Source organism: Urocitellus parryii, chromosome 8, assembly GCF_045843805.1.
Source record: "Urocitellus parryii isolate mUroPar1 chromosome 8, mUroPar1.hap1, whole genome shotgun sequence".
Lineage (NCBI taxonomy): Eukaryota > Metazoa > Chordata > Mammalia > Rodentia > Sciuridae > Urocitellus > Urocitellus parryii.
Window position 1 is genome coordinate 154,395,122 of NC_135538.1, and position 72,089 is coordinate 154,467,210.

A 72,089-nucleotide genomic window follows, 5' to 3' on the forward strand; every position below is an offset into this window, starting at 1 on the left:
TGGCAGAGCCTCAGCTCCTCACACTTAGAAATGCTCCTAAGACAAATTATATCATGATGCTCTTATAGAACCATGCACAGGGGATTCCTACAGCTGTCTGTGTCCCTGTTCTTTTTCATCAAGATTTCCCAATATTATGGCTGGAGAAGTAACCCCTGGAGCCAGATTGATTCAAAACACAAAATGTCATTGTCAGTCACCCTGGAGAGGGACCTGCTGAAACACACTGACTATACTTTCAACCTCAAGGTGGTGAGAACAGCCAACTCAGGCCTTAGAAGGCAAAGACTCAGACAGATACAAACCTTGTAAGGTTCCCTTGTCCTTCTCCCTGCTTCCCTACTTGAATGACTCTCATGGTGATCCAGGAAAGCTGTAAGTGAAACGTGGAGGTCTTGTCTCCAATGGGATCCTCAAGAAAAAGAACTCAGGGGGAAGAGGATGCTGGGTAACTAACACCTAGCACCATCAAAGGACCTGGGGAAATCCATGAGCAGCTGTGTTCCAACTGGCTCTCACTTCTCGGTGTCTCCTTTTTAGTGTCATTTCCTACATGGTCATAATCCCTGAGAAGACTGAAGAGGCCAAAACCAGAGGAGAAGGAAAGAAAATGCTTGTGTTTGTTGTGTGTGATTTTGTGTGTGTTTGCACACACATGCATACATGTGTGGGTGGCATGTGGCAGTTGTGAATGGGGGGAGTGAGGTGGATGGTGGTGGCCTTGGTGGATTTGTGCTTGAAGGACTGGGAAAGTGGTCCAATGGCCCCAATATAAACACAAAAGCAGAATCCAATTCATCAGACATTTTCTAGAACTCTGCTGGCTCTCCAGCAACACACTGTTGCTCTGTATTATGTCTTGCCCTGTGAGAAGCCTTCTCTGGGCAAATCTGTGATATGAGGCCATTCCTAGCCACACTCTAATCTACCACAATCTAATCTGCTGCAATCATCTACCATCTACCATGTGAATGCTGATTATTTTATTTTATTTTATTTTTTTAAAGAGAGAGTGAGGGGGGGAGAGAGAGAGAGAGAGAGAGAGAGAGAATTTTTAATATTTATTTTTCAGTTCTCTGCGGACACAACATCTTTGTTGGTATGTGGTGCTGAGGATCGAACCCGGGCCGCATGCATGCCAGGTGAGCACGCTACCGCTTGAGCCACATCCCAAGCCCAATGCTGATTATTTTAAAAATGCACTTGTGTTTACATGGCTGGAGTCTCAGAGTCCTCCTCCTATCCCACTTGGGCTGTCTGTCTGGATGTGTCTCCTGGTCTCTGATGAAGTTGCCCCTGCTCAACCCCACTCCAAAAGAAAATAGGAGACTCCCGTGGCCTGTGTTGTCCTAATTCCCATGACAGGGGCTTCCAGGGTGATGTTCCCTACCAAGCATGATGGTGGCTGCTGGACCATGGGAATGGGGGACACAGGTTCCTTGACAGAGCAGTGGGGCAGTTTCTGCAGGCCATGAGGAAATCTAGCCACTCCTGGGGAAGCACTGTGTTGGAGACTGAGGCAGGGCCAGAGTGGAGGACAGCACTGCCTTCCTCAGAGGATGTGTGGGTCCTACACTCAGAGTAGGGGGGCTGAAGGACACAGCCCTCTTCTCTGGCTTAGGAGCAGGAAAAGAAGACAGGAGAATGGCAGTGTGACTTTGGAGACTTGGAAGGCAGCTGGGTAAGGGTCAGAAAAGTCATTGGACTAGAGGGCCACACTGCTGGGTTTTAGTCCTGGAGCTTTTTAACTGCATGCTAGAGACTAGCCACCTCTGCTTTCCTTACAGACCCGGTGCAAAACAGGAAGGTTGGATAGGAAGGCTTTAAAGATTCTTCCATCTGGGGAACAATCTGAGCAGGACAGTCTCATGTCACTGCTATGACTCCACAAACACAAGCACTTTCACCACATGTGTGGTAGAAAGAGTGGGGAGGGTGGAGAGGGACACAGCAGGCAGAATGAGCACAAGTGAAGCCACCATGGCCACTGGGCCTGACATCTATGAGAGCACACCAACCAAGGTGCCTTAGAAGACACAGACTGCTCATCTCCCACATTGGGTCCAAGACCACATTTTGCCCAACTGAGAACCATTCTGATACTTACACAATAACCATGATAATGGCTTCAACTATTGTCACCACTTTTGGTACATCCGTGTCCCTAACACAGGCCCACTGCTCCATCTGTTACTCAACAGAAGAACCACCAGTCTCTTAATATGGAGGAACACCTGGGCTGGTACTAGAGACAATTATCAGGTGAGTCTTCAGTAAGTTCTTCTTCAAGATGCTTCAAGCATGACTGATTTGGTTTTCTGTGGCTGTAACTGAATACCACAGATTGAGCACTTTATAGAGAACAGTAGTTGATTTACCTCAGAGTTCCAGGGGCCAGAAATTCCCAGGTGTGGTATCTGGTTCATCTCTGGCTGCAACACAACATGGCAGATGGCTTCCCAGGCAAGACAGGTGCTGGAGAGAGCTCACTCCAAGGCTAACCCATTAAACCATTAATTCGGGAATGGTTTTATTCACTAATTAAGGAATAGATTAACCCATGCATGAGGGCTCTGTTTCCCAAAGGCCACACCTCTTAACATTGTGAAAATGGTCACCAAGTTCCCTATACATGAAACTTGGGGAACACATTGGAACTACAGGAATTTGTAATTCAAACTGTGTTTGGTTTTCCACTTCTTGTGCCGATCTTAGAAATACTGAGACTATACCCACGGCAAATGGCTTGAGTAGTGTGTGCATCTCTGCTGTAACCTGGGAGGCATCCTACAGAGCTAAGGTTTGAGTGGAGTCACCAGCTCAGTCTTTCCTGAGAGTCTGATGACAGCAATACAAATAGCTAATTTGTATGGAGAATCTGCACAGGCCTGGTACCCTGTGAAATCCTTGACAGACACATCTCCCTCTCTTTTTCACAACAATCTCATAATTCATTAAGCAGCTCAATTATTTTTATTGCCCACCTACTGCATGCCAGAAACTCTCTTGGGCTCCAGGTAGACAGCAACAAGAAAATCAATCCAAGTCTCTGCTGATATGGGGATGCATCCTGGTAAAGGAGAGAGATGGTAGGTGCATATACATGATGTCAGGTGTTTATGAGGCCTGTGGGTAGAAACCAAGCAGGCCAGGGAAGTGAGAATGGCAGAAGGAAAGGTGGGCACTCTAGGGTATTCAGAGAGACCTCTGGTGAGGGCAAAGAGCAAGAGAATGAGTCCCAGGCCCAGGCAGAGAGAGCAGCAGATGGCCCCTTCTATGGAGGGATACCCAGCAGCTCCAGTGTCTCTTGTTTAATAACAGGTGATAATCCCACTACATCCCAACATGGCATTTGCTTCCCAGACCAAAGAGTTGGGGACAGCTGGGACCACATGGGGCCAGCAGCTCTGCTTGCAACCCCACACATTAGGCCAGTCTCTTAATGCCAGTACCCTGCCTGGAGACTGCCCAGGGTGGCTGAGCTCTTCTGCTCTCTGGGGACAATGGAGTAAGAGCCAGACACACTGACAGGACAAGAGGGCCTGCACAATTTTCTGGTTGTTTTTTTTCTTTATCCTACCCCAGAGCTTCAGGCCAAACAAAGAGACACTGGAGTGTGATTGTCAGACAGTACTCAAAGAGTGACCAGGGACTTCACAAAAAGACATAGGGACTTTTGCCACAGGTTACAGGGAGCTCAGTGACTGGAGCTCCAGGCTGCTCTCCAGGGCACCAGGACCTGTGTCTTCCCCACAAGGACTTTGCAAATGCGATTTCTGGGATTGGCACCACGTTTCACCAAGAGTGAAAGTGGAGGCTCTCCCTGTGAAGAGTAAACAGAGACATTTGAGGGCAGGGACTTAGCTCAGGTAGGACACTGGTCCAGTATTCCCAAGGCCCTGGCTTCTGTCCCTAGCACCATTACACAAATTGATAATAATAATAATAATAATAATAATAATAAAGTAGAACTTAGAAATTGACATTAAATGTAAAGTTTCTGAAAATGTTCCCAATGGAAATTAAAGCCTCCAGGGGCAGCTTTAAAGGTAGATGGTGGGCAGAGCATTCTTTGGCATGAGGATGCCTCTGTTCCAGGCACTCTAGGCAATTCTGATCCAAGGTTTGCAGGGGCCAGAGGGGCAAGATCACCAGGCAGCCACACCCTTTTCTCTCTCCCCTCTGCACTGATGGATATGGTGATGTTTGTTATGATTTGGATGTGAGGTGTCTCCCCAAAGCTTTTGGGTTAATGCAGAAATATTAAGAGGTGAAGTGAATGGACTGTGAGAGCTGGAACCTAATCATTCCATCCCAGTTGGAATGGATAGGCTGGGTGGTAGCTGTTGGCAGGCGGGGCATGGCTGAAGGAGCTGGGTCTTCCTGCTGCCTCTTCACCTCCCTCTCTGTCTCTGTGCTTCCTGATCCCACCATAAACTGAGCAGATTTCTTCTCCGGGATCCTTCCCCCATGATATCCTCCAATATCACCTCAGGCCTGGAGAAATGAAGTCTGCCATCTATGGACTGGGACCTCTGAATCCATGAGCCCCTGATAAACTACTTCCCCTCCTTTAAGTTGTTCTCATTGGGTATTTGGTCACAGTGATGCAAAGGCCCATGAAAACACTGGGTATGGCACAGCACGTCCATGAAGGTGTACACATGTACACACACACACACACACACACACACACACAGGTTTTTATTCATGACATGAAGTTTAGTTCTTTTTTCAAGGTTTAGTGCTTTGAAATCAACATTGGGTGTAGAATGATTTCTTCTACTGTGTAGACTTCAAAAGCATATAATTCTACCCTAACAAAACAAGAAGTCTGATTGGTCAGGTGGATAAATAAAATTAAGAATCTTAAAGAGATGCTAAAAGCCAGAGTTTGGTGTCTAACCCACAGCTGAGAGGGAAATGATTTCCCCTTGATTTCACTGGTGGTCTCTGTTTAACAGGGTGTCTATGGCATATCCAGGTTTTCAGGCATCTCTGGCATAGCTCAGGTGGTGCTGGGGTGTGCACAAGTGGTCCCCAAAGAGAAATACCATGGAGTCTCCCAGCCCTCTCTTAATGGTCCAGGGAGCAGTGAACAGTCACTGATCTCCAGTGAACATTGGCTTTTTTCTCCTTTTGGTGATGACAATTTCCTACTTTGGGGGATCACATGGTTGCCAGTTAGAATTGCTTCACACAGCCAACTGAGGCCATGGGACAAGCTGTCACAGTGGGGCAAGCACTGGCAAGAATGTGCTTCTGAGTGGCCTCCTCAGATGTACCTCCCCTCCTTTTCCTCCTGGGAGTGGTGATGTGGGTGAGCAGTGTGAGCCACATGCATGCACTGGCGGGAACATTGCTAGAGGGCCAGAGAGCAGAAGGGAGCAGCGGGAGGAGTATGGGGGCTTGGCACAATACTTGGAGGGCAGCTACTGACACCCTGGACAATGTGCCTACATCTGGAATATTCCAGAAAGAGAAGCCTACTTCTGGTCTGTTTCAGCTACTTCTCTAGTTGCTATTGTGTTCCTACTTTCTTTGTTTAGCAATTTATTTTCTACCCTGACCATAACCTGTTGAGTTGATAAGACACTGAAGTTCGAATTGGACCCAGAATGTTGCAGTTTTGCATCCCTCTGTGCCTTCCTTGAGTGCACAGGCTGATGGTCTGGACTGGGGTCTTCACTGCTGGCTCTGCAGCTCTCAGGCCTCTGATCCACACCACCTGCCATCAAGCCTCCAGTTTGACCGTGGCTCTTCTCAGACTGCATATTTATGTGAACCAGTGCTTCATGCTGTCTCTCCTCCCTTCTCACCACCCCTAGTCCTTCTCCTCCTATGTTCTCCTCTTTCTCCCTCACCCTCACATCGACTCTGATTCTTTGGGGAATTCTGACTCATGTGTGCACCACCACCATGCACGTACACATACACAAAATCTGCATGATAAGGCTCTAAAGGCTCAGGGAAATTCACTGTCTCTTGGCATAAAACTTAATTTATGCTAAAGCTCTATGATTTGATGGATTTCTTTTGAGTCCCTGTGAAGTCCCATACTAAAACACAGGGCATCTAATGTAATGATTTTCTTGGTAAGATAAGTCAGTTCCAGGACACATGCAAATACATAGGGAGGAAGAAGGTGGAAGCACCAAAGCAAGAGACAGCTGGCCCAACGTCTGAAGCAGCACGATATGGGCCACTGATGAACAGATACACTTTATGCATATAAATATAAAAAATAGATAGTAAATATATTATGATATGTTTTATGTATAAATGTGTAAATGAAATGAAAATAATTAGCATCAATATAAAATATATAAATAGATATGTATTTATTATAGAGATCTATATACACACATGCATATACATACATGCACATGCACACACATATGCCTACTAAATCCATACATATATGTGGTCATTAGATCAAGTTTTTCTTGGTTCCAAGGAAACATATATAAATAAAACAAGAAAACTAATAACTTGCTGGAATGTTACAACATTGGATTGTGGGAAGACTGGAGACAAAGGAAGAAAGACTCTGGAACCTTAATGGTACTGATGAAAAGACTCAACTCTCTGACACCATCTTGGGCACCTTTGCTGGGATTCTGTGCCCTCAGTTAGAGAGAAGACAGTGGCTCTGGCTGGTCAGCTGTGGCACTGTGCACACACCCCTGAATCAGGATGCAGCCAGGAGTAGGACAGGAAAAAAACATGGAGAAGCAGGCACCATGGCCGATCCTGGCAGAGCAGGACAGGGAAAGTTCCACAAGCAAAATCCGTGGTGTGTCTTCTGAAAGTAGGAAAGATAATTCCTGGCTGGGCTAAAGCAATAGCTATTTATGATGATACTAGCTTCCAGCGGGGGATTTCCTTCCAGCATTTCTTGGGAAAATGATATAGGTGTATTTTTTGAATCCCACATCCTAAGAAATTGAGCTTGGGAAGTGAGAGAAATAGGAAAAAGGATTACAGTTTTCCACTGAGAACAAAAGAGCACCATTCCACACAGAGATGTTGCTCCTCAAAGGGACCCAGTTGTGCAAGAAGAAAAGACAGCAGGGGGCGCCAACAGGCAGAACTGAATGTCAGTGTCCTGGTTCCAGCCAGGGCAGGAGAGAAGGGGCCACCATGCTTGCTCTTTTGGGGGTTGTGGGCAGCCGTGACCACATGATAAACACATGTCCTTGGCCCTGTCTGCTGCTAAGGGTGACATCTTCCAAAGTCAGCGCTGTGCTAATCACACACCACTCTTTCCTCCACTCCATGGTGGTGCTCCAAGAAATAACAGGCTCTGAAGCAAAACAAGCCCTTCCCTGACATTTCTACATAGGGTTCTGTGCAGAGCTAGTCCTGCTAAAAGTTTAGTCCTTATATTAGTTAAAAAACACCCAGCAATACCTGCAGGTGTGTGCCTATGTTTGCATATTCAACCCAGGCTACAGCTCTCTATGAGTAGTACCAAACATACATATGTATCGTACTAATTACACAATTTTACTGTCTCTCATAACAAGTTAAGCACACGAAGAGTGTCAGAAGCATTTTAACAGCAATTGGTGATTTAGGTGGGTATTTAGGGGTGCCAATTCTGGTCTTTTGTTTCTAAATCCCTAACATCAATATCAGTCTGGAATTTGAAAACCAACAATCACAGGAAGTGGCATCATTCAGAGAGCAAACAGGGAGATGCAGAGTATCCTTCTCAAGATGGGACATGTCTTCCACATTCAGTGCAGGAGACTCTAAGGAAGGGAGCCAGGGAAGACAGGGCATTTTTGGCAGTGAGGTTGAGACAGAGACACTGTGTGTTTGTGTGAGGCAGAGCTGTAAGGAAGGAAGGAGGGAGGGAAGGAAGGAAAGAAAAAGGGAAGGAAGAAAGGAAGGAAGGAAGAAGAGAAGGAAGGAAGGAAGGAAGAAGGGAAGGAAGGAAGGAGAAGGGCATGAACTCTCTCCAAGGAACAAGGAAACCCTTTAGAAATTAAACTTTTTTTTTCCTTTGAGTGTTTAGGATTACATAACTGCCCTAACATAGCTCTCTTTTCTTAAATGTAAGAATTGTTCACATTAAATAAAAATTTGCCTTGGAGACTACATTTAAAATATGCTAGAAAATTAATCTTATGGACAACATTATATCCTTAGTAGGAGATATTACCTACCAGATTATTCTCCTGGATAAGACAGGAGTATTGACAATTATTATACCATACAAGGCATTTTCCCTGAAATATGACATTGTCACACACTGGTCATACACATTCAATTAGTATGTACAGTCCCAAACTGTGAGTTGTGGTTAAATGGTAAGTAATAGGCAAAGTGCCTACTTTCATATGACTATTTTGATTTTTTACCACAGACAAAACTTAAGTGAAAACATGCAGTATAGAACATAGGCTTAAAACATCGGTTTTCAATTAAGAATACATCCTAGAAGATTTTTTTTAAATATAAATCTATAAATGCTAAATTCTTATTTGGCCATTCATCTTCTTTCCTTAGGTATTTCATATAATATTCAAGGAACATACAGTCTTAAATGTTGTGCTTTCATGTTGACCATCTTGAATGTCAAGATAAGTTTCAACATATTTTAACATTATGAACCATATAGATTTATTGACTATCAACTATGGGAAAACTCTAAGGCTAGACCCTGGGATGAGGAAAATGCTATTGTGCATTTTCTAGCTTGCATGGTGACTGCTCTTTAATTTAGAAATTGTGTGATTACCAACAATTTCTAAAAAATAGTCTATAATTAGAAAGAGGCAAATAACTGCAAAGTACTCATATTAGCATATATTACATTAATACATCTGAATAAATAAAGCTCATGAGATCACAAAAGAAAAACATGGACCTAAAACTCCTCACACAGGTATGAAAAGTACTGTAATTACAAAGAAAAATTATTGTCTTTTAGGTCCAAAGCATGTGGTTTCAAAGTCCTGTAGCTAATAAATGTCTATACCTTCTTTATTCCAAATTTATTGCTGTGCATGCATTATTATACTTTGAAAGATTGTGTTGATCTAGTGCTTCATTTCAAACAACTGTCTTAAAAGTACTAAGAATTTTTCTTGTAACATTCAACACTAATTGTATTAGTCCCATAGTGAAATGGTGAATTTTGAGCCTACAGGAGAAGTTTATTTAAAATTTTAAAATTCTGTGTCACTGAAAAGGTAGAAGATATATTAAAGCTGACCTTATTGTCTAGGAAATAGAAATATTTGAAAGAAATTATTTTCAGGCATTTGGTCATTTGAGGTACTGATCTGTGTATAATAAGTAAAATTTGTATTTGCAGATTTATGGAACTATGCTTCAAAATAAATGTGCCTTGAGAGAGAATATTAGTGTATTTAGCTTCTACATCTGTGTGTCGACAATTTACATAATATCATAAAAGTTACATGATTTGTGTAGAAATACTATTCACTGTATCTTTATAGTATTTGGGGGAGATTCATGGATTTGGTATTTTTGCTTCAAATATATTTTGTTAAAAATAAACAAAACTTGGTCATAAACTTTTTGTTTTATATTATATCATCAATTTATAGCAACATTATTATTCTCTTTCAAGCACAACTATATATAAAAAATAGTGATTCTTTTTCTTGGTGCCATGTTATCTTCCAAAATTCTTATCCTTTGTGAAAAACAATGATAACTTTGTAGTGCAGAATTACATAGTTATAAAGCCTATTTTATTTCCTCTAATTTTAGTCATGGATCTAAACTCATATTAAAATGTATTGGACATTTTTTATTGTGTATTATCAGCCCATGAACTAAGCTAACTATTTTAGAGATCTGGATCTTCAAATATACAAGGCTATTTTACCCACAGTGAATTAAAGACACAGTCAAAGAGAAGCATAGAATGACATAAACATCCACATAAAAAGAGGAGGTGATCTCCAGTGACAAAAGACTTCAAAGAACTTCTGGAAAACAGAAAGTATGGAAGTAGATGAAGGATGCATTTGAGTTCTAATTAGGGCTTCCCAGGAGGTAGATTAAGACCATGTCTAGGCATCTTGGATGTCTATAAGTTAGTGTGCTTCAGATCAGCACAATGGAAATAAAGGGAAGGAGGGGCTGGGGATGCAGCTCAAGCGGTTAAGTGCTCGCTTGGCATGCTCGGAGCACTGGGTTTGATCCTCAGCACCACATAAAAATAAAATAAAGATGTTGTGTCCACCGAAAACTGAAAAAAAATTTAAAAAATTCTCTCTCTTAAAAAAATAAAGGGAAGGAAGCACGTTTGGGCACACAGAATCTGGGGTTGCAGTCTAATCTCAAAAGAGGCTACTGCTTACTGAAAGTGAAACTTTGGAGCTGTCTTGCACTCTCATATTTGTTCCTACTTGACACATGGAGTGTGATTTACATGCGTTTCAAAATTCTTGGGTGTACAAAGCCTTGAATGGTCATAGCCAGAAACACTCTCTTCTACTGATGAAAAAATTTTGAAAAGGCCACTTTCAGAAATTGTCTGGGAAATGAATCCTTTGGTCCTAATGGTACCATAAAGCACAGTTCCCTATAGTGACACCACAAAAATTCACTTTTCAGTCTAAGTTCTGTACATAGTTTATGGTACTGGGGAGACTCTCTTCCTGAAGAAAACTTACAAGAAGGGAAAATAGTGCAATTAATTACAGTTTTGACAGTTCTGTAGACTGAATGTCAAATTAATGGTCACCTTGTGTCTCTTCTGCTGTTCATTTGAGATCCCCCAAATGTACTTCTTTTGGTCTCTACAACTTAGCTGATGGAGTGAAATTCATACTCATCCCCCAATCATTTGAGCCTCCTCACCATAACTTTCTCAAGACACAACTACTGTACTGGTCCTTTTACAATTCCTGTAGGGCAAGTGAGTACTAAAAAGTAGAGAATTGGATCATCTGTTTGCAAATTGAATCATCTGATTTTTATCTCCATTGAGTCATGGAATCAATGTCCTTCTGGTAACAAGAGTGAATTGACCTAGCTAGGATTGTAATTTCTCCTCTTGCTTCCCCCCCCCCGTTTTTTTGTACACAGAATTTAATTTAGAGTCCTCACCTGCAGTTTAAATTTTAGTTGGAATCTTGCTAGACATGCTGTTGGAAAGTGTCCTCTTAAATAATTAGGATTTCTGAAACTTGAGGATGCAGAGGCGTGGCATAAACAATATAATTGCAAAGTGGGTTAATGAGAGTGATCGTGAGTGAAGACTCTTCAACTTTGACACTCTACCTCCTAGATTTATGTAGTCTATCTCTTGGTAGCAAAACCCGATATACTGATGTGAAATTTAAGAAGTGTCACCAACACCATCACCTGTTCCAGAATTCTACCAGGCCAGCAGCTTGTTGTTTCTTTTGTAGGTGATAATACAGTGAATACCATGGTCATAGACCCATAGTAGTATCTTTATTTTTGTTAAGTGTGGTCTGATTCAATTTTAGGCATGATCTATTGGCACTTTATTAGTGGTGCTTGCTCAGGATTTCTTGTGTGTAAAAGCAAAATTTAAAAAAAAATTCTTGGGTTTTTTCTGGTTAAAATTATTTCTGGGTTAAAAGAGGTCCACTTGTTAATTAATTATGAGAGAATGATGAAAAGAATGATGCTGTCACAAGAACCTAGAGATAGACCTCTCCTCCTAGCTGGCTGGATATTTGGAACAAGCATTGGATAGGTAAATTGCGGTGACTGGAAACCACTATGGTACTCAGTCCTCATTCATCCTGTGCATCATCCGAGGCTGGATAAAAACAACTAGTAAAGTCAAGTTGTCAACTTGGTTGTCTTGTACAATGTCCATGATGTATGTGCTTTGCTATTTGATAGCATGAAATCCCATGATATTTACACTGCATTGTTTCTCTCAGAGATCCATCGTGCTTACTGTACCCCCAAATTTTATAGTCTTCAAAAGTTCCTTCTAGACCCTTGACAAGTCTTGCTTTCTTCCTATTTGTTTATATACCTTCTTACCTGAGGTAACTTCTTTTTCCACGTGTAATTAAGGATGAAGTGTGCTGCCAAGTATTCCGCTCTTTGGAAAGAGCTTTTTTCATGTTTTTTACTTTTCAAGGCTAACCCTGAAAGATACTGTACAACGATGCTATTTTATTTCCGTTTACATTTAAATGAAGCTAACTCATATTTATTTCTAGTAACATCTTGATACAGGTTGGCCAATTTCCCCTTCTATCTGATTCACAAAGGGACCTTTTCCCAAAGAAGAAATGAATAGGTGTTGTATCAATTCTTTGCTCTGAAATTGATTGGTGTTTTCTGAGAAAGAGTGTAACTTCGTGACTATCTTCTTGGTTAGTTATTTCCTAAGTTATTGATCATACTCTACATGTGTGATCTCAGGTGAAATGCCAAGGAAGATGGAGAATAAAATAAGTAGAAGCTATCAATTGATTATACTTTTGTAACTGAAGTAAGGTTTTTGAAGTACTATATGACTTGCATATCTCTCTGCCTTCCATTTGAAATAAAAATATAAAATTCATCTATATTTTTATGTATCAAAAACTTCTAAAAATAAAATTTACACCTATTTTTTATAATCCTGTTCATGATTTATCTATTTTCTTGATTATATGAATTTTTTATAACTGATATTAACTTGATAATCTGTGTCATTTCCTGGTTTACAAACACTTATTGATTTTTGTTTCCCAGTGACTAAGGGAAAGACCCCTTCCTGTCTGCTCCTCCCAGCCCTGCTCCAGACTCTCAGCTTCCCAGACCCTCATGCAGTTGATTATAAATTTTTCCAGAAGCTATTTAACTGTCTACTTTTCAGGACTAAAAAAAAAAATAGAAACTAAAAAAAAAAAAAATCAAAAATTTAAAAAGCAAAATGTGGAGAGAGAAAGCAGCACATTTTTTTTTTGTAATTAGGCTTTTTAATTTTTTTTAACATTTGTCTGTTTTTAATGTGGGTCAGTCATCATAATAACAGATTCTTTGTCAAGTTTACATGACCAAGGAATAGCCACACCCTCAGAACAAAACAAAATACACACATACAAAAAACAAAACAAAACACAGAATCATCTTTAACCTAACTTTTTATATGATGTCTCAGATCCCCGTAACTTTGCACACAAGCTTCTGTGTTCAATTGAATTGTAACTGCTTTTTGTATTTGGAGAGAGTGTGACTACGGAACTTGAAACCTTTTATTCTGGGTGCCTTGGTGGTTTCTGGTGAGATTAAGTGAGTGAGAGGGTGAAGGGATGTGGGGAGTTCTTTCCTATTATGACATGAAGTTTCCCCCACAGTCTGCTCTCAGCTGCCAGTCATCAAGTTTTTCTCACAGTGGTATACTTTCATTATTCATACTTCCCTTTTACCCATAATTTTAAACAGCTGTTTATCAAACTGCACTTATTAAAAACAATTTTTAAAATAAAGTTATACTTCACCTCACCAGTCTGCATTTATTGCTTATGGTTTCACTCATCTGCTATGCCTGTTTTTGGTGTCTTAAAAACAGACATTATTTTCCATATTATATCCAGTTACTTCATGTATATACTGGAAAGAAAATAAAATTTTAATATGTTAAATATATCTACAGAATTTCTCAAGTACCTATGCTTAAAACAAAGAGAATATCCTGAAATTAAAAACTATGGTCAGCTTCAATAAAGCAAGAATAGAACCCAACTATTTATCATTAATGATGGTTTATAGATGATACATACAGAATAACTCCAACATTTAAAGGAAAAATAGTATTCAACCTGGTATTCTAAACAGAAGCAGACTGTCCTTCAATGAGAAATAAAAATAGATTTTCATAAATGATAAAATTCGAAAAAGCAATTTTCTATGCCTCATTTCAAAGAGAGTTACTCAATACAGAAGAAACATAAAACAAAGGGAGCAGTTTGTGGACAGAAACAGTGGCTCTAACTACAGAGCTCAATAAAGTTCTGCTGATTCTGCAGTAGACCTTGAAAATAGTTGTGTTAGCATAACTCAGTCCTACCTTTAAAATGATGGTTTAATAGTAATATTAGCTAGTAAGTAGTCAAGTGATTGAATGTAGCAAAAGTTAGAAGATTCTAGTGATCTATTTTTCTCACCACAAAAAAAATGAATATTAGAAAATACAGGAAAAACAAAGTGATGAAAAAGAAAGTAAAAACCCACTAAACACAAAAAATTAAAAGTCAAGTTCTGCATATGAAACACAGTAAAATGTGCACTTTTTGTAACATTTAATGAGATATAAGAAAGTGGTATTGATTGTTCTTGGTGGTAAGAACATCCCTCCATGAGCAGCATTCATGTTCTGATATTGGATGTCAGAAAGGCTAATAAATTAGAGAAAGAAATCATTCTTACTTCTGGTGTGTGTTTTGCGATGAAAACTATTTTAAAGTCAAGTTTGTGAAAATGCTTACTGGTTTTTAACCTTCATAAATTTTCTGTAGACAAAGAATGCAACACATAATTATTTTAAAAAGAGAATAAGTAACTGATGAAGCATGAACACAGGGACTTGAACTATTAAAAAATAGAGTGAGGTGTGGTGGTCTCTACAGATGCTGATACTCAGAAATAATAAAGTGTCCAATGTAGATTAAGCAGGAAATCACAGAGCACATATCATTATGATTACATAAATGATAATCAATTAAACACTAAAGCCTATTAATATTTGATTCATTAGGCCTGAAGAGAAAGTAGTGGCCCCATAAGCTAAATTCGTTTTTCTCCCATTGCAATTGGAAAAAAAATAATGGGAACACCTAATACATTGTGAAGGGTCTTCTATGTACATATTTCAAGATTATGGTCAATATCAGACAACTAGTAGTAGGTATGGCTAAATTTAGTTTCCTTTTAGAACTTTACATAGTTGTAGACAGAGTGGAGGATGCTGATTTGGGTCTAAATTTTAGAAACTACTGTTTTATATGGTACTGGGGATTGAAACCAGGGGTGCTTATCACTCATATATATTCACATTTCTTCAATATTCATTTTGAGACCTAGTCTCACTTAGATACTGAGGCTTGCCTTGAAGTTGTGATTCTTCTGCCTCAGCCTCTATGATTTTTGAAATTACAGATATGTACCATCACATCAGGCCTGGACACTGCCTTTTTATTTTTTACACACATCTAATAATCAAAACTATTTTAAATATCCCTCTTTTCTTTGATATAAAATATTCAATACTAACATTCCAAATTGGTTTTCACCCTAATATTCTTTTCTTGAAAAGGCCAATCTTCATGTTGAGTAGTTATACTTTTTTTTTTTTTGACCACATCATAATATACTCATTAGATTCTATTCTGAGTTAGCAAGTCAATTTTATTTATGTTTTAGAAAACCAAATTGCGACATAGTGTTCTGGTTATGCTCTTATTGGAAGTACCTTCCTCTTAGTCATCATCAAAAGCAAGATAGGAGGACATTTAGTAAAGTCAAAAGCTAAAATCCAACAGTTGGCCACTTCTTGTGTCAACCAGATGTTTATGATTTGATTGATTTTTAAAATTTCTTAGTCTGATTGCTCTGATGGCCTTTCCTGATATTTAATAGTCAGCTCTATTTAAAAGCACTATTTATGTGAAAAGTGAATATTAAGGAAAATAAATATCTGGAACATACTAATAGTACTCAATATGTTTCTCATGATTATATACAGCTTCTCCCACCATTCTGGGATTGCAAATCATAGAGCTTTCAATGACTTCCAGTCCTCACTATATTTCACTAATCAGCTAATGCAGAATTAATTTCTCAACAAATTCGTATTAAATAAGTAGCAATTTAGACAAAAACAGATATAATTTACACCGTGAAATTAAAATAATATATGTGGCAGTTTGCCAAAGAATACTTGGCATATTCAAAGAATAAAATGAAGAAGTTTACCAGAATTGTTGCTTTCCTTTATGTGATAGGGGTGTGTTTATTGTCATGTTGTTTCAAAATGACATTGACAGTTTCCTTATGAAAAAAAAAAAGTTGTTATTCTGTAACGTGGATTTTTTTTTACCCATTTTTCTTGCACACTGAACACAAACACAGTGAGATACTGATCAATTAATTGTATTTTCAACTAATGGTGTAAAATGCATCTCTGACACATTTGCAATTGTTTTCATTTTATATAAAAGCCTCTTGCACATTCAGCATGAGAAGAGGTTGCTCATTAATTTTGGTATAAATACTGAGTTAGGTACATTGAAAAGATGTTGAGAAAATTACACCTATAATGATGGAATCTCCCAAATCTTCATTCTCATCTTTTCCGTGGTGCTTCTGCTATTCATATTAGTGTGTTAACTTTAATTTGCATTGTCCATACAGTTTCTTAAAACACAAGACACTTAGAATTGAGGAAATCACATATAGCATGTTTATTTCATAAACTGATATAAGATTCAATAAAAGACTTCAGCATTATTAATGTATATTTTATTAAAATTCTATTAAATCACAATGTGACACAGAGTACTAAAATTTTATATAGCTAAAGATTTTTTAACAATGAATGATGGGCACCCTAAGCAAGTGTGTAGTTTTGACTGAAAGCTTTGCCATATTCTTTACATTTGGAGGGCTTCTCTCCAGTGTGAGTTCTACTGTGGCACATAAGGCCTACTTTACGACTGAAAGTTTTGCCACAATCTTTACATTTGTAGGGCTTCTCTCCAGTGTGAGTTCTGCTGTGGCGAATAAGGCTTGTTTTTAGAGTAAGAGCTTTGCCACATTCTTTACATTTGTAGGGCTTCTCTCCAGTGTGAGTTCTCCTGTGGTAAATAAGGCCTACTTTTTGACTGAAAGCTTTATCACATTCTTTACATTTGTAGGGCTTCTCTCCAGTGTGAGTTCTGCTGTGGTAAATAAGGCCTACTTTTTGAGTGTAAGCTTTGCCACATTCTTTACATTTGTAGGGCTTCTCCCCAGTATGAGTTCTGCTGTGGCGAATAAGGCCTACTTGTTGACTGAACGCTTTGCCACATTCTTTACATTTGTAGGGCTTCTCTCCAGTATGAGTTCTGCTGTGGCAAATAAGGTGTGATTTTTGACTGAAAGCTTTGTCACATTCTTTACATTTGTAAGGCTTCTCTGCAGTATGAGTTCTGCTGTGGCGAATAAGGTGTGATTTTACACTGAAAGTTTTGCCACATTCTTTACATTTGTAGGGCTTCTCCCCAGTGTGACTTCTCCTGTGGTAAATAAGGCCTGCTTTTTGACTGAAAGCTTTGTCACATTCTTTACATTTGTAGGGCTTCTCCCCAGTGTGACTTCTCCTGTGGTAAATAAGGCCTGCTTTTTGACTGAAAGCTTTGTCACATTCTTTACATTTGTAGGGCTTCTCTCCAGTGTGAGTTCTGCTGTGGTAAATAAGGCCTACTATATGACTGAAAGCTTTGCCACATTCTTTACATTTGTAGGGCTTCTCTCCAGTATGAGTTCTGCTGTGGCGAAGAAGGTGTGATTTTCGACTGAAAGCTTTGCTACAATCTTTACATTTGTAGGGCTTCTCTCCAGTGTGAGTTCTGCTGTGCCTAAAAAGGTCTGTTTTTTTACTAAAAGCTTTGCCACATTCTTTGTATTTGTAGGGCTTCTCTCCAGTGTGAGTTCTGCTGTGCCTAAAAAGGTCTGTTTTTTGAATAAAAGCTTTGCCACATTCTGTACATTTGTAGGGCTTTTCTCCAGTGTGAATTCTTCTGTGGCGATTAAGGTGTGATTTTAGACCGAAAGCTTTGCCACATTCTTTACATTTGTAGGGCTTCTCTCCAGTGTGAGTTCTGCTGTGGCGAATAAGGCTTGTTTTTAGACTAAGAGCTTTGCCACATTTTTTGCATTTGTAGTGCTTCTCTCCAGTGTGAGTTCTACTGTGGTGAATAAGGTCTGCTTTTAGACTAAAAGCTTTGCCACATTCTTTGCATATGTAGGGCTTCTCTCCAGTGTGAATTCTCTGGTGGTGAACAAGGCCTGATTTTTTATATGATTTCTGGTGTTCACTCTCACTTATAGTTTCCCATATTTTCTTTTGTTGTAAATAGTCAAGATCATAACTTTTATATTTCCCACTTATCACTTTGTGAAATATATGTTTTATGCCCTTTTCTGATGAATATTCTTGGGTATCATGAAGAGTCATGGCTGAAATAAACAAAAATAAAAAAAAAAACAATATCTATCAGACAGGGATAAATATATTTTGCATACATAACATGAAATTAAGATAAATACATCAGGAGTAAGTCCAAATCATCATAAAGAAAAAATATATCAGTTTAATCAAAATGTATAGACAAAATTACCTTGAGAATATTACCCCAACTCTTGTAGAGACCACAGTATCCAAGATGAGTACATCATTAAGAAAAGTAATATAAAAAAGAGAAGGTAAATATGTTACTTTTATCATCCAGAGCCTTTTGTCCTCCATAAGATAGTATTGTGTATTTAGGAAATATCTGCCAGCTACCTTCACTCTCAGTAGAATAAGAAAAATGTAAAACATATACAAACATTTGTGGCTTTTTCAAAGAGTGTCCAAAAACTGGTTTTGGTCTACCATGACATACAGACATGAAACTAGTATATTTTAAGTGATAATACCACAAATATTCAACAAGGGTAAAGAGGCTATGGACTCTTAAAAAGAAATATGAACAAAAACTTTACTGAAAAATATACACATATATGTCTATAAAATTTTCCATAAAAACATTTTAAAAGACTATAAAAACCTTGCATAGCCTATGGCTATAATACTTTGATGAAGTCAACACATAACAATCAAGTATAATAAATTGATTTTTATATTTCTAAATTTGTGTGATATGATTTATGTGTATTCCTTCTAATAGTATTTATAAAGAACATAATACACTCACCATGTGGTAAAACAAAACTCTTGAGCCTCTTATGTGCAATAAAATTAAAAAAATATGAGACTTTGACTATAATATCAACCCTACACAAAGCACAGTACCTGGTGAGCAAAATTTTACTCACTAAATTTCTGATTTCCAGACTTCCACATGTGAATCAAATGCTCCTGCATCTTATCTCTGCATGCCACATTTCACTTAATGCAAAGTCCTGCAAATATTTCTTATAACACTTTAAAAGATAAAATATTTTTACAACTGAATAACAATAGTATACAAGTACAATATTTTTACTCATTTGATCATTGATGGGCACATACATTGAGTCCCTAGCTTTAAATGAAAACAATATGTGCACTAAACACAAAAGCAGAGGTATCTCTTCAATTTTCTGATTTAAATTTTCATGGATACATATTTAGCACTGGCATTTCTGGATCTTTAGGTCATTGAACTTTAAATTCTTCATGTGTAGTGCTTGAGATTAACCCCCGAAATTCTATATCACTGAACTACAACACAAGCATTTTTAAAATTGTTTTGAGTCGTGCTGTTTCTAAATTTCTATGACCTCCCTAAAACATGAAGTACTTTTGCATGGCCTCCCAATTAGCAAATATTACAAGGATGTAGCACTGTTCTTGCCTATTTTTATTTATTTAAAAGTTTTTTATACTTTTTTTCCCATAATGGGCTATATAATCTATGGTTGGCTCCTTTAATGAACACATAGAAATAATACAGCAAATATAAACAAAGAGAAGCATGGCTCAATCCAAGTGACAAAAAAGGATACTGCCTGCTATGAATTACTCAAAGAAAACTAAATAATGGGGCTGGGGATGTGACTTAAGCGGTAGCGCACTCGCCTGGCATGCGTGGGGCACTGGGTTCGATCCTCAGCACCACATAAAATAAAATAAAGATGTTGTGTCCACTGAAAACTAAAAAATAAATGTTAAAAAACTATTTAAAGAAAGTTTAGAGAGTGAAATTGTGACCAAAAATATTAATATAAATAAGCACAAATTGTATATGTGAATAATTCTTTAGGAAAAAATGAGAGAAGCATTCCTAGTGTGCAAAGCTGAAATTCTACCAATATGGGAGAGGCTTATCAAGGAGAACCAAGTTTAAGATAAGTCTAAGCAACTTGTGAAATAGTGTAAAAATTAAAAACCTAAAGGATATATAAAGAGAAGTGGGATATATATATATATATATATATATAAAGAATCCAAGCATGCCACAATAAAAAGCAATGATCCAGAAATTAAATCATTAATCAAAATAGAAAATAATAAGAAATATAGAACACAACTTACAAAGTAGAAGTATAATGAATTTTTCACTTCAAAATATTTATGATTATCAATGCAATATTGCAAAACACAAAACAAAAGAAAAAAAAATTTACTAACAGAATTGAATCTAAAGAAAGAAACTGCCAAGTCAGTTCCAGCAGAGAGCATGGAAAGAAATCAAGCATGATCTGCTCCTAGAGGCCCTATTTGTTTAAAGGTGAATAATGCCCCTCCCTTTACATCTCATCCTTTTGCACAATTTTGAATCAATAAGACACAGTTTTAAATAATGAAATTTCTCATAATCCTTTTGGACAAGCTTTTGTTGAGTGGTATCCTAATACTTGCCTTTTAAAACAGAAACAAAGATCTAGCCTCTCTCATATTAATATGCATTAAATATTGTTTTATTTACAGTTAATGTGCTCAATATATAACATAAAGTTAAATACTCAAAATAGGTCATCTGTAGTGAATAGACATTTTATTCACAAACATCCATTACCAAAAAAATTAGGTAATATATAAGACTCCACCTGACCCAGCATGACATGATCCTAAGCCTTTGATCACATGGGGAAAAGCATAGACTGCTACACTTATGCCAACATCTCCTGTTTGGACTCTAGCTTGATGCATGAAATATAGCAATTACAAATGTGCATCAGGGACTTCACAAGCTGATTCCTAAGTTTCATTTAACCCTGGAAGAGAAGAGTCCCTCCAAACAAGAGAATAATCATTCTAAAAAGAGGAGAAACGTTAAAAGATGAACCCAATGTACTATAATTTCAGTTACTTGGGGTGATATAAAACCATTAACAACCTCAGCTCAACAGGTGTTGGCTAAAATGAGGTTAGAATGTGCTCTAGATAACTTTCTTACTGCTTTGATTGGTAAACCCACACAAAGCTCTGTAAATGCTTTGGTCTTAGTAACAATGTTGCTCCGTTTTTGTACACCAGCTGTGGGAAATTCAGTACTGTCAGATCCTGGACTTCTACAACCCATTACAATATCTTGACTCACTTGGATGAAATTGTTACATACCTGCAAAAACATCTCATGGTATTCATTACTGTCTTAGCAGAATAACTGTGTCCTTACCATCCACACAGTATTTAATACGTCACCATCCTGCACAATTTATTCATAAAATGTCTATTCCTCTTGATAAAACCTCTAATGATTCAGTGAATCTTCTCTCTAAGGCAGAATTTGTTGCTTTGACATTCTCCTTAATGGGTTCCCCTGGATTAGCTCAACGGGCTTACAAAACTACTATGAAACTCGCCTATGCTACCATCAAAAGTATTAGTCATGCCTCCATGGCTGTTTAAATGCTTCATGAAGAACAAAAACATTGTCAAGCCATGCTTGACAATCATGCTGCAATTGATTGTCTGTTATTGCTACATCATAAAAGATATCAGAAGTTTAATAAAATGTGTTTCTTCAAGTTAAGTGATAACAGTAATTTTATTTCAAAAGAGTTAGATTAACTTAAATATATCATTAGTAAGGTCCAACAAGATGATGGATGTTTAGACTTGTTGGAATGGCTAACTTCATGTTTACTCAATTTCACCTGGGTCAAAAAATATTCATAGGTGAATGTTTACTAATGTTGGCACTTGCTGTTGTTTATGCCTGCCCAAATTTGCCCCCACCAGCATTAAGGAGATAAGTAATATTATTTATTCAAAAGGCCTTAAAAAAGGAGGTGGGGCTGTAGGTATTCTTACCTTGGAAATAGACCAGAAAGTGTGGGGGTGATGGTAACTGGCACCCTGAGTCCCACAATGTTAATGCCCAGCAGTTTCTCCCTGAAGCTATTAAGACAACTCGACAGGTGCACTATCTAGTTTCTGTGGTAATGTCCTTAGGGAGAAGGGGCTCTATGTTTGTATTAACTGTACCTTATCTTGGTTAGCTAGCACTTGGGGTTAAAATAAGGCTGGGTTACAATGTATGAATGGTAACAGAAGCTATGTGATTTTGGGGTATACTAAGTGCAGCCAAGAAGAGGAGTGGCCAGTTTTTTCTTTTCAATGTGTGTGTGTGTGTCTCTCTTCTGTTTGCTTCTTTACAGGTTTCCCCACAAGAAAATTTGTAAGAGACCATGCTGGCCCTCACAACAAAAGGTAAGTTTTGGTGGTTAATGTGAATAAACTGGGACAACACTAAAGAAGAAAACAGAGGCCTACAAAGAATTTGAAAATGTAATAAATATAGGGCAATATGTGTTCAATGATTACAATAAAAATAAATAAACAAAAGCTTCTGAAACTTTTTTCTGCTGAATAACTACTCTGTCTACATATTTTAGTTTGGTTTTCTCCATTTGAACATTTCAACTGTGTCCCCTGCTATGTCTAGGCTACAATAGTTTACATCACTAAATTATGTTAGGCACTACTTATCTAAAGTGAAGGATGTATAACACACCAAGAAAGAGAGAGATTAAAGAATAAAATAATATATATTAAAGAGGAAAATATCTGTACGAAAAATGCCCTTTTTCTTTGAAACACAAATCTGAAACTCATTCTTACAGAGAAGTTCCCAGAAGATATAACAGAAGTAAATTAAATAATAATTAGTAATTAAAATATTTAAAAGGAAATTAAACTTACCCAGGAAGGCAAAGTTTCTATAGTTCTCTAACATCACATCATTATATAAGTTTTTCTGAGCAGGTTGAAGGCATTCCCATTCCTCTTCAGTAAAATCAATGGCTATATCCCTGAATGTTAAGAGTACCTGAAATAAGAATAGGTAAATAAATAAACACATTGACCACATGAACATTTGCACAGTCTGTAATGTCATTGAAGTTGAAATGAGAGTTAGTAGACTATCATGTAGGTGGTGTTTTGGAACACAAAGATACCATTATCTACTTCTGCAGAAAAAGTGATTTAAGTTCAAAAAAGTATATATACTCCACATTTATGAAACACAATATAAAACTCAGGCATTACCACAAAAATATATATTTTATAATTTTTATATCATGATCTAAATTATACATACTGTTCAGATAAGAAAATTATGGTAATTAAGAAAGGGAATCCTCAAATTCTAATTGTACAACCACTAATCAGAGATTTACTAAAGTGTAAAATCTTATTTGTTATTTCTCTGATAAAGCTGGCTGTTCTTAATATGCAGTGAGATCTCTAATAATTTCAATACCAATGGTATAAGAAAAATTTTGAAATGTAAAAAGGTAGACAGACCACTTAATGGAAATATTTAATAGTGAATTTAAGTTCAAACATTTTATGGTATTTGTGTATGTTATTAATATACAAAATAGCAGCAACAATCCTGTTTGGATTTTCCTTTTTATAATTTTAACATTTTTCACATACTATATATATATATATATATATAAACTTTGATTGATGTATATATTGTATGATGTTTATAATAGAATATACATATAGCTCTTCAAACAAATATAATTTTATTATATTTTATTGGTTCTTTCTAGTTCTACCTGACAGTAAAATCAATTTTTAGGGTATGAAGCAAGCATGGAATATATCTTATCCTAATTAAAATCCTGTTCTTGTTGGTGGCTATGATGGTAGGATTCACTCAGGTATATATATATCCTTAATATTTTTATCCCCTTCCCTTTTATTTATTTTTTAATCATTATTTATTTATTCATTTATTTTATTATTTTTTTTTACCATCGTGCAATCTACTGATCTTCTTTTCTTACCCTTCTTCATTTTATGAACTTTAGATTTTACATATCAGCAATAACTTTCAACTTTTGGTTTTAAAGAAATGGTTTGCTTTTTTTAGCATAAAATCTCCATATTCATCTATTTCCTAGCAAATATCATAAAGTAGTTCTTTTTTTCTGGCTGATTAATAGTTTATTGTATACATAAGCAACAGTTTTTTATCCTTTCATCATTGAATGGATCCATTCATTATTGAATGGTTGGTTTTATAGCTTAGCTATTGTGAATTCTGCTGCTATAAACATTAATGTGGCTGTGTCAATGTAGTATGCTGATTTTATATCCTTTGGATATATACAGTGCAGTCAAAAAATTGAGTTAAATTGTGGTTTCATTAGTTTAACAATATGTGTACAGGTTATTATCTTTCACTTAGATCTTCATACAGCTGCAATAATTGGAATTCATCTAAACCTGAGGTTGAAAATAAAACATAGAGAAAAAAATTAGTAAGCCATAAAATGATTAAGAATTTATTATCAAGTCATCTATCCCAATGAAAAGTAAATTTTATAAACTAAAAGTAAAGAAAATATTAAGCAAAAGAGCAAAATTAGAAGCTATTGAAGCTGAACATAACACAGAGAGGGTTACCAATATCAATGTTGGTGCTTTTAAAAAGCAAATGGGCCAGGTCTAGTGATGAACAACTGTAGTTCCAGTGACTGAGGAGGATAAGAAAAAAAGATCATAATTTCTAAGACAATATTATATATAATATTGTCTTAGAATTTATGAGGCACTTAGCAACTCAGCAAGACTCTGTCTCTAAATAAACTATATTTAAAAAAAAAAAAAAGACTGAGGATGTGGCTTCATGTTAAGCACCCTGGGTTCAATCTTCAGTACAAATTTTCAAAAAAAGGAGATACCATTAAAAAAGCACTAGCAAATTTGAAAATTCAAGAAATAAAAATTATGTCAATTATATAATACATAATTGCAAATATATGCATATATAATTATTTCTCACTTGATGGAAATACACTCTGAAAAATTTATCCAAAGAATATTCTGTGATTTTTCAATTCTCTGAGTGTAATGACAAGAATCTAGATGGTATAGACTAGTACAAGGCTAAGACATTTGCTATATCCACTGTTGTACATAAAGTCTACTGCTGACCAAAATACCATGATGCCACATGATTGATGTTATGAAGTTAAATCAATCAGGGTAGACCTCATAATAAAATAATTGGTGGAATTACAGAAAACAATAACAACAATAAAACTCTTGGTAAGTCTCTTGTTATTTAGGCAGTGATACATAATGAAGATTACAGTGCAGGGGAGAGGAAAAATGGCATTCATTCCAAAGAAAGATGCTAGGATATTGGGAAAACAGTGTGATAATAAAATGCTATTTTATCCCTTCACTCATAAAACATAACAACTTATTTTGACACATTAAATGCTGAATATAAGTTATTAATAAATAATACTGAAATATATAAGAAAGTACAAAGCTCAAAACTTTACATACAAAAGATAGGGTGCATATGGTGTTTCACAGCTGAAATATCTTCTATTCTGGAGTCTAAGGCATGAAATTCAAAATTTAAGGCCAACTGAAGAAATTGAGCAAACCCCATCTGAAAATAAAATTTAAAAGAGAGCTGAGGATATGCTCAGAAATAGGACACTTTGGTTGAATCCCTAATATCACAAAAAAATAGTTTTCTGTTTTCAAAATTATACAATATAATATGTTTAAACTTATGAATTAAAAAATATTAATATAAAAATTCTATTCATCAAATGATTACATTAAAAGGCTCAATAGTGACAAGGTACAAAAAAACCTAATTTCCTCACATATAATCAAACACTTATAAGAAGAAAGAAAAAATAAAACATTGCAAAAGAAAAGCAGAATAAATTCTTGAAGAGCCACTTTAAAAAGGATATATCTAAGTGTTCAATAATCATTAAAACTCAAAATCTTTACAAATTAGGTAACATTGAATAAAATCACATCATATAGATGAATTAAATAGTATTGATGAATATGTGGAATAAATGCATTCACAAAAGGGGAAAATAAAAATTTAAGCTTTTATTATCCATTTGTAGAAACTGTTTTGTAATCAAATGTATATGATACACCCACACAAGAAAAAGAGACTAAAATTACAGTGACTGTACATATGAGAATACAGCCATATTCTTCCAGAGTTGAAACAAAGGGGCATGGTTAAAGAGGAAGAAATAATTATTAAATTTTATAAATAGTAAATTCTAGAAGCTAGAATTTTTGTTGATGTATTATATCCAGTTTGACAAATAGTATAAAATACCATGTATATTTTATGCTGATGTCACATGAATATTGCATTTCATATGCAAGTATATTTAAAAAAGAAATATGCAGTATTTGAGAAAATAAAAATACAGAAAAAGCACATAAAAGACTCAAATATTCAACGTATTTACAAAGAAAACTATTATAAAAATGACCATTTTCCCTAATTTAACCTATAATAATAACTGGTCAAAATTTTACCATGATTTACCTTTTATTAAAGAAGAAATCAAAACAAAAACTTCTAAAATTCTCCTGGAAATTTAAATGTATATAAAATTAGCCAAGAATTCTCTCATATATAAGAGCAAATGTACTAGTGATCATTACCTGACACTAATACATGTTATAATATTACAATAGTGTAGTAATTTTAAGATAAAGAAATCACAATACAGAAAACTACATAGGGTAATTCACATGTATGCAAATATAATTTTTATTGTTAAGTCTTGTAAGTATATAAATCAAAACATATCAATAAAAGTATTTAATGTGAATGAATGCTACAATCCAACCTCAGTAGATGTTAGAACAAGAGACACAGATCACAAGTAGGGACTTGTGTGCAGAATGTGTGTAATACTGGAATTATACACAAGCATTCACCAAAGAGCAGATATAAAGAAAGATAATTTTTTAAAAGATAAAATAAAAATAAAAGCAGAATACAAACCTCCCTCCATTTATGGATACACCAAATAAATATATACTCCTGTTTTGAGTCCTTCTTAAAACTGTAAAGGAATTAAAGGCACAAACGTTGGAAAACTGAAAAAAAAAAAATCTACCAAGAGATGAGTAGAATGCACTTGAGCATCATCCTGATTTGAGCAATAAGCCATATTACTAGAACAAAATGCCCAAATCCAGTGTTAATAGGAATAAAGGAAGACTGATTTGGGTTTGAAATACAGCATATTTAACTCTAAATTTCCTATAGTCTAGCACAGTGTTTCCTTCTTCCATATCCATAATTGGAGTACTACTTACTCTTCCACTTTTTGAGAGTAGCCATTCTAACAGCTGTGCTCAAGCTGCAGAAGATCTTATAGTTGGCTGGTGAACTAAAATTCTGATGCAAGCTTTTTAGATTCCAGGTTTGAACACTAATTTATCTGTACACAGAGAGGAAGGAATAAGATGTATACTAGTATCAACTCCAGGGGGAAAAAAATGTAAGTGGTTTTCCAAGGCCATGCAAGATCCATGAGCTTTTTTCCATTAGACCAGAGTGGAAGAGGTGATAAATCTTAAGGGAACCTTTAATCCCTTAGAGGGATTTGCCAACATTCTCTAAAAATGCAAAGAGCTGTTGCTGACAGTTGAACGTTTATATAGACAGTACCAAAAAATTAACAGGGAAATACAGACCACCACTAAAATCCAAAGTGGCAGTTTAGCATTTCCTGAGCTCTCGCACCCAGCTCACTTCAGTAATAACACCAGACCTAACCAATTCTTTCTGTAAGTAATTTGTCCCGATATTAACTTTTTACATTCAATGGACTACATCTGAAACCTCAAAGCATTGAAAGCACTGGCAACTGTGCAGGTGCAAATCTCCCTAGATCAAAAAGGAGTGGTTACACATTGGTGTGCAAACATTGTAATGAGCTAAAATCTCTGATATTAGTGAAGAAAAATTATTAGAATCAAAGATCCCTCTTTATTTCTAAAATAGGTGCACATCAATTTTTTTCCAGTGAGCATAAGGCACACTGGAATATAAAAAGCTTGCATCAGAATTTTAGTGCACCAGCCAACTATAAGATCTTCTGCAGCTTGAGAACAGCTGTTAGAATGGCTACTCTGAAAAAGTGGAATAGTAAGTAGTACTCCAATTATATGAATATGGAAGAAAGAAACACTGTGCTAGACTATAAAATTAGTGAAGACATTTTAAAACAATGGAAATTGAGAGTTCTCTCAGTTACTTCTTTGACAAACTAAACCCTCTACATTTATACTGCTCTTGAACAAGAAAAGCCCCAAGTACTGGTCTGGACTTACGAGAGACATTAGATGTGCCAGCTGTGGGATCCTCATATTACATAGTTCTGAAACACAGTTCCAGGAAAATACTAGAGTAGGGAATGAGAATGCTCTCATATACATTCCACAAAAGGAAATCAGAGCATAAAAACACTCTGAAAGGTGGTCTGCCCTTGGAGACACAAAGGAAGAATAAAACTCATGATTTTGCCAAGATCAAGGGATTCTTCTTTACTTATCAATCATGTAAAATGCTCATAAACAACAACAACAACAAAATTTGCTTTTGCTTTTTTTTTTCTATGGTACTGGAGATTTGAAACAGGAGCATGTTAATTCTGGGCTACATACCCGGCCATGTTTTAAAATTTTGAGACAGGTTTTTCTAATTGTCTAAGTTACGGATGTTTACCTTGAAATTACAATCTTACTGGCTTAGCCACTTGAGTCTCTATAATTAATATGCATGTATCATTGTACCCAGAGAGAAAAAAAATACTTTAAAAGTGTCATCTAGTTTTGTTATAATAATTGAGAATACCATGTTCATTTGAAATATAATATGGGTAAATTAACTGATAATACTGCAAAACAGTAATACTGTTACTGATAATACTGGGAAAGGGGGAAGTGGTCATTGAAAAGGAAGTGTATCAAGAACCTAGGAATTAAACCAGAGACTGTGTTTAATAGAGTAAAATGCAGCCTTTAATCTTCATCATGTGGAATTAGGCCCCTATTTCCTTAATAAGACACCTATAACACAAGAATTGAAACAGATAATCAATAAATGGAATGGAATCAAACTAAAAAGTTTATTCTCGGCAAAAGAAACAATCTGTGAGGTGAAGAGAGAGCCTACATCCTAGGATGAATTTTTTACCCCTCACACATCAGATAGAGCACTAATCTCTAGGGCACATTAAGAACTCAAAAAGCTAAGCAAATAATAATAATAATAATAACAACCACCACCACCACCACCACCACCACCACCACCCAATCAAGAAGTGGGCCAAGGATCTTAACAGATTATTCTTAGAAGAGAATATAGAATCAATCAATATTTGTTCTATATATCTGATTGGTTATGATGCTCCATTTACAGGGCCAAGCATAGTTCTGGTTCAGTTTCTAAGGAAGGGAGACAGGAGCAAGAAGTATTCTCAACTCTCCTTCATAAATTATCAAATACAATTTTCTATGTCATTTTCTAAACATAGCTGGAAATGGGAAATATAGGCTTGGAACAGAGAATATTTTTTATTAGAAACACTGTGTAAATGAAAGACAATATATATATATATATATATATATATATATATATATATATATATATATATTTGCATCACATTGAACCATAAGAGAAATGGAACCTGGAATTCAGAAAAGAAAGATTCAAACTTTTATACTTGGGAATGTGGATGACATGGATGCCTAAAGTGAAAAGGTTATTACAAGGTTTTCAAAGAAAATTCATGTGAGTAGCACATAATGGCTAACCAATTAGAATCTGCACAGTGTCTCCCAGGGGCTTTGTCAGCTGTGCACCACAGAACATACAGGTATTCATAGCCTCCATAGAGAGCATTATTCATCTGTGCCCTCTAAAATTATTCCCATAGTGGAGATGAAAAAACATGGGTATCTGGATACTAAATGGCAATTCAGCAGCCCACAGAAAACTACCCAGAGACAGAACTGTAGAAATTTCTTCAAAGACCATCAATGTATTGTTAGCTCCTGACACAGGGATGTCAGTCTGGGGAAATCTTATTTTCTCTCCATTTTGAAGAGAGTGCATTGAGAATACACTTCAGGGCAACATAAATACTTTTTTTTTTTTCATGTTAAGAAACTTTTCAGAAACAGAGCTCACAAGACAGATTTCTTAGAAGGGTAAATGCCTGGAGATTAAAAATGAAAAAAAAAACACATCAGTGGCCCTGAGTGACTCAGTAAGGAAATAAATCTAAAAGGCTTATTAGAAACTGAAAAGAAAAAAAAAAAGTAACTATTTCTAAAAATAAATATGTTCATTAGTTGCTATCTCCACAACATATCATTAAGTAAACAACAAATTATGTATGAATATTTCTAGGATTGGCCAAATTGTATTACATATGATTTTATATTAAACCCCAAAATCCAGAAATAGAATTCATAATTCACTGCCAAATATATTACAGAAAAAAAATTTTTTTAAGGAGTGGATGTTTAGTAAATATGTCATTTAATAATTTTATTACCATATGATTTTAAAGAAATTTATTCATTTTCCTGCAGCCATAGTGTAGATCAATTTCTTATTTAATTTTCCCATAGTAATTAACAAAGATAAGCCCTAGAATCCACTTTAAATAACCTACCCTTACAATCATACAAGAAACTTATAATAAATAATGAGTAAAAAAGTCAATTTAAAAAAATAATTTAAACCTTTGTCTTTTTCTTGAAATCAATCCCTAGCTGCATTTTTGGATCATTTTCTCATCTTTTAAGCCAAAAAGATATAAAGGACAGAAGTTTGAACTGCAAATTTATACATGAAATATGTTTATTAACTATAAAAATTCAAAATCTTTAGAAATTTAATAAATACAAAATAAAAACCCATCATGGGAAAAATCAAGTAATATTGATGAACATTTAAAACAAATTAATAATCATTAACTCAAAAGGAGTTTAAATTAGTATATTTGTGGAAACTATTTGGATATTGAATATACATTATTCTGCTCATCACAGAGATTTACTGAAATTACAGCATATGTGATCATGATAACATATAAGTATGCAATGGTACTCACCCAAACACTAGAAGCCCAAGGGCATGGCTCAATACAATATACATCTTGGAAGAGATAAATAATAATCTGTAGGAAAAATGGTCACTAGGGCCAGTCTCATTTCATAATATATCCAGTTTGAAAGAGAGCATAAAACACTATGTACAATTTTTACATAGGTGCCTGATGCAAAAGTGGTATTTCACATGTGTACATTTTTAGAAACAAAATATGTAGAACTTATGAGAAAATAAAAGTCACAAAAAGAACATAAAACACTGAATTATACATCCCATATATAGATGATAAAACTAATCATTATAAAGGTGATAATTTTCCTTCAAATTAACCCACAATATATCTCACCAAAATTGCTATGTACAAATATGAATATATCACAGTGAAGTCTACTTTTATTTGTATTCTATAAAGCAATAATTAATATAAAACTATAAATAAATATATGATAGAAGAAGTAGGAGAATAAGGAAAGGGGAACTACTGGATATTGAAGGGGAGCAAATTATATTCCATGTATTATGGTTATGTCAAAATAAACCTGACTATTAAATACAACAATGATGCAATAATAATAAAGAAAAAAAAAACAAGCTTTACTTTAAATGAAATAAGAAACCAAAGCATAAATTTTCAAAATTCATCTACAAAGTTATATGTAACTTTAGCCAAAAACCTTTTCAATTATAAGTGCAATAAAAGAACTCATCATGACCTACTACTATTCATATATATTGTGAAATTATAATATTACAATAATCATCAAAGCATCACAATATAAATAAGATCCCCATATGAATGCATATGTATGTAAAAACAGTATGTTTTATTGTAATAGCAAATTCTAGATAAATCAAACCATAACAAAAATAATCTCAGCAACTTAGATAGGACCATTCTCAAAATAACTTTATACCTCTTAGGGCTGTTTACTGGTGAATAGTACTTGCTTCCCCAATGCTGAAGCATAACACCAGAGAAGTGCGCCAAGGCAAGTTTAGAGTGGAAAGTAGAACCTTTATTAAAGGACAGTAGAAAAGACTTCTCCCCAGAGGAAAAAGGGGACCCAAGAGGTGGAATCCATGAAAGGGATTTTTTTTTTTAACTAAGGTCTTTTTAGCTTTTTTATAGCTAAGATCTTCCTTCAGCTATCCTGCATTCCTTTCACATTGCTGTCCTTTGTTCTGTTATCTTGCAGTGATGGAATGTAGGTGGGAAGGCCCAAAGTGTGGGGGACAGGTGGGCTGAAGGAGTTATCTGGGCAGGAAGGGCTTTTGGATTACCATCTCCATGTTTGCTGTGAGCTGCTTCATTAAAATTTCCTTGGGTAACGCTCAGGGCCTTGGGACATTTTCAATTCCCCTTTTCCTGGACTCCATTCTCAATATGGTGTTCATTCTTGATTTTATTGAATATTAGACCCAATTTACCTAACTACACTAACTACCTATCTGTAAATCTGGCTTCACTACCAAGGATATGGCTAAGTAGTACAGTATCCCTCAGTTCACCTAACTTTAACAAAATAATAATAATGAAGAAAGTAAAAATAAAAGAAAGTCAAAATGAAAATTAGCTGGCTCAAGAGGAAATTAGGTACCCAAAAATGACAGCTCCTCTCCTGCAGGAAATGGCCCTTGGAGATTTGATTTTGATAATTATTCCACCTGTCAATCTCCAGCATCTGGGCTACAGGAACACCCCTGCCTCATAGTATTTTATGCAGGTGCTGAGGATGCCCTTTGAGCATAAGGAAGGCAGCAAAGAGTCTCTGCCATTGACATGTTCCCCACCTGGTTGGCCAGTAGGACTAAGGACATAGTGGCTCAGTGGAGGACTTAAGCCTGCAGACTCAAGAGACTGCCCAGAGTCCCAATCTGCTAGCTCCTGTTTTCAACACAGCCAAGTCTTGTGGTTCCAATAGTCTTTCTGCCCCAGACTCCCTTGCTAGGCCAATGCACACTCACCATTGCCTGGTTCTCAGGAGTAGGGCTACTTGGGATCCTCAGTTTCTGCACAGCAGAACAACCTGTGACTCTGAAGTGTGAGATTCAAATGGAAAAAATGGAGGACTCTGGAAATAAGAAGTGAAAGCCCACCGTCGTCCTACCTGATGACACACAGGATTGGACAGTTCCCACAAAATGCTCTTGATTGGAAGGGGCTTCAGATCATGAATATTGAATGTGAGAGAAGTGAGCCCTTTTTTTGAGTGAGAGGGAATATTATCCAATTCAGGCATGAATAATGGCTAGAATCTCAGGTGATTAAGTGCTGTTTTTTTTTTTTTTTTTTTTTTTTTTTTTTAATCTGAGAAATGTACCGCAGACTGCTGTTATTTTAAGGCAAGGTTTTTTTCCATAAGTGGGAACTAACCCAACCAACAGAACATTTTCATTTAAACTTACATATAAGGTCATTTCAGTTTATGGATTATATATGCTTGTATATTATTCAGGAATTAATATGAAATAATAACAATAACTATCAAATTTTATTTATTTTTTTTATCTCTGTTCTTTTTAGGTGACAGATTGAACTTTGAACTGGGAAGAAACCCCCTAAAGTAAAAATGCCCAATAAAAACAACACATAAGGGCCTGGATTGTGGCTCAGCAGTAGAGTGCTCACCTCTCATGTGCAAGACCCTGGGTTCAATCCTCAGTACCACATAAAAATAAATAAGTGAAATAAAGGTATTGTGTCCAGCTACAGCTTAAAAAAAGGTACAAGGTAAGAAACCAACCTCTGCCTCAGAGCAAAGACTGTCCAAGGAAGGGGGCATGACTCTTGTCCTTGCAAAGACCCACAGAGCACTCCTAGGCTCATACCCACCCTGCTGTGTTGTTTATCTACAAATAAAGGAGAGATCTGCTGTGCCAGGTGTCCCTGACTCAGTCAGGCTAGGTGGGGACCCATAGCAACCCACTAGCAGACACCAATCAGCATGAGACAGGGAAAATTCCTGGGATTCCAAATGACCCTTCCAGTAGTTTATGGTGGTTGATAACATTTTGGGAAACCATATAGTTCAGCACATACTCTCCTCATAGCCTAAGCCAATCAGTTCAAATGAATCCCCATCTTGTACTACCCAATCACCCTTACCCAACTTGTTCCCACCAGTGAATGGGCTAATCATGTTTTAGAGTTGTTTATGATTTTCCCAAGGTGTGTGATGATTTGCTAAGAGATGCCATGATGTATGTGGGGTACCTGCCTTCCCCAAAGAGTTATAAAACTGCTGCAAACCCCAGGCTCAGGGCCTCTAAGCCACCAGTTGCTGTGTGTGTAGAGGACTGAGCTAGCTTGCAATAAAAACCTCTTTGGTACTTACATCAATCTTGGTCTCTGGTGGTCTTTTGGGGGTCCCGCATTTGAGCATAGCAGTCTCTCCTGAAACCCATGGGAAAAGAAGACAGCACTCCAGTTCTCTAGGACTGCAGTTTCATAGCACAAAAAGTTGCAAAAGCGGGGTGACTTGAGAACTTACACGGATAACAGGGTTTTGACAAGCATAATACAAAGGCATGTAGTAGGTTAATGGTTTAAATGGTTCAGCACTTAGGGAGTAGGTTTAGATCACAACATCAGAATGTATGATGCACCACTAAAGTTTCAGGGAGGGTTGTTATCTCATCAGGGAAAACCAGACATGGGTGAGTTCAAGGCACTGGTAGGCATTTCAAGCAAGTTTACAAATCATGGTAATTTATAATGAAGCAGAAATTAACTTTTCATGCCCTTGTGGTGAGATGGCTTCCAATCTTAAAAGGAAATTAGGCTGTATTTTTCACTTGCTACAGCCATACCTTTCAAAGTATATGTTTCATATTTTAACAAGTACGGCAATTAAATTATTAATATTAATTACTACTAATTTTCTGCAGCCTATGCAGTACTCTTGGAATGGCTATTATAAAAATCTAAAATTGTCATGTATGGTGGCATATGCCTGAAATTCTAGAAGCTATGAAAAATGACACAGGAGAATTATTAGTTCAAAGGCACTCTCATTAACATAACAAGGCTACAATCAACTTAATGAGAGCCTGTCTCAAAATATAACATAAAAAAGAATGTGGATGTATCTCAGTGGTATGCACCCCTGGGTTCAATACTGAGCACCAAACCATACAAAACCAGGCAAATATCTCATAATTCATAGGGATTCCAGGGTACACAAATATGTAAAAATGTTAGTGACAATATAAATTTAAAATGTATTTTTATAAAAGTGTTAAGGTTCTTTAAAAGCCCAAAACAAAAATCCCACATAATCCACTAGTCATAATTTGGGGTAGCAGTGCAAGGTCGTACATGCCTGTATTTCCAGTGGCTTAGGAGGATAAGAGGTAGAAAACTAGGGGTTTATTCTCAAGTTAAAGACCAGCCTCAAGAACTTGGCAAGGTCCTAAGAAACTCAGTAAAACCCTCTCTCAAAAATACATAAATAAATAAAAGTGTTGAAGACTGGGTATGTAGCACACTGGTAAAGTGCTCTGGGGTTAATCTCCAGTATTTAAATAAATAAAAAGATATAAATAATAATTCAATCCAGTAGTAATAACTCTGGGTATATATGTAAAAAATTTGGAATCCTTTTGCGAAATATATTGCCACACGTCTATTTTTATTGTACCTTTATTCACAGAATCTAATAAAAGGAAACAAATAAAGTACATTTTAGATAGAAAGTATATCAGAAAATGCCTTCCAGCTGCAAAGCATCCAATTAGTCCACCCCTTCAGAAGCTGCACACTTAAAATTCAAACTGGTCCCTAGAAGGCAAAACTCAGAGAGTGGTATTTTCTAAATACTCCCAAAAAAATGCAATCTCTGGAAACCTTGTTTCAGGTATTCTAAAACTCAGAACTAGGTCATATGGGAGGTCAGAATGAGAACAGAAGACATAGTAAATTCTTTAATGGGGAATCTGAACTCAGATACTGTCATAACCAAAAGCAGTGTTGGAGATAAAAAATAGATTCTGTTTCACTGATTTCTGGGTTATGGATTCAAATCATATATATTAGAAAAAAAGTTAAGGCTACTGGTTAAAATCTACGTAAAACAGGTATTAAAAATGTACCAGGGGCTGGGTGTGTTGGTGCAAGCCTGTAATCCCAGTTGCTGAAGAGGCTGAGGAAGAAATATCAAAAGTTCAAAGCCAGCCTTAGCAGAAGCGAGGTGCTAAGAAATTCAGTGAGATCCTGTCTCTAAATAAAGTAAAAAAAAAAAAAAAATCCTGGGGGTGTGTCTTAGTAGTCAAGTGCTTGATAATTCAATCTCCAATATCCCCCATAAAAAATGTACCAGGGGGCTGGGGCTGGGGTTCAGTGGAGCTCACTTGTCTGGCACATGTGAGGCACTGGAATCAATTCTCAGCTCCACATATAAGTAAATAAAATACAAGGTCTATCAACAACTTTATATATATAGTACCAAGATATTGACATGGACTTTGATCTAATTTGCTGTGTACTTTAGCCCTTACGATTGAAGTTGGCCAGGCATGGTGGTGCATGCCTGTAATATCAGCTGTTTACAAGACTGAGAAATAAGGATCATGAATTCAAAACCAGTCTCATCAATGGTGAGGCACTAAGCAACTCAGTGAAACCCTGTCTCTAAGTAAAATACAAAATAGGGGTAGGGATGTGGCTCAGTGGTAGAGTGCCCCTGACTTCAATTGCTGGTCTCCCCCACCCAAAAAAAAAAAAAATGGGGCTGAGTAAATAGCTCAGCTTGTAGAGTTCTTGCCTTCTAAGCATGAGGCCCTGGGGTCAGTCCCCAATACAGAAAGAGAGAGAGAGAGAGAGAGAGAGAGAGAGAGAGAGAGAGAGATTGAACTTGCATGCAATTTAAATTCAAGTTAGTCCCACTTTTATTTTTTTCTGCCACACCAGAAGAAAATAATTTCCTGAAATGTTTGGCATGTTTCTGTAGGTTACTTATTTATTTATTTATTATTCACTTATTTTTATGTGGTGCTGAGGATCGAACCCAGGACCCTGAACATGCTAGGTGAGTGCTCTTATCACTGAGCCACAACCCCAGCCCCTTCTGTGGGTTATTTTAATAAAATGGTCTGACCATAAATAAATAAACAAATTAATTAATAAATAAATCCTCAATTGATGACCCATTACAGTTTTTAAAAATCCTTAAATGGGACACATTAACCTCATTTAGGAGAGATTCATTCTTTTTAATGTCACCTAATTTTATTCTGCTTTCTTCTCATGTGAAAATCTCAGAATGAGAAATTAAAATATTTTAAAACTGCCCTCCAGTTCTTGGAAAAAACCATTAAGAATAATGCATACATTTGAAATAAAACATGGGAAAACAATGATTAATAATGCTGAAAGTGGAGTTTTGAGATGAACCAAATTTCTCAGTTTGCCAATTGAATCTGGGTGCTTGTCTCATAAATTTTGAAGAAAAAAAAATCTATTTAAGCAAGAAGAAATAGAACACCCACCATGTGGTATGAGGAATGATATCAGAAAAAAAAAAATTCATTTTTGTGTGCCATCTTAGAAGTTTACTCATAGTTTTGGGCAGAACACCAGTTAGTGGCCAGGTGTGTTTGAGTGAGGCCCATTATCCACATTACATGGTCATTATACTATCTATTCTATTTTATACTTATTCTCTGTGAACAGGGAACCCTAGTTTTGGATATGCAAACAGAGAGCTAGAAAACTAGGGGTTTATTCTGAGACCTATGGAGAGCTAAACTGAAGTTCTGGATTTCAGATGGTTGTTCTCGATTTGAGATACTGCTTCCCCTACATTTAAAAATCTCAGGACTCATGAAGAGAATGAGTTAAAAGCCAGCATCATCAAATTTGTGAGGCCCTAAGAAATTCAAAGGGACCCTGTCTCTAAATAAAAATATTTTTTAAAAAAGGGGTGGGAATGTGAATCAGTGGATGAACACTTCTGAGTTGAATTTCTGGTACCAAAAAGAAAACAACACACTCACACACACACACACAATATATAAATATATAAACAAACAAACCCTCATGAGTAACAAGCCCTAAAATCAGCAGCCTCTCTCATGCATGAGTACAATAAATGAATTTGGGGTTCTCTTGATGATCATCTCAGTCTTCACTGTGCAATCTGGAGTCATGATGGACTCCTGGGACCTGGAAGCCCACAAAGGGCTTTAGGAAGAAGCTGAAAGCACTGGGCCCCAGCGCGAGCTGGCATCAGGCTGTGTGTGTGTGTGTGTGTGTGTGTGTGTGTGTGTGTGTGTCTGTGTGTGAATGAGTGAGCAGGCATGCGCGAGTGTGGCCCCAGGACCTGGCGGGCGCGCTCCCCCAGCCTCTCTCCCACCAGAACCATGTAGGGCAGGTAGGTTCCAGCGGAGACCAGGAGCCGGGCCAAAGATGATGTCAAGAGGGTCATGGCGGCTATAGAGAAAGTGCGCAAATGGGAGAAGTGGGTGACTGTGGGTGACAGGTCCCTTTGAATCTACAAATGGGTCCCTGTGACGGAGCCAAAAGTTGATGATAAAAACAAGAATAAGAAAAAAGGCCAAGAGGAGAAGTGTGGCTCCCAGGTCACCACCCCAGAGAACAGCTCCTCCCCAGGATGATGGACATGCAGGAGGATAACAGCAACCAGAGCTCCCTAGCAGATGCCTCCCGTATCCCACAGGGGAATAGCAGCGACCCCAGCCCGACCCCAGAGCCCAACCCAGACGCCCAGCGACTGCGCGGAGGCCCCAGGGAAAAGGCGCAGCTGATGGACGGAGCACCCTGGGGCCCAAGCCGTTTCTGATGAGCAGAACTCAGTCTTGGATGGAAACTCAAGGAGCAGTTCAGAGAAAGTAGGCTGGTGGCAGAGATGTCCACAATCTCTCAGGACTTGGAAGGAGTGCCACCCTCTAAACAGATGAAGCTGGAGCCTCTCACCAGAACCAGAAGAGACTTGGACGCCGAGCTCCCTCCTCAGGCTCACCCTAGAAAGCACTGTGAGCGCCATTCCTCTTGGGTGCAAGCAGGACTCCTAACATTTCAAGTTTACCAAGTGCAAATCCAAGAAAACCCAGATGGGCGAACTTCTCAGACACTGAAGAACTCTGGGGTGAAGCTAAACACCCGAACCCCTAAGCGGCTGTCCTGGGAGGCGGGCTCACCGCTCAGGAACGTCCACACTGTCTTGGAAGCCAAGGTCACATTGGTGTTGCTGCTATTCCCCCCCCCACTTCTCTATTTATGGATATCAGCTATTGGAGGGTGGTACCCATCAGGAATTCACTTTTCTGTCAGGGGCTTTTCACTGTTCTACCAATTCCTTCCACTTTCTTCTTTTGTGCCTTGTGCCCTTGAGGTGACCTCTGGCATTTCCTGGTTGTTTTGCATCTCCCTTTACAAAGTGCCCTCTCAGTACCGATGAGGCAGTAGCCACCACCTTCCTCGGCCTGCTCCTTCCTGCCCAGGACTGCTGTGGAGTGGGCAGGCTGGAGCTGCAGGACAGTAGACACTCCTCACCTGGCCCAGTTTTGGAAAGGGGGACTTGGGCCCCCTCTGAGCCCTGGGTGGGGTTGGCACCAGCCTCCAGGACTCCAAAAATTATAGGTGCCAGGATTTAGTCCTCAAGGGCTGGCCTCCTCGGGGCCTTGGGGGCTGGGTATTTCCAAGTTCCCAGCAGCCCAGATGGACATGCAAAACCCTTAGATTTTTCTGGCACTTCCACCCTCTTGCCCCTACTGTCACCACCACCTCCGTCACTGCTTCCTCCTGGACCTCCGAAGACCAAGTGGCCTCTCTGGCTGACTGCATGTTTGTCTCCTTAAGAGGACAGCAGGGCCAGGAGGTGGGAGCAGGCAGCAGGAGCAGCTGGTGCTGAACTTTCTCACGGGATGTTGCTTGGATTTCAAATCCATAGAAACCTGCTGCCCTCTGACCAGCCCCCCACCCCCATCCTTGGCCTCCCCCAGTACCCCAGAGGCAAGATTGCAATTGGAGGAAACCCACTCACTTCTGCAAAATGTTCTGACTCCCAGAGCCGACAGTTGGATGGAATCTCATTCCCAGGATATTTATGCCACCAGGGAGCAGGCCTTGATGGTTGGGCCTTAAAAGCCAGATCAAGGCACCAAGGAATTGGAAAGATTTGCACACCCTCCAGAAAGGAGTGACTGAATTCCCCTCCCTGTGACCGGCCTGCACTGGGATGGTCCTCTCAAAGCAGAGATGCCCCCTTGGATGAACTGCCTAGCTATTGAGTTTTGAGGCCTGGTTTGCTCTTAATCAACATACGGACTCCTCAGACCATAAACCTTTTCCTCAGCTTTCTTTACTGCACTGGAGTTCTGACTCCCTTTGAGTTGTGTGTTACTGGGGGGTGGGAGGGGGACTTCGGGTTTTGTTGGGGCTTTTTGTTTTTGTTTGGGCTAATTGGTGCATATTCAGGTACCACTTTGACATGTGGATCTTTCTCCAGACCACCATGGGAAGTGTCTGCCAGGTTCCATTTTCTAAGACTTTCTGAGGGTGAAGCTCCTATTGTTTGTTGTTGTTGTTGTTGTTGTTGTTTTAATGGAGCATATATATTTCCTATAATTCAAGAAGAATCAAAATGTTCCTGAATTTCAAATACCTCATGCAAAATGTATCCTGAAATAAGGGAAGAAAAAAACAAAAAACAACACTTTGAAAAATCTTAAATGTTGAAGTCAGCAATGCCGAAAGGTTCTGTCTTAAAAAAAAAAAAAATTACTGTACTTATCACTTTTGCCCCTCAGGCGGTCAGTTCTGCTGAGAACTGTGTTCTGCGCCTCAGCATGGAAGTGACCCCAGGTGCCACCTCTCAACGTATCTCAAGGCGGCTTTACCTTCAGATCCTGTAGAGTTAGGGTAACTTTTTTTTCTTTGCACAAAGCTCCATTTTGATGAAAGATGAATCTAGATATTTATTTCTGTTTTGGAAAACCGGAGAGGTTACAACTCAGACAGCTGAAGGAGACTCCAACAGCATCCATGGAGACAGGAAGGCAGCCAGGCCTCCTGTGCTCACGTGGCCTCTCTGGACAGGCGAGGGGACCCAGCCTGGTGGAGGATGAAGATGTCCACTGTACCAAGGCTGTCATTAGTTTTTCTCTGAAGTGCCTGAAGGTAGGAATGGGCCAGCAGTTGGGACCAGCTGGGCCCTGCCAAGGTCACACCAGGCAGAGCACCAGCAGCCCTGCACTCCACTCTGGCCGGAAAGGCCTTCCCTGTGGCATGGTTAGACTGCAGAAACCCAATGTGCTTCCTTCCCTGAGGCAGTCTGCTCCTCAGAGCTGCTGCTCCCCACCCACCCTGCACCCCTCATCCTCTTCCCCACCACAGAATCTAAGACCTTTTAGCCTGCGGAGCCAGGGGTGGGGGATCCTAAGCGATTGCCTTCCATGGACATCAGGCCCAGTGGCCTAATGGGCTCTCAGGGCAAACTTAACTCCCCCACAAAACTTGAAGGTGGGGGAGCTGTGGCTACACATTCCACAAACTGCTGGCGCTTACACCCATAACCCGGAAGCTGATGAGGGATTCATACGGGTGGTGACCTCCCATCATCAAAAGGTGTCATGGTTTGGAATGTTCATGATGGCCGAGGACCTGGTTAGAGGTATAAAGAGCTTTTTTCACCGTTACCTTTAAAGACCCTAGCCCAGTTAGCCCAGTTACCTAAGGCCAAGATGTAAAACTAAGATACCAGGCACGCCATAAACAGGTTCAGGCGCCAGGCATGCTTTCCAGACAACCGGTTGAGAAAGAACAGAACACCCACATCCTTGGGCATGCATGAATAAACCGGAACAGATAAGCAATGGAATGTAAACCTGTGGGTTTTCCAGGAACATAAAGTGAAAAAAAAAACAACCTTACCCCCTAGGTAACCTATATGCTAGATTTAAAGAAACCAATAAGAAACCGGTTGCTTCCCGGCGCAAAACCTGTCCTAAACCCTATAAAATTCTCTGTATCCCCAAGTCCGGTGTGCCAGTTCACCAAAGCTCCGGCTGAGGTTCTGCTGGGCACCCACAGGCGCCTGTGTCTCAATAAACCACCTTGTGCTTTTGCAGACAGTGTTTCCTGTGATTCTCCTTGGACAGGGAAACGGAGGGTCTTTCAACCTAATTTTCCCCCCTCTTAAATGATTTTCTTCTTTGGTATGTGGTACAGCAGTATAATTTTTCACTTATTTATTCCATCAGTAGATGGTTTGTACAATGTACAATGGTTCCACTTCAAAAAGTAAAAAAAAAAAAAAAAAGAATGAAGCTGAAAACACCAATCAATAATGAAACAAAATGCCCAGGATTTCAACTGCTGATGTAAGCCTCACTAGACTAGTAAGAGGGAGGTGAAGGCTAAGCTGCTACAGAGAGACCCTCTGGCCACAGACTCTGGAGAGGACCAGGAGGAGTCCCAAGCCAGGACTGCCAGTTTCCACCATTGCCACTCCTGTCAGCCTTAAGCCACCTTCCTCCGCAGTCTCAAGATACAAGGCACACTTACCATTTCCCGGCTTTCAGTGTTCTCAGCGGTCTCCCTGTGGTTTGTTTTCAGCTTCTCCATAGCACAGAAACCTGGGCTCCGGATCCAGGACAGAAAGTACAAAAAAGTTTGAAAAAATGGCGGGGCCCAGACGCGAAGGGAAGGGAAGTTCGTGGAAGCCCGCCCCCTCATCACCGGCTGCGTGCGGATTGGACAGTTCTCGCCTAAGAGACTGATTGGCCAAGGCTTCAGGCACTGCCTCCAACCTGAGCCAAGTGGGCGCAGAATCAGTCTGAATGACAGGTTGCTCCATTGTCACTGTTAAAAGGACAGAACGCAGCTGGTGGGGATGTGGCTCAAGCGGTAATGTGCTCGCCTGGCACCCGTGAGCCACGGGTTTGATCCTCACCATGATCTGCAGAAATACAACCCTTTTTTTTTTATCTTTTAAAAAAAAAGACTACAGGTCAGGGCTGAGGATATAGCTTAGTCAGTAGAATGCTTGTTTTGCTTATATAAGGCCATGGATTCAATGCCCTGCACTACACACATACACTCCCGCCAAAAATATGAATTAAGTAAAGGATTTGGGGGCTTAGGGTTATGGTTCAGTGGTAGAGTGCGTCCCTAGCATGCATGAGGTACTGGGTTGAACACCCAGCACCACATTAAAAAGCCAACCAACAAACAAACTACTAATGGTAGTGTGTCTATCTACAACAAAAAATATTCAAGAAACAATAAAGACTGTGTATTGGACTTGTGCACCCTGACCTCAGAACCCATAAACACTTTTTATAAATAATATTTACATATATGTCTTCAGACAGTGTATAAAATTCTCCTGTGATGGCTTTTCAAGTAACTTATATTACAGGTATGCTTCACAACCCTGAAAACCCCCACACCTCACTTATTATTATTATTTGATGGCCTGTTAATTGCATTAAATGCCTCTGTATGGGGTTATTTTAAGGCAAAGTTTTCTTCCAATAATAGTACCTAACCCAGAGAGAATTGCATTAACACTTATAACTGATTGTAAGGTTAAAGCAATTTGTGAATAAATATGTATATATTTTATTTATTAAAATGATATCACAATTACTTTGATATTTTTTTAACTTTTCTGTTCTTTGTCTCATAAAAAACAAACAAACAAAAAAACCAGTTTGAGCTTTAAACTCATTAACAATGTCCTTATATCCCTTCCCCCCAAAAAAAGTGACTCACTGGTATAATTCAAATTATTGAGACTCATAAATTTTGGATCCTTTATTTTAACTAGTGAAGTCTAAAGATTTTCTTTTTATTTTCATCTTTAAATGAAGCCCACTTTTTATAGCTTTCTTGTTGTGTAACTGACCTTTAATATTCTGCAAATTTTACCCCCGATTCTGATCACTTTGGACTTGACGTTTTGATGGAGGGGATCTCAAAGTGGTCATGCACAAGGTAGGAAATGGATATAGTAAGATATAAGACTGGTGATTGCTGAGTATGTAGATTTTGCTATACAAAATAAGTATTGGTGGACGATATGGGGGTAGGGAGAAAAAGAGCAATGAAAAAAAAGAAGAAAAACTTGAACAGTAGACGGGTTCAGATGCTACAAGTCTACAATGATAGCGTGAATATAGAGGGTAGTGTTCTTGGAAGCAGCAATAAAATTTGAGGGGAAAGAAAAAGGTAATTTTTTGCACAGTTCCCAAGTGAGAGAGCCAGGTGAATGGGTTCTGTGTTCAACTCTTCCCACCTAGGAGTGGAATTTATAGTTCATAGGGTATGTCTCAGTAAGTAGTAAAACACCATTTCTATGTACCTTTACACTTTTTCATTGCTACAAGCTGACTTTGACAATTCCAGTCACATTACATCTTTGTACTTGTTAGTTATTCATTAATTAATTCATTCACTACATTATTTATTTGTTCTTTATTAATTCACTTTTTCTTTAGTTGTCATTGTTTTTACATTACTGGTGATTACATGATTGCATAAATATTCTGAATGTTGACTTTTTGTTAAATATTGTTTTATGTGTTTATTCATACATTTACTTTTCATTGAAATGTCTTTCCTTAGCCAAGCCTGATTTATATTAGACTTCAATCTTTGTTTATGAAGACTAGATAAAATCACATTATTCCAAATAACTCAAGGATTTATCATCTTGGCAGAACCCTAATCACCCACTAAAGTTGATCCAGTCTGGGTCAACCAAAAGCTGTGTCAAAACTCCTTTTTTTCTTATACACACCTTAATAAAGAATTCTTCTCTCACTTTTATAAGTTGGAGAGCAGACTAACTTTCCAAAGCAGCAGTTAATAACCTAGGTGTGTTTTCCAACTATCTCACTATTACTTTTAAATTATTTACATCCTTGACACTAAGAGTGTCACTGATTATTTTTTTTTATTTTTGCAAGATCTCTCTCTCTCTCTCATATTACAAATTCAAATCAGATATGCTTTTTTGCTAAGAAACACTCTCAGTCTTTAATAAAATATTCTATAAAGAAAAAGGGTTTTGTTGATTTTCTTACAGGCTCACTAAGTTGCTGAGGCTGGCTGACTTTAATGTTTTAGAATATAATGTTATAGAAGTTAGCAATATATATATATATATATATATATATACACACAATTGTGTGTGTGTGTATGTATCATTGAATACTCACCAGGAGAACATACAAAATAACAGTAAAGCAAATGAAAAAATTGAATGAATGAATGAATGAATGAATGAATAAATAAATAAATAAAATAGATGAAAAAGTACAAAGATTTTATGTGACTGGAGTTTTCAAATGTTGATTGTGGCCACACAAATTTGTAATGCTACTTGGAAATGGTTTTATACTACCTACTTAAACATACTCTGTGAATTATCAATTCCACTCCAGGGTGGGAAGAAATAAACACATAATCCATTCATCTGACTCTTTCTTTTGGGGACTGTGACAGAGTTGCCTTCTTCTTTTGCTTCTACCTTATTTCTGCCTCCAAAGAAACTACCCCTTACCCTCATGCTACTATTGATCCACCACTAAACTTTTTAGATCTGAACCCTTGAGCTTGTCATTCTTTCCCTCTTTCCTTCTCAGCACTTTTGTTCTCTTCCCCTATCTACTCCACCAATACTTTTTCATGAATATTCACTACTACATACTCAGCATCCACCAATCTCACATCCTGACCCATCCCGATCCTGCCTTTTCCATGGATCACTTTGAGATCCCCTCCACTCAGATATCAATAGTCCAGAGTAAGGTCAGGTTAGGGTGTTATAGATGCAGGTTTTTAGAAGTCATTTACATAACAATAAGCCTATAAAAATTGGGATGTATTTTAGCTGAGGTTAAAAAGAAAATCTACAGACTGCACTGTTAAACTGAAGTGCCTAAAATTCATTAATCTCAATAATTTGGAAAAAGAAATTCTACAAACAGGAGAGTAAAGGAAAGAACATAATACATAAAGTGACAAATTTGAAGACACGACAAGTATATATATCCAAAGAGTGTCATATATTGGTGCTTTCAAAAGACAAATTAATTTGAAATCAATGTGGTTAATGTGAGATGTAGTAATCATTTATTAATTATATATAATGGTAGTATATATGTATATGTACCAAATGCATCTGATGTAATTATGGGTATATGTTGCAAGAAATGAACTCTATAGTAATTTTTTTTTTAAATTTTGCCAAAACACTATAAATACCTAAATCTGAGTTTATGTATTACCAAATATTCAGGATACATTTTATACTTTATAAAATTTATCACTGACCAATAGACCTTTTTTTCAATTTTTGAAAGGAGTAGTATTTATTTCCAATTAGAACATAATGCCATCTTTTTTTATTTTTAATTACTTTTTAATTGTATATGACATCAGAATTCATTACAATTCTTATTACACATATAGAGCACAATTTTTCATTTGTCTGGTTTTATACAAAGTATATTTACACAAATTCACTTCTTTATACATGTACTTTATATAATATACATCATATTCCACCATCACTTTTTTTAATAAAGTTTTTTTTTTTTTTGAGAGAGAGACAGAGAGAGAGAGAATCTTTTTTTGTAGATGGACACAACACAATGCCTTTATTTTTTTGTGGTGCTGAGAATTGAACCCAAGTCCCACCCATGATAAGTGAGCATTCTACCACTAAGCCACAATCCCAGCCCTCCACTATAATTTCTAACCCTATGAGCCCTTCCCTTCCCTCCCAACCCTCAACAGGTCATTTTGACACACACAGAAGTAAGCTATGAAGTTATAGAAAAGAGTATATACCTTATAATAATATGAACAGATAAACTTTTGTAACTAATACATAGCATACTACTACTACTACTACTAATAATAATAATAAACTTTGCATTTAGAAAACAATAAAGTATACATCAGATACTACTGACATCTCCCCCCCCAAAAAATGACATCTATTCCAAAAAAGGGGGGGTATTTGTGGGAAAAAAATGATATTCTATGCTTTCTTAATATCACGAATAAATTATTTTCAGAAGTAATATATATTTCAATATAAAAATAAATAGAACAAGTTTCCATGACACACACCTCTAATCCCATTGGATTGGGAGGCTAAAGCAAGATAATCCTGAGTTCAAAACCAGCCTCAGAAATTTAGCAAAGCCCTAAGCATCTATGTGTGACCTGTCTCTGTGTGCCCCTGATTTAAATTTCCAGTAAGAAACAACAACAACCAAAAGAATACAGAGTATTGATGAGGACACAAAACAAATTCTCATGAAGTAAAGATGGAGTAGAAATTGCTGTTATTTCTTCATGAAAACTGTTTATGTCTACATGAAGTACTCCTCACCAAGCAGCATAGACCTGTAGAAATTATAGTATGTGTGTACCATGACAGTGTACAGTTACAGGATAGCATAAGGTTAGAGCTATACTTGTCAACACAGTGGAAATCTATGGCCTAGGAGAAAAGAGGAGGTACATTAAAAAAAATAAAAAATAAAAATAATAAAGTTTGAGAAAAATTGGTTTCTAGAGCCCAGAAAGAATTTTGGTTTAATTAGAGTACAAAATACCCCATAAGTTTTATACTGAAGTTACATCTGTCAAATACATTACATGTATAATGGCTTTCGAGGAAAATATGTAGAACTTATCAAAAACTAAATAGAAATTTACAAAAACACATAAAATGCCATGTGTGCAATTAAAACTAATCATTACAAAGACAACTATTTTAACTACATTTAATATAGAATATTTTTCTGTCCTGACCGGCAGGACACATCAATGACGGCGGCAAACCTAGGTGGGGAGGAATGAAGAGACAAGAGACACGAGGGATGACAGCAAGACAGGAGTCTGATCAAGCTGCAAACTTTTATTGTTCACACAGGGGTGTTTATATGCTGGGGACGGGGAAGCTCTCTTATTGGCAGTTGCTGGATGTCTCCACAAGGTGAGATAACCTCAGGATGTTTCAGGAAGATAGGTGGCCACAGGATGTCTCAGGGAGATAGATGGCTGCAGGGTGTCTCCCAGGCAGGATGTCTCCCAGGGGGCTAATTTTGTGTCAGTCTATTCTTTGAAGGAGAATTTCCTTCTAGCCCCTGACATTTCCCCCTTTCTTATATAAAAGATTTGACCATACCTTATTGGCCATGTTTTTTAGGGGGTGATAGAGGCTCTGTTCATCTAGGACACCTTAGAATATCTCCTGATCCGAGTGAGCGTCTTTACTAGGAGATTTCGTGGCCTTGGCATGTTTTTGGAGGAGACGGTTTTGAGGGAGAAGCATGCCAACCGCCATGCACCAGAGCGTGTCACTCAGAGGTCTTGGGTTTTGGGATCCGTGGATCCATCCTCCTGCAGTCCTTCCTGCACCCTCCGTTATTATGGCCTAACATCTTCACTCCATGAGTGCGTCCTCCCCCAAGCAGAGGGGTCCATGGAGGAGGGATAACTTAACCCTTATGGCAAGGGCAGAAGATGGTTGGTCAGAGCTGTTACTTATACTTTTATATAAGAAAGAGAGATCTGTGGGGATGTAAACTTAAGAAATAAGCCTGTGAGAAGGGTGAAACATCCTTTTAAATGTTGGCAGCGCGGTCTTCCATCTCCAGAAGATGATAGTGGACCTGTATGGGCTTAGAGGCCAAAATATTAATTGGTTCTTTAATCAATTGTACCAGCCTGTTTATAATGCAGGGTCCTATGGACACCATTAAAAGTAAACCCAACAAAGGGCCTAATAGTGGAAGAAGGTAGGGTAGAAATCCATTAAGCCCAGTCCAGAGGGGATTTTCAAATAGTTCCCTTTGTCTCTTTTCTAGATCTTCTTGAAGCTGCTTAATTTTAGTCCGTACTATGCCTGATTTATTGGCATAAAAGCAGCATCGTTCCCCTAAGGCCAAGCAAATACCTCCCTGGTTAGCTGTCAGCAAATCTAAGCCTCATCTGTTTTGAAGGACCACTTCTGCCAGGGAGTCTATTTGGTCCTGTAAATTTTTAATAGTTCCTGAAAGAGTTTGTACATCATTTATAAGTTGTTGAGACAGGCGACGGTAAGAGTGTATAGGCGTGCCTACGCCAGGTGTACCTGTGCCCACAGCAGCTGTTATTCCAAGGCTGGCAAGGAGTGGTAAGGCCTGTATTGCCTGCCTGTGTCTTTTGACTAAGGTGTCTGGGCTAGGAATGGGTAGAGGTTCATCTCCTGGGACAATAGTTATATCAGGGAGTAATAAGGCAAGAACACAGCTACCGGTCCAATTTGCTGGAAGCCTGGGGAAGGCCGAGTTTCCTCCACACATAAAAACTGTGCGATGGGGTGGGTGAGGAATAATTTTGTACTGTTGAGCAATTTACAAAGGAAGTAACTCCAACATCAATATCATAGGTATTATTCTGCATCGCGCCTAAAAGACATGATGTAAAAGTGCCTATAGGCTGTACTTTAAAAGGAAATCCAGGTTGGCATGTATTATCATTGTCTATGATAGAATTAATAGGAACTGCCATAGGCATGACTGCTCCTGTTGTCATGCAGAGCCAGAAATCACCAGCAAGGGTGGGGTTGGAATTATTAAGCAAGGAGAAGGTAGTTTCCAAAATATCTAATGTATATGTATCTAAATTTGGGAGCTGAGACTTAGGCAGCATTAAGGGATGATATGTGAGCTCAGGGATTTGGGGTTTTAAAAGTTTGATTATCTGAAGATGCTTGACAGCATCAGTGGGTATTATCTGGGGCCCTTGCATGGAGTCTAATATTGTATTGGTGGTGGCACAGAGGTCCAATCCTGCCCTGCCTGGGGTGGCTCCTTGGAGGGAGGTAATTGTGGAGGAGGATTTTGAGGTAGGTTGGGAGTTTGGGAGGGAACAAACCTTATTGCCCCTGGGTTTGACTTCTGGGAGGTCGGGGCCAGGGGCTGGCCCCGAAAGGAGTTTCCGGAGAAGTGGGAAGAAATAGGCTGTCCAAGGGTATTTGTCTTAGATCTACACTCACTGGCCCAGTGAAGACCTTTACCACATCTAGGGCAAAGGGTGGCTGGGGGCGGTTTAGCCCCAGTTTGAGGAGATGCTATCCCTAGGCTTTGTTTGCCTGTGAGACACTCGCGTGCAAAATTGCCACAGCCTGTCTGGCTGCAGCAAAATAACCGGGGGTGGGGGGGTGGGGGGGTGACGAACAACTTGCATAGATTGATACAGCAGGAGAGGGAGCCGTTTATTGTAGGACAACAGAGGTAGTTATATATTTTACACAGCTTATCTTAATTAGCATAAACTAAATACATCAGTCATCCAATAAGGAATCTCCACACTTAATAGCTCGCTTTTGTTACTTCTCAAACTACTCCCTCTGGCATTTTGCCGGGCACCATCCAAACTTGTTTACGAACTCTAACATTTCTCTGGCAAAATGCTAGGTGCCAACCTGACTTGTTTACAGACCTTAACACAAAATGGCCAGGTTGCTTAAAAGTAAAGCAAGTACGTGAGCCAGGATTGCGAAAGGCCTTGGTAAAGGCGGCACCTATGGCCAGACCCATGGCATGGGCTGCACCCACCCCGGCACAGAGTCTAATAAAGTCAGAAAGTTCCCCTTTATCCTTATGTGGTCGAAGAACATCCTGACATGCCGGGTTGGCGTTTTCAAAGGCAAGATGTTTTACAAAGGTGCTTTCGCTTTCGCTTGGTCCAAGCAGGTGCTCCATGGCTAGGTTAAGCCAGGCAACAAAGTCGCTATAAGGCTCCTCAGGCCCTTGTCGAATTTTTGCCAGGGAAGTGGTAGCTGAGCCCTTTTGAGGGAGGTGTCTCCAAGCACGTAAACCAGCCGTCTGAATCTGCGCCAAAAGTCCAGCAGGGAAACGCGCCTGTTTAGGGTTAGTGTCAAAAGGCGCAATGCCCACTAGCTTGACATAAGTCCAGGATTTAGAGGAGGCCTTAGTTAAATTTTTTTGAGCAGTTTCCTGACAGTGCTCTTTGAAATCTGCATTCTATAACAGGAAGTCTCCTGCACTGAGGGTAGCTCAGGCTAAAAATTTCCAATCATTAGGAGTAAGCCATTGTGCGCTGTGACTCTCTACTAAAGCCAATGTGTAAGGCGCAGTGGGGCCATAGTGAGCACAAGCCTTTTTAAGTTTTTCAAGAAAACGCAGGCTTAATTTTTTGTAAACACTCTGGGTTCCTTCCTCCCTAGGGGTGAACTCCTCATCCTCTGAGTCCTGATCTTCCTCTTGCCATTCCCTCACTTCCTCCTCTTGACCCTCCTCTTTGTCCTCAGCCAGGGTGGGCTTATCTGTCTGACTTTGGGTGACTGGGAAGGAGACAACAGGCTGATGGCATGGCTTAGCTTTTGTATTAGACTGCCTTGGGCCAGCTCGGGTTGACTCCATGCCTAAGGCTAATGAGCAAAGCTCAGAATCAAGGGATCTTAATTCTTTTAAGAGTTGGATCTGTTCCCGTCTATGTTGGAGAGACTCTCGCAAGGGAGCCAGGTTAAGCAAGGGAAGTGGAGAAAAAATATCTGAGGGGGCAGTTGGCCCCTGAAGGGCCAGAGCACAAAAGGCAGGAAGGATGTAGGAGGGAGGTGGATGTGTAAGTCCTATAGGCTGTGGCAGGGTCCTGAGAGGTGGCGGGTCTTCTGAATGGTAGTGAGCTGCTTCCTTCTCCAAGGTATGTTAGAGTCTGTAAACAAGTCAGGATGGCGCCTGGCATTTTGCCAGAGGGAGTGGTTTGTGAAGTAAGGCCAGCGAGCCATTAAGTGTGGAGATTCCTTATTGGTTGACTGCTGTATCTAGTTTATGCTAATTAAGATAAGCTGTGGGGAATGTATAAATATCTCTGTTGTTCTACAATAAAGGGCTCCCACTCCTGCTGTATCAATGTACACAAGTTGCTCGTCACAGCCCCCCCCTCAGTTATTTTGCTGCAGCCGGACTGCGGCAATGATGACTGCTCACCCCAGCCTGCTTGTTCTAAGTGGGGCTGGGATTGAGGCTCAGTGGTAGAGCACTTACCTAGCATGTGTGAGGTCCTGGTTTCCATCCTCAGCATCACATTAGATAAATAAGTAAATGTATTGTGTTCCTACACAACTAAAAATTATTTTTAAAAAAGAGGCTAAGTGTTCTGTCTTGCTCCCCCAGATCAGTGGTGCAAAAAGTCACATAATCCAGAGAAGCCTTATCATTAAGAGAGACTCAAGGAAGGAGCCGGCAGGGGGTGCCAGCAGGAAGAAGTCCACAGCTGAGGAGGGTCTGACTCCTGGCACTCAGGACTTTCTAGAGGGAAGAAAAGGAACCCAGCGCCTCCCTGGGAACCATGTCCTGGTGCCACCTGGGTCCCCTACCAGCCGTCGAAGGCAGTGTGCCCCTCTCGGTCTTTCTTCTTCATCCAGCTCCCTGGGGTCTAGGGCCGGAGCTCCCGGGCCACAACCCCCCCCCCCCCCCCGGGCGGGAGGACTGCCAGAGGCAGCAGAGCCTGGTGGCAGGGGAGGCCAGAGCTCCTGGGCCAACTCTGCGACCAGGGCGGGAGGCCTGTAGTGACTGCGGGCTGCGCTCCGGGCTCCATGCACCTAGCCTCATCTCCCAGATCGCTGGGCTTTGCAGGTTCCAGGCTTGGTGGTGTCTCTGGCACTCTGTTCTAAGGCTCTGGTCTGTCACTTTCTGTCACTATGAAGGGACCAGCATTGGAGCCGCATTCCTGGGGGCTGTGGGTGCCGCCTGCTGTGTGCCCTGTGAGGCCAGGCTGCCAGGCTTTCAGAAAGGACCTGAGCGCAGCCTCTGCTCCACGACCCTGAAAGTGCCTCTTTGGGGAAACCGACTCCAGTGTGGAGCTCCTGGGCACCTTGAGGGATCTCAGGGGACATGTGAGGTGGGGCGCAGCCTGCAGAATGTGGGTTTGGGGAGGAGTATGCGGCCTTAGGCCAGACGACAGCAAAGAAGACCCCAGTTTACCCTCTGGGCTGGCCGGCCAGGCACTGTCAGGTAGGGACACCTGGGCCACCCATGGGAGGTCAAAAGGATGAAAACAACACCTCCAGTCCCGGGATGGCAGAGCCTAAGAGAGGGGCATTTTCTAAAAGATATGAAGAGATGGAAAATGGTCAAAACTAGTATATTCTAAAGTTGAAATGAAAGCTTGCAAACTTTTGGGACCCTACACCTGTGTACCTTGTGCCTAAAGAAATGTTCAGTCATTGACTCCCTTCTACCCGTTTAGTTTTTGTTTTTATTTTATTTTAGCAAAGAATCTGTTTTGCCAGCATTTTCCTCAGGAGCTGAGCATTACCCACAGCAGGGAAGACAAACTTACAATTCTCAGGTTGCTTTTGACTTCAAGTCTGTGCTCTAGCACTTCTAAATGTAGAGGAAAATCATTTCTTGCTGTATGTTATGTATGATTCCTTCCCTTATCCTCAAGGACCCAGTGATATTTGTTTATTGGTTTTATAAGCATGTATTTAAATGTAGTTTTTGTATGAAATACTCCCAGTTGCCACAGACTGTAGTTTGGGGATTAGAAAATGCTTTTGGAGAAAGCTGCTAGTGGCTTCATTTTCCAAGAATGTAAGTCATTTCCTTTCTGTGATTTCAGGGAGTTGATATTTCACAGCATAAGAACTTTGTGGGGAAAATTTTCCATAGTACATCTGTCATTAAAAAGGCTTTTGGGTTTCCTTCCTAAGAGCAGTGCATAAATTTAAACCAAGCAATGTTAAAGGATAAGAAGTTTTTCAGCATCTATAGCATTATAAGACTACTGTAGAAATAAACTTTAACAACCAAGACCTACAAAATGTCTGCAAGATGTAGAGTGGGGGAGGGGAGAAGACCAGAAAAGGGCAGGAAAACAGATGCCTTTGCTTTTGTCCTTTGTAGTATAAAACTTGTAGCACTTATAATTTTCTTTGGGTTTAGTTTTGGGAAATAAAAGGTTTATGTTTAAAAGAGAATACTTCACAATATGAGACAATTGACATTTGAAGGCCTTTTGAGTATGTTTGTGAATATATTGGATTCATATTTCATATTAAAATGGACTTTTGGTAGGATTATTAGATGTAAAGGGTCCCTTAGGGGATATCTCATATCAGGTTATCTGATATGATATCTTCTTCAGAAAGCAGACTGGGTATAATATGAACTAACCCACCCTGCCATATGCCGCTTTGAATTGCTTGTAAGAATCCCTGAGACTTGACATTGATAGGACACAGTAAGCAGCAGTTCTTGCAGTGCTCAAAACATTTTAGGGGACAGGAAATCTTTCTCTATATCCCATCCCTCCTTTTGGTGGGTATCAGGAGTAAGTACACAATTTGAACTTGCAAATTTAAGATGCTGCTGGTAATACAGGAAAATGCCTGAAAACAACATGGGCTATGATACAGACACTGCTTTTGAAAACAAATTCCAGTGTGCCAGGTAACAGTTTTTAGCTCCAGGTTTCTTAAAATTATCATTAGACTGGGCTAGCTGAATTAGGGGTGAATTAAAGCTTTTTCTAGATTCTGGATCCTAATTCCACCTTTAACTATGTTTATAAAGCTTTTGGATTTCAGAACTTATGACATAATAGACTGTGTACCCTTTTGTGGCAGATACTTGGAATGAGAGTTTCAAAGAGAATTGTTTTTGACTGAGCTGTCAGTTTTAAAGTTTAATGTAAATGAATCATCCTGTCTCACAAGTTTTTTGATAAAGGAATTCTTTTTGTGGTTTTCAACTGGAATATTGCACATTTTAATTTCTAAAGATGTGGGTTTTTTAAATAAAACCTGCAAAACAATTCTTTATTTCATGGAAGCCAGTACCAAGAAAAAAATAATTGAATCCAGATGTAAAAATATATGTGAATTTTAAATTTGGATGATCTCAACAATTTTTATTTTTGTTGATGAGGCTGCCTGGATCCCAGATGACACTCACAAATTATCCCTTAGGTTGTATTCTGAATTGATAACCAAATTTATGGGCATTTTCTAAAACCATTTTACCATGATTTTAAGTCTTTAAAATGTAGAAAGTGAAGATTTTTTTTTCTAATATTTATTAAGACATGCTTCATAATGCTCTAGTTTGGTACAAGAAGCCTGTTTCTCAAGTGGAAAAATGAGTTATTTAACATTTTGTATCTTTATGGGCAAGGTATCGAGACTTTATTTTTTATTTATGCAATTTCAACTTTTTTCTTTTACAGATAAAAAGGTTTTAGTCTTCAAAGGAATTGTGCTGCAATGCAGTTTGTAGTTTCAGGTGAAGCAATTGGTTCTTGTATGAAGGCCCTCATTCCTCTATGGCCTTCTTACCAATGAAAACAAACAACAAACATAACATAAGAAAACTTCAGTGTATTTTTTAATCTGTGTCCCTAACACTGGAATTCTAAATGGTATTTGTGGCATAATTACAGTTATATACTTTTAGGAAGTCTTTGTATGAATATATCTATCTATCTATTATCTATATAGATAGATAGATAGACAGATATAGATATAGATAGATATAGATATATAGAGATATACACACACATTTTGAGAGCTACATTGTGATTGTGTGTAAAACAGAAGGAGGAATAGGAGAAATATTGGGAAGAAATTTATGATAATGAAATTTTAGTTAAAATATATCCTTCCTAAACCTAAGCAAGGGAAATGGTATTGTGGGCCTCTGTGGTTAAACTTCAATGTAGGGGGTAGTCTCTTTAAATTTTACCTTATCCTGGAGTAGAGACTTAGGAGGGGGCTATAACAATAAGTAAAAACAAGTTAAAGAGATAATTTGAGATGAAGGAGGAAGTAGAATACTGGGCATTGGGTTGAAAGGAAAAATTAAACTTAGAAGGATAAATATTTAAAACAAGGCTGAGGTAGGGAGAACTTTTAATTTAGATGTGGGAATTAAAGATTGAGATCTTCTTTAGTTGAGGAAAAAGGACTAAATGATTGGAATTGAGCTGCCTGTAAGCATGGAATATGTCTCAGGTTGATATTTGCCTTGGAAACCTTGTCTGCCTCAGTGTTGTGTTGAATCACTAGTTTGATGTTAAATAATGTACAGAGACTGGGTGTTTATTTCTGTCCCCTACCTCTACCAAAAGTCAATTTCTGTTTCAAAGATTGGGAACATATTTTGTCTAAGAGCTAATGATGAAATAAATACCAATATTTAATTAGTCCCCCAGCATTTGGGGAAGCTGCCAATGCCTCCCTCCTATGCTCTGGGACCAAAGGGACTCTACAGCAGTAACAGGTGAAGTTATTATAAAGTTTTGAGTAAAAATGAGCAATCTGTATTTCTCATTATCTTATGTAATTTAGGGTATATTTATTTCTGATGGAAGTTTGTATACTATCACTTTTTATATGAATCATATTGAGCAATCATGCAGTATACCATATTGATCAAAAAGGGACTACAGAATACTGAGAATGGCAAATAATTAATCGATCTGACAATTGATCCTATTACCTTATCAAGATAAAAATCTTCTAAACAAATTCCTAGATGAGCCCACTATAGACCTAAGGAGAAGGCAGTGCTTTTCTGGACATTTCTTTGAGTTTTATAGCATTTTCTTGAATGTCTTTTCCCACCTGTGGCCTTAACAGTAGAGTTCAATCTCTCCAGCAGAAAACTTGGAAGAGATTGGGTCGTTACTGAGGTCCTTGCATTAATGTGGTGATAGTTGGGATGATGTTTAGACCCTTAGTATTCCAGGTATTTTCAGATGTTTTCCTGTTTTTTTTTTAAATTTTATATAAAACAACACCTTATATTAATTGATAGCCATAGTTTTATGTGAGAGAAGAATTCATTGTAAGAATGAATTCTGGAAGAAGATTTTAAGAAATGAATTGAAGATGCATGGTTAGCTTTCTAAGTGGTTCTCTTTCTGGTCACATTAAATGATACATAATGAATTTTCTCCCCACAGGTGGCAGCACTTGTGGTATATCATCTCAGTAGATGTCCTCCTCCTCCTGCTCCTCCTCCTCCTCTTCCTTCTTTGTGAGGGTGGGGACTCCTTATGTTATTTCTTCAAATTTGTTCTTCAATTATTATATATAGCCAGGAAAATCCACAAATCAGAAGCATTCAGCACAAAGTGATTACATTTGGGTAATTAGCATCCAAGTCAAGGAACAAAAAACCTCACTGTATTGTCACAGTCCTTGTCCCAAGGTTAACTATCATTCTGACTGCTAATGTCATAGGTTAATCTGTTGTTGGACTGAATTTAAATTCAATCAAACATAAGATGTCATTTTTGGTGTCTTCTTTAACTCAATATAATGCCACCTAATATGTCCGAATTGATAAAAATAGCAACAATTCTTTTTTATTTGTTTGGTTGAATATACCTAATTTATTTATCCATTCAGCTGATGAACATTTGGGGAGTTTGGGGATAATATTGTTGGGTAATATTTTGATAGCTCATAAAGTTAACATTTTAGGTTGGAAGGATTACACAGTCTTATGATTAACAAAATAACTTCCAATTTTTTTCAGAATAGTCCATTCTTTTTTAAAAAAAAAGGCAAAAGAAAAAAATCTGCAGATTCATTTTTTTGCATTTTCCTGTGTTTATGCTTCTCCCCTCTACAAATTTCTTTGCTTACTCTACACAACCCCCTCCAAATTAAGTTATCTTTTCTTAAATACCCATGAAAACATTCAGTCTTTACCAAAAATAGCAGTGAAATTCTGATGTTAAAGTGTGTGGTTGTCCCCAGAGAGCTCTTTGTATAAAACATAGGATTATGATTTCACTGAGAGATCTAATAAAAGAATACAAAGTGCTTGCAAAGGAGAACTATTTGTACAGATATTTTATTTCATGTTTATCTCAAGAATAAAGGGCATTTCATGGTTCAAGAAAAGGGTTAGCCTTTTAGTTTAGGCTCATTAAAAGGTGAAAATAGTATAAAATTATGGATGTTTTATAACTTTGCAGTAAATATATCCTTCTTGGATGAGATACTGCTTACAATAACAGAATTTAGCATGTGTAATGTTAGATTTTTTTTTCTTTTAAACATTCTCATTAGAGATCCACTTTGATAAGTTGCTCAGTGAGTTATAATGGTATATTACATTTTAAACACAGAAGAGAGGCAAGAAAGTAAAATGTTAAAAAAGAGACCTTTGAGATTAGTCTTCTGGGGTCCAAATACAGTTCTGTTATTCTCCATTATTATGTGACTTTGGGAAAGTTACTTCAACTCTCTGAAACTCTTTCTTCATCTGTAAACCATGGGTAATAATAGTAACTTCCCACAGAGTTGTTTTGATTATTAAATAAAATGGTGCACATAAAACAACTTGCCAGGTCTTTGTCATCTAGTAAAAAGTCAATAAATGTTGGCTATTATTACATAAGACAAAAAGAAATTCTATATAGAAAGATTTGTGGAGAGAGAGAGAGAGAGAGAGAGAGAGAGAGAGAGAGAGAGAGAGAGAGAGACTGACTCAACGGTCTCTCTCTTCAAAAACAAATGGCATTCATTGTGAGATCAAGAAAGCTGATCCCAGATTTTCTCATTTTGCAAAAAACTCTATAGACTTGACAATAAATAAATCTGTCAGGACTCTTACTAATTCACTAAAATGCATCCAGGTTCTCTTTGCCCTAATTAAACATGGGAGGCCTTCAGACTTCTTGCTTCCTGTGATTCCTTTTCCTTGGATGAATGGAGATGAGCTGTGGAGTCCTTACTTTTCTTCTTTACAGCACCCTGAACCTCTACCTTATTCTCAGTCTCTGACACCTTTGGGGGCCTCCTCTTGCATTGAAATCAGATATATTTGAATGTACCTAAAGATATTTTACCATCAGGCTATGATGACATCAATTATGTTCTGTTATATCCCGACAGTTGAGTAAATCCCTGAATAATAAAATAGTCTACACATGGTCAGCAGTATTCTAATAGGAAGCCTTTATTACTGGCCAGGGCTCACTCAAGAACAAAGAGCGGCCCCTACTAATGTTAGGGCAGGGTTCAAAAAGAAAAACAAAACAAAACACAAAGCTACAGTTTGGTGGCATTTTCTCTGGTCTTATCAACTTACAAAGACTCTAAGAACCTCAGCAAAATCTTGTCTCAAAATTAATTTTAAAAAGAGGCACAGGAGTGCATGCACATATTATCCAACACAGAATAAAGAAATCAAAAATCTAAAAAAGAAAGAAATTTAAAAATTTATGAAAAGAGAAAAAGGGGTGAGAATAAAGCTACATTAGTATAGTGCTTGCCTCATGTGCACAGGGCACTGGGCTCAATACCCAGAAGAAGCACAGTCAAACACACACACACACACACACACACACACACACACACACTCACACAAATACACAAAAGCTGAGAATATAGCTCAGTAGTTAACCACCCCTGAATTAAATACTCAATATTATTAAAAAAATAAATAAGTTAAAAGCAGAATTTTCATTCATTTCATACTGTTTGACCCCCCCCATGGGAATAATATGTTTGAGCAAAGATTTACAAAACTTCTAGCATGAAGTTGAAGTAAACTAGAAAAAAGGCTGAGAACTGAATTATAGAAATTAAGAAACAAAATATATTTTTAATTTCTCATCAGAGAAGAAATTTTAAAATGGATATGTTTTATTACACACATATTAATAATGCAACATGCTATGGATACTTCAACCAGAAAATTGTATCTGTATCACAACATTCTTGTAAATTGAAGCTGGGTGCAGTGGCACATGCTTGCAATCCCAGTGGCTCTGGAGGCTGAGGCAACAGAATTGTGAATTCGAAGCCAGTCTCAGCAAGAGTGAGGTGCTAAGAAATGCATTGAGAATCTGTCTCTAAATAAAATACAAAATTGGTCTTTAGATATGACTCAGAGTTCAAGTGCCTCTGAGTTAAATCCATGGTCCAAAAAAATAAAAAAAAGAGTTTTTCAAATTGAAAATATGAAATTCCACATAAGAAAATGAAAGGGAGAAGTAAATACGGCAATGTTTGTGATCTATAAAACAAATGATACACAAATCTTCACTATAAGAATATCATCTGGGAGTATAACAACAACAACAAAAAAAATACAAAAAAAAATGATACTTTTTTGGAACTTGCTTTAAATCAGAGGATTTGTATTAGCCTCAAATTACAAATTGTTTTCAGGTCTTTGGCTGCTGTGCAGGGGCTGAGACCCAGTAAACAAGGTTTAGGGCTCCAGAAATTTAAAAAAGATGTAAGGAGAAGGTGTGATATAGTAGGGTTGCTTTATTTGAAGGCAACAGTTGTCTCTAGCCAGACTCTAGCTTCTAGACCTCAGTCCCCTAAATTATTCCATAGAACATTTTTTTTTTTAACTGCAGGTCAAAGAAGGCATATTGCCAATACTTTACCGAAGTAAGTACATAAACTCCAGCAAATGTTTATGGCCTTGAGTTTATACAGTGAATAAATGTGTTTATGACCTTTGCTATCTACTAAAATCATAGCCCTCTGAAAGCCCTGCCACCTTGTAACACACTCAGTCACATTTGGCCCTATAAAAACCTCATGGCATTGAGTATTTTACAACTTCTGCTGTAAAGAGCAGTGCTAACTTCTCCATTTGCAAGGCACTACACAGAATGCTATTCATCTCTAAACCATACAGACATAAAAACAAAAGAGTCAGGGGGTCTCTTGCCCCATGTTTAACTTATTTTCATAAGTCCACAAATTCCACTTGATTGGTAAAATGTGATGAAATTGGATACCTGGGACGGCCCTGCCAGTAGTTCACTGGAGCCATTGGCTGCTCTTGTTTCATTTTATGCATCACCACTGACTGGATTTGCTGGCCTTTATCCTCCCTCTCCTTCCCTGACTCAATCAACACTATGGGGGAAAGTTGATGGTTATTTTCAAAGTACAGAGATCCTCCTCTACTGATTGTGCTCTGGCTTTATAGGCTTCTTGTTTGTCTTATGATTTTTTAATTGTGTCAATCTCTTATACATTTTTGTCAGCTTTTTTTCTTTGTTGTTGTTCATTTGTTTTCTTTTGTTTTGTTGGTAATGGGGATTGGACTCAGGCACTTAACCCCTATGCCATATCCCCAGCCCTGGTTTGTATTTTATATAGAAGTGTGGTGTCACTGAGTTGCTTAGTACTTCACTTTTACTGTGGGTGGCTTTGAACTCGGGTTCCTCCTGCCTCAGCCTTCTGAGCAGGTGGGATTACAGGTGTGAACCACCACATCTAGCTTTGTGTCAGTTTTTTTCTGTCACATAAATAGAAATCACTCATACTGTGGCCCTAGCACCTGCATGTGGTCCTTAGGCTATTTCTACAAGTCATCAGTACTACTCCTGCCACTTTTTTCCACAGCCAGTGACTAAGGCCTTTGCTTAATCTAGTTCTTGACAGTTAAACTTGCTGCGTTCTTGTAAACACACAATGCAATCAGAAGCCTTCCTTAAGTTTACAAGAAATGCATCCCATCATACCTTAACTCTCCATAGAGGTACATTCTAATAGGATTGTGGACACTGAGTGCTATATGTTTCTTGATTGCCATATATGCTCCCTGCTCCCCAAACCATCACCACTAATATATCAGGGCTCAGGTATCCCTCACCTGCAAAAGATCCTAAAGACTATGCCAGTTGCTTTGTGGCAGATCAGATCCAGGAAGCAAGGGTTGGGTCTCTAGCAGTTGAAATATATCAGGCACAGTAGGCATAGTAGTCATGCTTATGCAGAGGTGGGCATAGCCTCCTGCATCATTATATAGGAGATTTATATATAAAAAGTGCCGGGGGCCAGCCCCGGCGGGGTCCAGGGAGTCCCGAAGGAGGAGTGGCGTCGGCGAAATGATGAGACAGGAGTTGTTCCCTTTGAGCAATCTTCAGAGAGAGAGCTAAAGCTGCTTTCTCTGGGTCTCCTTTTTATTACAATTTTTCTCATCATTATAGATTCACAATACGTCATTGATTATATAACTTAAAACTTTGCCAAGACATGACATTTCCTTAACCATGATTGAGAGCACACCGATCTACATTCTTCCAGGATATGACCCCCAGCCATACAATCATCAAAGTACAGAATCATCAATAAAACATGTCACCAATTTACATCCTTCAGATTTTCCCAAGATTTACTATTTTTCCCAAGATATGTTATTTCCTTATTAACTAATGCCAAACTACGTATCCAGACTCTAAGTTTCTTAATTAATCATTAACCTAAAGTACACCTGCACTTTATTTTTAATCTAAAATTCCCATCTAAAAAAGTCCCTTTAAATCTTATATTTAAAATGTCCTAAAGTTTATGAATCATCCTTAAAGCATATCAGAAACCTATATAACTAAAGACTTAATAATTTCTAAACTTAGGAATCTAAATAAAATAATATTTTTAACATTATTCTAAAACTGTGTCTTATAAAGCTATTTTAATTAATTTCTAAATTTATTCTCATAAAACTGGTTGAGCTGCTTTCTTAGAGAGTTTCTTTTGTTTCTCAGTCAAGGTACACTAGTTCTCAATGAATTTGTTTCTCAGTCAAGGTACACTAGTTCTCAAAGAGTTTGTTTCTCAGTCAAGGTGCACTAGTTCTCAAAGAGTTTGTTTCTCAGTCAAGGTGCACTAGTTCTCATAGAGTTTGTTTTTCAGAGAATGATTGTTGTCTGTTATTAGGTTTGTCCACAATGTACTAAGATAGAAGAATAGCCTTTTATTTTGTCCTTGATATGCTGAGGGGTGGGTAGCAGAACAGCTTCCAAGGCATGAACTACCTGTTCTGTTCTAGCCATCTGAAATTTAATTTGTTTGGCATTTAACATACTCATTCATGCCTCCTGTCAGAAACATAAGCATGAAAATGCAAAGTCCCAATTACATAAAAAAGGGTCTCATGGTTTCGGTTACCCACCAACCAGCGTGGCTTTGCCAGCATTCATCCTCACTGTGACCCTGTCAAGACAGTGGGAGAGCGGCTTTGCCAACACTTTTTCTCACTGTGACCCTGTCAAGACAGTGAGTGGGGGATCGCCTTCACCAAAAAAGAAGGCCAAATTCAAAACTTTTACATAGTGAATACATGCTGAAAAACAAATATTTATGACTTTGAATCCATATACTGAATCAGGGTGTTTATTACCTTGAATACATAATAGAAACCAACCTGCTGGAAGCATCAGCAAGAGAGCATATCTATAGCCATCTTGGGCCTGACCAACAATCCACATTTTTAGGATCCCTCATCATGAAATCCAAACATCTGAAGTCTTCTGTAATAATCACTTAGTAAGAAGGCCAGAGTTCTGCATCCCCAGACCAAAACAACATATGCTGCAAATTAATGTGACCAGAACACAAGATCCCTGCCTAGGATTACTAAAAGCCACCTCCAGATGGTACCCAGACAAGCTCATCATTCATGCAAATGATCATTGGTCAGTTGCTTTGTGGCTGCAACTTCAGAAAGCACATGTGCTGAAGCCATACTAATATTATTTTAATCATCTAGAATACATATGCAACTAAATATGTTACATACTCAACACTGTGCTGCTGTTAACAAACAAAATGTCTTGTGATTATGCAACACAATATTATATATCTGAAATTTTTTTTCATTCACTAGAAATAGATCCTTTAGTCTATGACTTAAGGCTTGTGTTGTATGCTCTCTCAAAGCAATTATCTGAATCTTAGTCACCATAGATGAATTTAAAAAAAGAAAAGAAAAGAAAGTACTTCATCCTTGGGAGTAACTAGACTTACAGGAATGCACAATTGGGTGAGTTTGTATACTCAACTTTAAGAATGTTACAAAATAGCCATGTAAAGGGTCATGCACTTCAATACCGGTGATACAGGTTTCTGATGCTTAAGAATCAAAAGTTTGAGGTTAGCCTTGACAACTGAGAAAAACCCTGTCATAAAACAAAGAAGAAAAAGAACTGGGAGTATAACTCAGTGATAGAAGAGTTATGAGTTCAATTCTTCATATTGCTAACTAAGTTAGAAATATGAAACAAAAATATGATTAAAATTAATACTATTAATATTTTATTATATAGACTTCTGTCTAGCTGTAAATTCATCATAATTTTGCACAGGCATTGAAACCAGTGTTCTAACAGAAAGCAGAGAAAGCACAGAAATTTTACAGGATGAATTATATTTTCAAATTAAATCAAGTTTTGAACTGTAAGAAATTGTACAGATAAAATGAGAATGAACAGACTCCTGATTAAAATAATATTTCCTCATTATGTGTCAAAACAAGTCCAATGTTTAAATATTAGGAAATAAGACACCATTTAAGATGGGGTGATTTTAAGAGCTCTCTCTCTCTGTTTGACATCCCAATTCTGCCTTTGTATGAACTGAAAAGAACCGGTATGGTGATGTGTTTCTATAATTTCAGTGACTCAAGAGATTTGGGCAGGGAGATTTCACATTCAAGGCCAGCTTCAGCAACTGAGTAAATACTAAAGCAAACAAACAAACAAACAAACAAAAAAAGACGGTAAATTCAAAGTCACCCTCAGCCAAAGTGAGACCCTAGACAACTCAGTGAGACTCTGTCTCTAAGTATAATACAAAATAGGGCTGGGGATGTGGCCCAGGGTCAAGTGGCTTCAATTCCTGGTACAAAAAAAGTAAAATAAAATAAAATGGGGCTGGAGGTGTGACTTTGTGCTTAAATGTCCCTGGGTAAGATCTCTGGTACAAAAGAAACAAAAATTCTGCTCTTTTGAATAAAGTGTCACTATCTAACATCCAAGAGACTATGAAAATATTGATAATTCATGTAGCCTAGAGGAGGTGAGTTTTGGCTTTGAGATAAGGTAGAGTTGAACCTGAATTCCAGTAAAGTTACTTAGTAGTTGTGAGACTTAGCAAATATTCTTTCACACTGTACACCTATGTGAACCTCATCTATTATAAAAGGTACAATAATCATAAAATGCCAACATGTAACAATTCTTCAGCTTCATCTATATACAGAAAGTAGATGATATGTTTTTACTCCTTCTCTAGAAAAATGTAGAATGTGTTTCCAAAGCTTTGAATATGGTCTCTTATTATTTTTTATGGATTATTTAATGCTGTGGCTATGAAAGAGTATTAAGTATCTGGTCAAGAAACATTTGAATGTGTTTGTTTTTGCTTTCAGAACATTGTTACCTCCATGAGAACAAGCCCACAATACTTTTTTAATCATGAGTTATTTTGGGAAAAAATATCAGGGTGTTTTATTGGCAGCCAGATTACACTCTAAAGTTCAGTGTACTTACCAACCATTAGCTAATCATATGCAGCAAAGATTCCAGGTGAACCAAGCCTAAATTGATGACCATCCCAAATATGAGCTAATAAGTTTTAGAATGAGTTAACTAGTGACAGATAATTAGTTAATTTATTCACTATAGGCTGGATGCCAGGATTCAATCACATGATGTGCAGAGGTTGTATGAAAAACAGCAATCATCTTATAGATAGTGATTTATTTTTTCTTCATTAAAATTTTGTTGACTCTCTTAATAAACTGTATTGAACTATAGAAAAATATTTATAGACATATATGCCTTTAATTGTAAAAATATTCTCCCAGTACCTTATAAATTTGGTATGAATATTAGCACAATTATAAAAGCCAAATATCTCAATCCTGCCTCTAGGGTCAAGGTAAAATTGCAAATAAGTTTCCCTTTAATGTATTTATATTGTAGGGTCTGGGCTACTGAAAAATCTGAAGACCTAGCACCATCCACCTCCTGGGACATGAATTCTTTATGTTTACCATGTGGGATCTGAAATGGGAATGAATCTGTTCTTAGAATCTAGTGAGAAACAATGCCCACATTTGTACAGTTCTGGGTTGCAGCTGCCAGTGGTCTCAATGTGCACTGTCTCTCCTGTTCTGTGGCCCTGTTGAGAATATGTCCAGGAAGTGTATTCCATCGCCTAGGACATAAAGATGAGTGGTTCAGGCCTTTCATCTTGCTGATGTCAATGAATCCATAGCTCTCAATGTGAAATTTGGATGCAGTAAACTGAGATATGCCTGAGACTTCAGGTAAATAGTGAATATTAAGATGGTTTTCCAAAAGTGCATGTATGTATTAATAAATTCATAGTGTCAAGCCATGATAATATATTGAATATAGTGTTTTTAGTTACAATTTATTTAAGATCTTATTTTCTTCTCCTCCTTCTCCTTATTTTCCTCCTCCTCCTCCTTCTTTTTCATTTAAGGACAGGGTCTTACTGAGTTTCTTAGTGCCTTACTTTTTGCTGAAGGTTACATTGAACTTACAGTTCTCCTGCATCCACCTCCTGAGCCACTTGAATTGCAGGTGTATGTCACTGGGCCTGACTTTTGTTTTTCATTTTTAATTTGAATAGTAAAAACTTTAAAATTATACTCGTGAGTCTCTTTTTAGGGGTGAGAGATATTGGGACATTGATGCCTAAGGAAATTGCTACTGAGTTTAAACCTCAAGCTGTTTTTCATAAGATCAGAGAACAGAAAAGTTAAATAAAAATTTAAACTAACTGTGATATCATTTCCATAAATAAAAATATATATACATATTTATCACAAATTGCTTTAACCTTATATACAGTGATAAGTGTCAATGCACTTCTGTCTGGGTTAGGTCCTATTATTGGAAGGAAATTCTCCCTCAAAGTAACTACACCCAAGGCATTTAATGCAATTCACAGCCACTCAAAATAATAATAAGAAGGGTAGGGGGATTCTAGGTTTGTGAAGCACACCTATAATATGTTACTTGAAAAGACATTACAGGAAAAATTTATACCCTCTCTGAAGACATGTGTGTGTGTGTGTGTGTGTGTGTGTGTGTGTTTTATGGGTACACAAGTAGTGAGGGTACACAAGTCTAATACACAGTCCTTTTTTTCTTGAATTTTTATTTGTTGCTGTAGATAGATACAATATCCTTATTAGTTTGTTTCTTTTTTTTTTTTTTTAATGTGGTTCTGGGTGTTCAACCCAATACCTCACACATACTAGAAAAGCACTCTACCACTTAATGACAACCCCATTACCCACAGTCCTTCACTTATTCTGTGTGTGTGTGTGTATGTGTGTGTGTGTGTGTGTGTGTGTATGTGATGCAGGAAATTGAACCCATGGCCTTAAATAAGCAAAACAAGCACTCTACTGACTAAGCTATATCCCCAACTCTGATCCTTAATCTTTCAACAATGAAAATGGGGAAGTGCTGAAGCCTTTTCCAACCAGTCTTTTAGGTGAGGACTGTCCAATCCTCACAGGACCAGTGACGAGGGGGGGCGGGATTCCACAATCTTGTGTTCTCTTCCTGTCTGGAGCCCACCATTCTTTCAATCTTTTTGTAGTCTTTCTGTCCTGGATCAGGAGCCTAGGTTTCTTTGCTACACAGAAGCTGAAAACAAATCACAGGGAAAATGTTAAGAAACCTGAAAGCCAGGAAATGTAAGTGTGCTTGTTATCCTGGGACTGGGTAGAAAGGTTGTTTGAAGCTGGTGGAAGTGGAAATGGTGGAAACTGGAGATTGTGGCTAGGGGCTCCTCATGGTTCTCTCCAGACTCTGGGGCCAGAGGGACTCTCCGAGGCAGCTCAGGGTTCACCTGCCTCCGACTAGTCTAGTGAAGCTTAGGTCAGCAGTTGACAACCTGAGCATTTTGTTCCATGATTGTATGGAGTTTTCAGCTTCTTTCTGAAACCCTTTGTGGGCATCCATGTGCCACAAGTCCGGCATGTTCCCAGATTATTATCCCAGTGGTGAAGCCTGGGATAATTATCAGGAGAGAACCCCAACTCCATTTGATGTATTCATGCATGAGAGAGACTGTAGATTTTAGGGCTTGTTAGTCATGAGTTTTTGTTTTGTTTTGATTTGTTTTTTTTTTCTTTTTGGTACTAGAAGTGAAACCCAGATGTGTTTATCCACTGATTTACATCCCCAGCCCTTTTATGTATTTTTATTTACAGACAGGGTCCCTTTGAGATTTTTAGGTCCTTACTAAATTACTGATGCTGGCTTTTAACTCATGCTCCTCAGGACGCCAGAGCTTTTTAAATGAAAGGGAAGCTTTATCTCAAATCCAAAACAAAAATTTGAAATCCAGAACTTCAGCTTAGGTCTTCATAGGTCTGAGAATAAACCCCTAGTTTTCTAGATCTTTGTTCACATATCTGTATGTAGTGTTTTTCTCTGTTCACAGTGAATAAGTATAAAATAGAATAGATAGTGAAATGACACTGTAATGAGGATAATGGGCTTCATTGTACCACACCTCAAGGCTAACTGGAAGATTTTTAATGAGCACCATTAAGGCCTATTTCAAATGTAAAAACCCTTGAAACCCATTTGGGAGAACACCTCCAACAAAGTCCTTTGTTCCTGGGGTGATTCCAGAAAGAATGAAAGTGAATCCATATGATAGGATGCTTTTTTCTGAAGCCTATTTTTAAGAAACATGGGGGAAAAAAATAATTGATTATGTTGAAAGTGGAATTTTGAGATGAAACAAAATTTCTCACTTTACCAATTGTATCTGGATGCTTGTCACAGAAATTTTGAAAAATAAAATTTATTTATTTAAGCAAGAAGAGATAGAATTCCCACCATGTGGAAAGGGGAATGATACTAGAAAAACTCATTTTGGTGTGCCATCTTAGAAGTTTACTGATGGTTTTGGGCAGAACATTAAGCAACAAAGTCACAGATTTCCCCTACTATAGTATTAAAGGATTATTTTCTTCTGGATCAGGCTATCTGGAAGTTTGGATCAGCAATCAAACAATATCTACGATTCAAAAAATAAACTGCAACTACACTTATATTAAAGATAGACAAAATTCATGATGATTCCAAAAAAAAAGCAGTGTTTAATTGCATCTATTTATATACTTCAGCAACATATCTATGAAAAACATGTTAATGAGCCAGGTCTCTGGTCTGCTTAAGACCAAAATTTTGGTTCCAGTTACCCATATTTCTGTTTATCTGTGAATCATTCAGAAATGATTAGGCACACATCCTCTCTGTAGGAAAAATGTCAATAATAAATAAAAAATTGATTAATCCAGGTGATGCTAAGGAATTATCTACTGTATCATCTATTAGCAACCTATTCCATCCACAGAATTTTCAAATTTCCATTTTGAATATTTTGTATCTTTAGCTAGATCAACCTATTATTTAGGAACATGTTTCACCATAGAACATGAGGAAAGTTCTGATGTAATCACACCTTGAAGAGAGACATAGTTGAATCTTACAGTAAACTGATATTTAACATTAATTTGTAATACAGTTGATGAAATAGAAGGTTTTTTTAAGAAAATATAAACTAAGAAAATATAAACGAAAATTGTACCTACGTGGAGGAAAAGTGATGAGGTATTTCAAAGTAAGATACAACTAAAAAAGTGGTTTCTAAAGTCTCTTTGAGCTCTTGGGATTCAAGGAACTCTTAACAAGATTATTATGAACTTTTCAAGATTTCAAGGTCTTACTGATCAGTGAAACATTCCATTTTTTAAACCAGAAAAATAAAAATTTAAAATAGGATATGATACAAGAAATCATGATTAAAAATAACATCTAAAAGTTTTAAAACACCTGCAGTGAGGAATTTAAATGTGGGAAGGAAGAAGGGAGAGAAGAGACTGAGGGAGAGCATAAGCACTAGTTGAGCACAACTGTCCACATACCCTAGACTCAGCTTCCACTCCATCCATCATTCTCCTCATGTTTGGTTCTTAAACTTGGTGCTCAAAAATACCGTATTTGAACTTTTTTCAATTGTAATCAACCCATGCACTTTCCACAATTAGAAACAGTGTTTGGAGGTAGGTAATGCAAACTGAGTTCAGAACTTTCCTACATTCAACTCCAAGTTTAGAAATGCCACTTTTAAGGCTAGAGTCACTTCCTGGTGAATCAGGTTTAAAGCTCAACAACAGTAGCACAGTCGCTCATCACTTGTTATTTTACAGCTCCTATTTTATTCAACATTAACTAAGTAACAACCCAAATTTTAATATTCTCCCCACTCATCTGCCAAAGACCAAGTATTGAACAGCATTAGCAAAGCCAAAAGCCACATAGTTGTCTGCCACTGTTACCTAATTGTATAATTTTTTAAAAAGCCAATGTTTTTTAAATTAATAATTTATTTTTTAGTTATAGGTGGACACAATATTGTATTTTATTTTTATGTGGTGCTCAGGATTGAACCCAGTGTCTCACACATGCTAGGTGAGCACTGTACCTCTAAGCAATACCCCAGCCCCTAATTCTGCAATATTTTTAAGGTTATTGAATTTCTTTTATTTTCAAATTAAAATAAATTTATTTTTAAACTGACACATATGAAGATTTTTAAAGGGTTCTCAACAATTTATGCCATTTGACTTTACAGAGACATGTGAGGACCTTCCAGTTGTAAAGTATTATTTTATGGTGGCCTTTGTTTCTTTAAAATTATTTATTGATGCACTATAATTATTTATAATAGTGGAATTCATTATGCCACATTCATACTTTCATAATTTGATCAATCTCATTCCCAAGTACCCCTGATCTGCTTGCTCTCCCCTATTGATGTCCCTTCTATCATTATTATTTAAATCAATACATTATAAATATGTGTAGGCATTATATATGCATATATAATGCACCAATTTCATGTATACATGCAGGATTTACTATGATACCTTTTAAAAATACTCTTATTTTATTTCTTTATTTTTATGTGGCACTGAGGCTGGAACCCAATGCCTTCCACGTGCCAGGCAAGTGCTCTACCACTGAGCCACAACTCCAGCCCTTACTGTGGTACATTTATACAAACAAAGCAAAATTTTGTAGATTTTGTTCACCAGTATTTCCCCATACTCTCTCCTTCTCCCTCCCTCTTAAGAACCTTCATCTATTGGTCTCACTTCTATTTTCATAATATCCCTCTTTTCTAATTCCTTTTTTCCTCTCTCTAGCTCATCATAAAAGAAAATATCCAACACTTGACTTCATGAGTCTGGCTTATTTTGTTGAGCCTGATGTTCTCCAGTTCCATTCCTTTGCCAACAAATATCATAATTTCATTTTTCTGTATGGTTGAAAAGAATTCTATTGTGTATATATACTATATATTTTTAACCATTCTTCCATTGATGGGCACCTGTGCTGGTTCCATAATTTGGCTATTGTAATTTACATAGCAGCCTTTATATTTTATCTGGTTTTGAACTCCTTTGAACAAACTGAAAATGTTTTAAGATAAAAACCAAAAGTGAAGAGAGGGGTACTCTATCATTGAGCTACATCCCCATCACCACCATCCATCTTTATTTTGACACAGGGACTCACTAAGTTGCTGAGGTAGGCCTTAAACTTTGATCTTCCTAACTCCTGAGTCACTAGGATAACTTGTGTGTTCCACTACACCCAGCTGAGTCCTTCAATTGTTCAATGTAATTAACACCGACCAACTTATATTATGCACTCACTTTTATACTTTTTTTTGAGAGAGAGAGAGAGAGAGAGAAGAGAGAGAGAGAATTCTTTTTAATATTTATTTTTCAGTTTTGGTGAACACAGCATCTTTTATTTTATTTTTATGTGGTGCTGAGGATCGAACCCAGTGCCCTGCGCATGCCAGGCAAGTGTGTTACCGCTTGAGCCACATCCCCAGCCCACTTTTGTACTGTCTGACAGTTCTGATGTCAATGGAGTCATTTTAAATTCTATTTTTTAAATCAAATTTTATTAAGAAAAAGAATTCCATAATTTTATTAAAAATGTGACACTACTAATTATCAACTTAAAAAAGATTTGGATCATACAAATTATCATAAAACAATCTAAATTTTAAAAAACAAAGAAATAAGAAACCTTTTTTTAATGACTAGCATCATCGTATTTACTTATATCTGCATTTTATGTGATTATGC

General features: G+C 37.7%; 1 protein-coding gene and 1 pseudogene across 1 annotated transcript; one reads left to right on the forward strand and one right to left on the reverse strand.

The window, feature by feature from the left end:
- Nucleotides 1-16,523: 16,523 nt before the first annotated feature.
- On the reverse strand, nucleotides 16,524-42,729 carry LOC144256524 (uncharacterized). The gene is made up of 3 exons (XM_077801591.1): nucleotides 42,622-42,729; nucleotides 22,862-22,988; nucleotides 16,524-18,183 (listed from the first exon to the last, which is right to left on the reverse strand). Exons 1-3 carry the CDS (start codon nucleotides 42,679-42,681, stop codon nucleotides 16,574-16,576), a joined length of 1,797 nt encoding a protein of 598 aa, XP_077657717.1. The 5' UTR covers nucleotides 42,682-42,729; the 3' UTR covers nucleotides 16,524-16,573.
- LOC144256639 (B-cell CLL/lymphoma 7 protein family member A pseudogene) lies at nucleotides 38,457-39,514 on the forward strand (annotated as a pseudogene).
- Nucleotides 42,730-72,089: the final 29,360 nt, after the last annotated feature.

Bases quoted from the DNA above. Each gene is read 5' to 3' on its own strand.
- LOC144256524 (XM_077801591.1), bottom strand. From the start codon at position 42,681: ATGGAGAAGCTGAAAACAAACCACAGGGAGACCGCTGAGAACACTGAA. The intron at 22,989-42,621 runs GTAAGTGTGCCT...TTCTTATTTCAG, and splicing joins ACACTGAAAGCCGGGAAATG to GTACTCTTAACATTCAGGGA. The intron at 18,184-22,861 runs GTAAGTTTAATT...TGTTTATTTCAG, and splicing joins TAGAAACTTTGCCTTCCTGG to CCATGACTCTTCATGATACC.